The following is a 72,089-nucleotide window of genomic DNA, read 5'->3' as shown; positions in this document are numbered from 1 at the left end:
CCTCAATTTCATCGACTGTAGTATGCCTCCAATAACACTCCTTCACCTTTAAAATATTGTGCATACAGATCTGTAGGGCAAGTGAAACAATATCCTTATTATGACAGCCATTGTTCTGAAGTGTAAACCTGATATCCTCCTCTTCCATGTGATCAAATATCATCTGTGGACATCTGTGTTCTATTTAACCTGTGTCCTGAAGCGACCCTGTCATTTTAAGATATTTATCTAAAAGAAGCTTTTTTTTTAATTATTTTAAATTTATAGGTTTGTGAACATTGATAGCTTACTAGTGCTTGATTTCTGTTCTCAACTCACACACCACAAAATAATTTTTTTATTAGTAAATATGTCATTGTAAATAAAAGTAGCATATGCTGTCTTGAAGTATTGAAAAAAGACATTACAGAGAAATGATGTACAAACTGTAAAAGTAATCAGAGCTACATTTGATGATGGAGAAATGCAAAGGAATAAATTGTCAGACTTTCAAGTTCTTTGCATTCTCTTGATAGAAAAATGAACACTGAGAATGCCCTGCATCATTAGGTAAATCTGAGCAGATTTAGCACTTAGAAGCCGAGCTTTTAGATATGAGTTCAGAGATAGACTATTAGGCTTTGTTCAGAGGTAGATTGGATGCTGAATTTAGGGACAAGATTACAAATTTCCCAAATATCTCAAAAAATATTAATTGAAAATAATTATTGAAATAAAAGCAAAAAATCAGAATCTTATAAAAATATCATTAATATAGTAGAACTGAATTGTAGCAACCTTGTCTTTCACATATCCATTAAGAGATTCATATACAGCTGTGGCAATACTAGGTGGAAGGACTTTCATACACTTCTGAAGAGGTCATTCCTTTGACCCTTAATCAAGTAGGTATTTTTCTTCAGTTATTATGTGATAAGCAGCACCTAACAGAGTCAAATAATTACAATCAGATAAAGCACATATGGATTCCAAGTTATGATTAAATATATATAAAATAGATAGATATATAGATGTATAAGTATATACGTATATAAATGCAAGCTATATCTTATGAAAATATTTTGCCGTTGTTTTAGTGAAGTAATTGGTAAATCTGTAAGTATCATTAGTGCTTTAGTATTCACGTGAACAAAATTAAGTGATGGCAGTTGCTGGTCAACTTAGTAGTTTTGAAATGCAATATGTTTCTCTTCTGCTTTCAGAGCTATTACTGAATTATTTGGCTTAGATATGCAGATATGCAAGAAGCCTAAAATCCAGGGCAACCATTTGGCACAATATTTAACCAGAAGCTTAAATCCATTCTGAACTCACTGCTACAAACACATTTCTTATGGTTAGAATATTATAATGTACACTAGAATGTAAACACATGCGTCATTTGGTCAGTTTTCTGAAATCTTCTGAACTTTTACCATTGTACTGCTTCATTCCTGCACCAAAATAAACAGAAAACCACCAGAAGACAACAGCAGAGAATTCACAGTCAGTTTTCATCATAGTAAAAGTTAACAGATGGATTTCTAAAGGTTCTGTACAAGGATTTTCTCACACATTTTCAGCTATCTAGGAAAAACAAAGCAAGCAGTGAAATAAAATATGTGCAAATAACCCAATCAATGTATTGGATTTGATCTGGAGGAGTTAAGCAGAACTTCAGTATAACTGAAACAAATTGCATAATTAATCAGTACAATAATAACTGCCCCTGTTGAGAACTGGAGAGCCAGGTGAAGAAAAATATGGCTATGCAAATAATGTTACATGTCTTTAACAGTGGGGTAATCAATATTCTATGCCAGTGATATTTAACACAAAACACTACTCAGATTTCTCTTGGAAAAGGTGTGTAGAGAAACATTACAGACAGTTCACCATGAACTTCTCTCCATAGACAGATGAATTTAAAGGAAGCAAATAAATTCTTGAAATGCATAAATGATGCGACACTAAGAAATATAGAAAATGTTTTTTATATAGACACTGATGCCCCTAATATGTCTTACTTCTGACTGGTTTCTTATCAGAGAAAACATTCTGCAAAAATAGACAGACTGAGTGAAGATAGATAGGAACAATTTATGTGTATGAAAATAACCAACAATCTCTCCTTGAAAGAAAGACTAAAAGATTATTACTTTTGATGTTTAAAAGGGGACATGATAAAAGAGCATGAAATAATACGAATGAAATGAGAAAGTAGTTTTTATAGAAAATGGCCCTTCAACACACTAAAAGTAAATGTTTCAAAAGCAATAAACATAACTTTCACCCAGTTTGTGATTACCTTGTGGAAGTTATTAACACAATATGTCTTTGACACTTGAAACTCAGAAAACTTAGATATGTTTGGATGAACAGATAAAGAATTGCATGATAATAGTGCTGGTAACAAATCACATTTTAGGTTTCCTTTTTTTTCTGTGATACTTGGATTTTGATTCAGTGACCCAGAACTCAGCATGTATAGATCATTTGAAATATTTATATACTATGTCATTGGTCTTAAGAGGATGTTTTGGTTACAGTGTCTCCAATGACACTAGATATCTATGTACCTTCCTTTCAAAAAACAAAGAAAAAGTGTGTCATTGCCAAGAAAAGTACTGATTTACAGCAGCCACAGTAGTCTAATCTACTATGGACAATTCTGTGCTACTACTGAGCATTGTCAATGGACAAAACCCGGTAAAGAAAAAAATGTTCATAAGGAAAACAGAAGAAAAGGACAGAAAATCAAAATAAAGTCAAAGCAGTATTTTCAACAACATATCTGCACACAAAAATACTCTGGTTTTGTAAAACAAAATCCAAATGAAGAAATGAGAAGATAAAAATTGTTCAGTCCTCTCCCTAGTCACCTCTAGCTTTCTTGCACTAGGTCATCCAGCTATGACAGTTAATGATAAACCTACTGACTGCCAGATTCCAGGTCTACAAGATAGTATCAGGTGCATAACAATTATTTTCTGAGTATAATTCTTCAAGGAAAAACAATTATGTTCAAGCCTATAGAAACAAATTCCCTTCACTTCAAGTCAGTCACTTCCAGGATAAATTTCTATCTTTAAGTTATGCTTAACTATAAATCTGTAAGGATAATAGTTTATTTTTCCAAATAAATTGATGCTGAGAAAGGAGAGAATGGAAAATTTTATTTTATCTCATTAGTATGAAAACCTGATTTCTGCTACATAAATGAAGAAGATATTAAAATTATTTAGAAAGCAAACATCAGGAGCATAAACACGTTATTTAAGAAAGTTTTCATTCATTTGCACAAAAAAGGAGACTGCTTTTATTTAAGAAACTATAATTGTAAATAGTTATTTTTTTAAAAAAGCAAAGTGTTCTTATGTTCTAACTAGAACAAGCAATGACATGTCATCATAAATACTGCAGATATTTTAAGGTTACAATGGCATTAATTGATTTGCTTTAAACTTAGAATTCTTTTGTTCAGTCTCCTGTCACATATTGAAGAACATTTAATGACCATGTTACCTGAAAATGCACATCTATAATGGGAAAACAGACAAATGTGTAGTGTCTGTTCTGAGGTAATTTTCTATCCCATTGTCATTAAGTAGAAGATGAATCCTTTAATTATACTTTAAAATTCAGTCATGCTGTTATCCCACTAGTTAATTCAATTAAAATGAATCCTTGTTAATTCAATCAAACTAACTCTTGAACTCTTCTTCTTCCTTGTATTTTCCTTTTGGAGGAAGATGGAGGAAACAAAAGGAATAAGCATAAACTAACACTGCTGTGCTGGTCACTGGACCCTGTCAAAGTAAATCTCACTTCCTTTCTTTTTGCACACACAACAGCTCCCTATAAGAAATGGCTCCCCACTAATTTAGTTGTTTTCCACGCACTCAAAATTGTGTCTGTCACCCCCTTGCCAAACTGTAAGCAATGGAGTTATCAGCAAAATTTTAGATACAGGATTAAAAATGGTGATGGTGCTGGGGGGTGATTTATTATATATGACATGCATTTCTGTTTATGCATTCATGAAGGCCATGTTTGCGAGATCTGTAATGCCAGCTTGCACACACTGCACAAATATGAATAAATGAATAATTGTTTTGATAATATTAAACAGCATGTGTGATGTCGCAGAGCAACATCTGCTATTAACAGTATAAACAAAAGGAGTTTTTACGGATTGCATGTCATTTTGCATAGGGGAACAATGTAATACGTCCAGTTTGGTAACTCTTTGCAGACAGCAGGAGGGACTGAATAGGCTTGCTGTGAAAAATAGGAACAAGATTATTAGAGCAACAGCTCTTTTTCAAATGTGGAGACTAAAAAAATCTCTATACATATGTTAAATGAGGAAAGTATAAACATTATACAAAATTGTTCAACTTTATAGAAACTATTTCTGCTTCTGAACATTCCTTTTCTTAATGTCTTGCAGTGAGCTGAATACTCTGTGACTTGGTTTTCAAAGTATTCTGAGATGATAATGAAAAATGCTATAACCATCTCAGAATACAATCATGTAGCCAAAATATCTCTTATCACATCAGAAAGTAAGGAAATTTTTTAAAAAGTATTTCCAGTTCTAAAGCAATTAATAGATATTAAATTGATGTATGATACCATGTACTGGAGATTACACAAAAATACAAGAAACTAGGGAGTAGCTTTGTATGTTTCTAATATGACTCACCACCTCCATAAGCAACTAGAAGCAGAATCTTTAACTCTCCTTCATGCAATTAAAGGCACTTTTATGATCCCTCTATTTCAAGACACTTAACGAAGAAAAAAAGTCTTTATTATGTATCACTTCTCTGCTGTTTAAGATATCTGGACCACTTTTCTATAGGGATGAGTAAATTTGAGGGGAAGATGAAGGAGACTGGCCATATACCAGAGATATTTTTTAGAGTAAACAGAGACAATCATGCTGCCTGCAACAAAAATTATCTGTAACAATCAAACTGATGAAGTTATCCTGAGGGCTGTACATACAGGAAGGATAACCTTGGTAGAGAGGCTATTTAGCTACCACAGATACTAGATCTCTAAGTTTATCATATGTTATATCATGCACAGAATTAAGTTTCCTTCCTATAGAGAAAATATCAAGTCCCCACATCTCACTTTCATTCTGAAACATTACAATAGAGCATCAAAATACAAACAGTAAAATACTTGGAGAAGGATAAATACAGCTCCATTAAAGCAGGGGACTTCAGCTTCTCTGCTATGTCCAGCACTGACTGACTTTATTTCTTGTATTTCTTGCTTAATGTCTCAAGAGCTCTGCTCATTTCATCTCACCGTGTGATGATAAGGACTTGAAAATCTCATTCTTGAGGCTGATTTCTTTACAATAGACATGAAATGGGCTTTCAGTTGGACAGTGTATCTAAGACTACAAGCAAATGCCCATCTTCTCTTGACTTGTATATGTCTTAATTTTCATTAAATTATCCTTCCTTCCTCCTTCCCTCCCTCCCTTCCTTCCTTCCTTCCTTCCTTCCTTCCTTCCTTCCTTCCTTCCTTCCTTCCTTCCTTCCTTCCTTCCTTCCTTCCTTCCTTCCTTCCTTCCTTCCCTCCTTCCCTCCTTCCTTCCCTTCTTCCCTGCTTCTTTCCCCTCTCTCTCTTTCTCTCTTTCTCTCTTTCTCTCTTTCTCTCGTCTTTCTATTTCAAACATTAACAGAAATGTTTATCTTCTTTTCAATTGTTCCACATATAATAGAAACTTGCCAAGTTTTTACTTCCGAACAGAGCAAAAATGTATTCTAAGCCCGTATTCTGTCTTTTCATTTAACTTGTTAATCATTCTCACACAAAGCTGAGAGTATCACACTGAGCTCACTAAATAACTATAAAGATATGTGTGTATTTTTTAGTGAGAAAACTGAGAGTCACCATGGATTGACAAATATGAATGTGTGAGGATATCTGAATGAGAAGGCCTCTTATTATTTCCTCTTGATGAGCTACAGTTATTTATAGGGAAAGACACTTTTATGGATATTTCAATGTAAATTATAAACATAGCCATTTTAAGATTTAATACTCCCAGAGATAGATGATATAAATAGCCATCAAAGTAGTATTTAACCTGAATAATCAATACATTTCCAAAAACTTTCTGAGGCAGATGTCAGTAAACATTTTGATAATCCAGTGTTCAGTGCAGAAACTAGAGGCCAAACTACTTTCAGAAAGCAAATACCCAGAGGGAGTGGGCTTGAAATTTCATTTTTGAAACAATACAAAAAATATTTTAAAGAAGGGTGGGCATCAAAAAAGGTTGTCTGTTGTTTTGAAAGAAATTAAAACCTTCTCCTGCCTAGTGCCAAGAGGACAGAGTAGTAAAATTTTACTGTCAATCAGAATTAAGTTAACAGGTACTTTAGAATGATTTTGAAATGATCACAGCAGGCTTTCATTCTTATCTTGTCTACTGATTGCTAACACACCTTCTCTTTCAAAATTTCAGTAATGTAAACAGTGCCCTGCTCTTCAGGGACAATACATATATTTTAAAAGGTAAAAGTAAATATTTCAGATAAAAGGAAAAAAAACAAAACAAAACAGAACAAGCTAACTATATGATATATTATATCTTGTACTGGAAGTAATTCTTAAAAAAATCAATGGTTAAAGAAACAGCCTAATTCAGCCATTTCACATTAAATAAAACCACAACATCATACGAATAACCTAAAATATCCTGAAATATCTTGGTGAGAACTCTTGTGAAATAATAACAGACACTGAAAATTCTATAGCTAGAATTTCATTGACACCCTCCAATGGAGAGATTTGATACAATTCTTACAGAGGTCAGAGAAAACAGATCAACACTGTGTAAGAACGCAAAGATTTTACGAGGGTGGGAAAAAGACACTTTTAAACACTTCTGTTGAGATGATACCCAAAATACACAGGCTTTTCAAAGGGCCTTAGGCTTTTTTAGATATAGAAAAGACAAGAAAGAAAAAGTGATTAATTTTGCTTTGCCTTCAGAACAGGGGAAACCGCTGTAAAAGACTGCATGATAATGGAGCAAATCCAAAGACTTGTGTTCTTTAGTTGATACTGGAAAGTTTTCACTTGGCAGGAAAGACTTCCTTAAAAAAACAAGTTGTGTATCAGTAGCTCCCACATGACTCAGATCACAGTCCTGTAACTCCTTTGGTAAATTGAACCAATGGCAAAATGTAATGACAGGGAGGTTATGGTCCATTTAGTTCATAAGCAATTTTTTGCACCTTTATCTCATAAAAGCAATCATCCCCGAGGCAGAAAAGGTCACTAGAAAGTTCAAAGTGGTTATTCTTCAAGTGTCACATTGTTCTATCTTAGTGGCCTGCACTCCTAGTTTCAATTGCAGAGAGTTCTGTCGATTTGTATCTGAGGTGGTCAATGTCATTTAAGTTACTGTCAACATTTCTGAACAATTCAGTAGTTTGCTGAACATGACAGACAAGATTCCTGCTTGTTAAGCACCAGCAAACTAAAAGTTCCTTTTATCCAGAAAGATAATGCCATCAAGGAGTTATAATCAAGCATAATAGGACTGTTTTAATATAGAAATTCACCTACCTGCAGCTATAGGTAGTGTTGAGGTGAGTACTGGACAGGAGTATTTTTGGTCAAAATGTCGGTGATAAAATATTACTCTCTGTTCTGAACCTGATTTCAGTCCTTGTCATTCTCAGAGCAGAGGAGCTATTAAGGGAAGGAGTGCTTGGATGCATCTAGAAAGAATAATCCATGCATCAGCCTGAAGACTTCAACAAACATTTCATTTACATCTCTGCATGAGAAAGCTGAGTAGCAGTGGATCACGTGAGAAATAGTCACACCAACAATTCAGTATAACAAAACAAGGGAAAGCTTTTTGAAAAATATATCCTTAATGTATTTAGTAGAAAAATATCATATTTCTTCTCAGTAAGGCATCTTGAAACTTACAGCATTATAGATAAATGATCTGAAAGGACAAGTATAATAATATTATACAAAAGTAATAGCAGCCTGAAGGTCACACTCAACAGTGCTTTGCTCCCTAACAGTCTATTGCAATCCTCAGTGCTCTGCTGAACTGCCTCATGTGATCTAGCTTGCCTTCTTGTCCTTCTGCAGTGATTTTGAACTTTTTGCATACATTGTAATCCTTCTTTGTCTATACCTGATTGTGAACTAACTACTATCCACAAATTCCGTTCACCTTTCTTTTACTGCCTCTAAGATTCCTTGTAGAAAAACACGGGAAGGTAACGCTGCCCTTGAGAATAATGAATGAAAGTTCTACTTCTGTCACTATTTTCAGATAAAAGAAGGATTATGACAAGACTAGTGGAAAACAATAATTTGATGGTCAGAGCCATCTTCTTGAGACATTCTCCTTGAAAGCCAATGGATATCAAGGATATTCAGTTACAGAAAGAGCCTAAATAAATTGTTCAGCATCTTGGACTCACAAAGGGTATATTAGGACTCCAAATAAGCTTTGTTACTAGAAATGTGCTTTTTGGCCTTACTAGAAAGAAGAACTTTCCTTGGAGAATGAGAATATGATTCCACTGAGCATTCCCCTGTGATGAAGTCATGAAGAACAACAGTTCTCCTCTGTTGCTCTCATTTTTGTGTCACTATATCTCTGTGCAAGATACATATTTATAGAGTGATCTGCTGTGGATTACAGTGAAAAAGAAATTTGACATTGGAGATGAGTCATAGAAAAAAAAAAAGATATTTTTCTCTAGCTTCTCATCACCAAAGAGTCACTTCAGTACTGAGGCAATACTCATATTTTTAATGTTAATGAACTAACTTGATGCTTTTGATGTTTAAAGATTATTTTTTGTATCATTTTTGGACAAGGTTAAGCAAATCCGTGGTCACACACTAGAAACAAAGTAGATGTACCTTAAGAAAAGAATCACATTCCACAATTGATGGCAGGAATAATACTTAAAATAGAGGAATTAAAAAAAAAAAAAGATTACATGTGAAATCAAACAAGCACAGACTCATTCAGAAAGTACTCTCAGTATACAATGTCTGAAGAACCTTGTAAATTTTCAGATAAATCATCAAATGCAGAAATAAAGCACATTTTTTCCATACAGATTATGAGAATTATATTTGGTCCACTACTACATAAAAAAGTTTTAAATAATTTTCAATTGTATAAATGTCTGTGAACTAATTTGCATAAAAGAGAAAGAAACCAAGAGTTGTTATGGCAGCAAAGAGCAGAAACACGGTTGCAAATCTTTCCTCGATCGTATGTTAATTAAATGTACCACAGTGCGTGAAGTAGCTCTCAGCAAACTCATATTTTAAAATTCTTGAGTGTAATTGAAAAACTCACCGCAAAGAATGCAAACGGCTGCTGGACAGATCAAAGAGCATATGAAGAGTTATTTAACGGGTTTGCTAATGGAAAGATAATGGCTTTTATGGGGATGATGGAACAAAAATAAAGCAGCAGACCTGAGGATAAATTAAAAGACGAAAAGAGGCCTTGTAAAATGAAGCAGTAACACAAATCCATTAGCTGTAAACACTGGATAATATTAATCCAGTAAATGGTACTCCACTTCCATTTTGAGCATCATCTTGGGTGAAAGGTGGTAGCAGAAAATAGGTGCTCTTTTGCTTTAATGGTCTTGAATAAGGCTGTTGGCCATATTGACAGCTGTGCTGAGTAGCAGCTGGTAGCTAGGCAAAGTTGTTTAATGTTTACAACAATGAAGAATAGATTTGTATAGTTTATAACTAAAAGCTTTTTGGAAAGTATTTAGGATAAATATTCTAAAATCTTTGAAAAAATGTTAGGTAAATTAAATTACTTATTATGTGAAGCTGGTAATCTGCTATTTCTGAGATGACTTTCAATTTATTACAGGAGTAGAAAGCCAAAAATACATTAAAAAATAATAATTTATCAGCAGTAAACTGAATATTCCTATCAAGGAGATCAGAGTTAATGACACTGATCAGCCTGGCTTTTTCAACAGAAATTCCCTATTGCTGCTGCTTCAAAGGAGAACATTAAAGTTTTAATGCAACATTTCACCTGTGTCCAGTTTTGTACATAGTGCATAAGCAGTTTTAAGAACCCAATGTCTTTTTTCAGTTTTTGAAACTCCTACAATATTTCATACACTTGGGGTTTATTTTTGTAGCCATTTACTACAATCAGTGCTTTATGGAATCACAGAATTGTAGACGCTGGACGGGACCTCTAGAGATCACTGAGTTCAACCATCTGCTAAAGCAAGTTCACTACAGTAGGTTGCACAGGCAGATGTCCAGATGGGTCTTGTGTATCTCCAAAGAAGGAGACCCCACAACCTCTCTGGGCAGCCTGTTGCAGTGCTCAATACCTTGTTGAAAACTTATCCTGTGAAGTAAGTAAAAGATGATCTATTTTGAGTATTACCCTCTGTAATACCATCAAGAAGCAAACTTAAATTCAGCAAAACCCAAGCAAAGCTTTCTGTTATTTCCCCTATGGAGGAGTGTCACGTTGACCCAGCTCATACAATTTCCTGAGGCAAAAGGGGCTGGGCACTGAGACGTCCTGCTGGCTATGATGTTCAGTAAGATATCAAACATATCTCTGGAGCTGATGGACATGCCAACCACCCAATGCATTAACAATTCCTTTCTTTTTCAAAGACCTTTTTAAACAGTCAAGTTCCCACACACAGACTGGCTTTCTTAATGCCAAATCTCATTTTCATTCAAGCCAAGAAGAGCAGTGTCTGGAAGTAATGGTCACTGTGTTCCTTCCACACATCAAAATGTTTTACCCTATTATGAGCTTGTTTTAGAAGAATTCGGATAAGATGCATCTTAATTATTGCTTTACATTGCAGTTGAATGATCCTTCTAATCTGTCTAATTTGAGAAGACAAACTGTCAAGAATACTGGTGGATTCTGTGTAAAAAGATGAGTGAACACTGCCAGGAACACAAGTCTATTCACTGTCCTTATATCCCAAACAATAACTTAGAGAAGCACATCTTCAGCATTTTTTTTGCTAGTGTTAGTTTACAGCAATTCCTATTGTAAGCCAGAAAGTCTGCTTTACCATTTAAAAATAGGCATGCTTTTTAATAGTGCATTAAAAAACTATTTATGTTGGAAAATTGAGGCAATAGAAATAGGTGTGTGACTTTCATTACTTTATAACTTGTATACAGTTTTACAGCATGTCATTGCATGAAGGCAGTGATATGATACATCTTGGCTATACCTTATCCAATCTTCAAAGGAAGTTTGATTAAAAAAAAAAGCTTTTCTTGAGATTGGAGCTAGAACAAGAGCTGGAAATAGAATGCTTATTTTTTACATAAACTCTTTATTATGGTGAGGAAAGGAAATCTCTTCAAAAACAAGATTTCTAGTTTTAAAGTTTATCATTATGGAATTAATTTCAAGAAAGCAGTATTATTCTGGCAAAAATTTTAAATTGTTTGGAATTAAATGAAATATCAGCAGAGAGTGTTCCGTGTTTCACAAAGATACTTTTATATTGTTTCATAATTCTTTTCATGCTCAGACACCTGATGTGTAAAGCTGCCGACAGTCCTGAAGTTCTTCTCTAAAACATCACCTGCGTTTTCTATTTTCTTGAATTTTCACATGCAAAAGCATAGTAAGTGCTGGGATAAGGAACAAAGACTTTTTAACAAAGTCTTTGGAAAGGCCATCACTTTAATGCACAGTGGCAAGGTGCAAATGGCAGAGATGCTTTTCCTTTATGAAGAAAGGTGGAATTGGAAAATAAAGAATTTAAAAGAAAAGGAAAAATTAATGCACTACTTTTCTAGAAATCATTTCTACTGCTATAAGATCATGGGAATATATGTTAGAATGATTATTACAGTCTTAACAAAAAGAAATCATCTACCATGTACTTATATGGATAGTTATGATATTCCAGTGTAGATCAGCGATGAAACAAACTCTCATAATGTTTATGGGCATCAACAAATACTTTATACAGCATTCTCAGGTATCCCAGAGACACTAATTAATAATCCAGAAAGAAAGAAGGAATAAAATTCTAGAATCACTAAGGTTGGAAAAGATCTCTAAGATCATCCATCACTGCCATGCCAACTAAACCATATCACTCAGTGCCACATCTCCACGGTTACTGAACACCTCAAGAGATGATGACTCCACTCACTCCTCACCACTCTTTCTGAGAATTAATTTTTCCTAATATCCTGCCTGAACCCCTCCTGGCACGACTTAGGGACATTCCCTCTTGTCCTACTGCTAGTTACACGGGAGAAGAGGTTGACCTCCACCTCTCCACAACCTCCTTTCAGGTAGTTGTAGAGAGTGATAAGATCTCCCCTGAGAGTCCTCTTCTCCAGACAGAACACTAAAGCTGAGTACAGCGGAACAATCTTGCTCCTGCTGGCACACTATTCTGATACAGGCCAGGATGCTGTTGGCCTTTTTGACCATCTGGGCATACTACTGGCTCATGTTCAGCCAGCATGTATGTTCATTTCCATCAGTACTGAGTGAAAGTTTTGATATGAAAGTTTGCTAGAGAAGACAAATTATTAGAGAGAACACTCCTTGCAGATTTACAGATAGCATTAATGTGCCACATTAGGGGTAGATTTTGTTAGTCAGAGAGCAGATCTACTGAAATTTCTGCTATCCATTTCATTTTCTCAGGTTCGAGGACACTTACAGTTCCACTGTCCTGAGCAATTTATAAGAAATACAGAATACTTTTCTAACAGTATAGTGTTTCAAAGATTTTCTCTCCTTGTTTTCTATTGAATATTTTTCATTTCCTAGCACTGACATCACATCATACTTATGATGATAGTTTATTCATACAATAGTTTAATCTGAAGGCAGTCAAGAAGACCACCATGAAGACTGAATCATCTGTTTGTGTCTGATGCCGAGTAACAGCTCTTCTCAAGCAGCCTTGGAAAAGACACTGACATCTGAAAGGTAATTCAACTCCTAGTCACCCAGATGGTCATCTATGAACAGGAGAAAGGAACTGCCACTTTTCCAAGTGTGGGGAAAGAAAAATTTCAGGCCTAAAGTTCCAGATGGTTTTCTCTAAATTGTTAGTAATAGTAATAATCTCATTTTAATTTTTCTCCCTACAATTAGATGCCTAGGCTAAGCCACTTGTCCATGTCACACCTCTGCAGTCACTGGGTAAACAATCACTGCAGAAAGGGGTTTAATCCATTTATCTTTCTCCATGGCTTAGAGAAGAGGTCTAAATGAGCAGCGTAGACATGATGGATGGTAGATGAGCTAATCCTCTCCCTGTGGGACTAATAACAATGTGCTCTAGCAGTGTTGAGAAAAGTGTCCCCAGGTGAAAATCTGGCGTCATGTTTTTTTCCCTAGGGAGTCTCCTGTCTACTTTTAATGCCAGAGAACATTTTGATTGTTGCCTATCAGTATGTCTTTCTCCTGAATATGCAAAAAAAGGTTGCGTGCATAATATAAAGCTCCAGAAAGGCTCACATCCTCTGAGACATGACAGCTTTCATGAGATTGTGTTGGTGTTATTTCACTTCTTCAGGTACACTGTTCATTTTAGATCATGTAACATTTTGCCCCTGCTCTTTTAAATTTTCTGACCTCACTTGTAGGAAAATACAGAAGAAATCATGAAGAAATATTTTTAAATAATTACCATTTTGGAAGACAGTATGAATGCAATATCAAAGCTAGTAATACAATTCTACTTAGCTGTTACAGGGCTTGTTCTCTTTACATCCAGATCAGCTTCTAAAAGACAGACAGAGAAAAACCTGCACTTCTTCCATTCATGGAGGAAATTTCATATGTTGAGCAGTCTTGATTAGTGGTTAAGAAAGGCAGATGCCACATATCTCAGACAGATTAAGACATCAGAAACTCAAAGACAAGAGAAAATCTCTTGAGAAAAAAACTAGATCTGTTCAGTGGTAAACCAATCGCTAAATCTGGTAATCCATGTCAATCAGATAGACACATTTCATTGGGTGACATGCATATCCTTATGAAACCAATTATTATAATTCTATAATATGTTGTAAATATTATGCTTCTATAAAATAATACCAATGAAATTAAAGTAGAATAGGAGTTATATACTGTCTTTAAACTTACAGTGGATAGTCCACAAGAAATAAATTATATTTGGAGTTAAAGGCTGCAGTTTGTTTTAGATGTGGCTGCTAGTATTACCTACTACTTGGATTCAATCACACCTATAAAAAACTTTTTAAAATTACCATTTAGTTTAGTTGGACTTTTTTTTGTTGCTCCTTGTAAGTGACTTTTAAAAATTATTCATAAGTTTATAAAACTTTATCCATTTAAACTGCGTTTTCCAACCTGAATACTTAGAATCAGAGAATCATTGAATTTCCCAATGGCTGCTGCATTTCAGTTTGTTGTTTTTGTTTCCATTTCCATCTGACTTTTTATAAAGCTTTGCGAGGCAAATTAGGTTATCTGAAAGAATAGAAGACTGAGATCAACAAAAACACTTCTTAGTAAAATTAGATAATTCTGAAGATTTGCTAAGTGAACATCATCCATTTTGTGCATTTGAGTGAAAAAGGGTTCCCATCCAAAAATAGTGTGTGCAAATAATGATCATCTTGTAGCACATGCACACAAAGGATTAGAAAAAAGCTGCCAAAACTCTGAGTGCTTTTGATCCAAACTTCGGATTGCTTGAATTTGAAACTTAGTCATGTTCTTGTAACATAGCTTTCTGTTGTTGCTATTATTTGTAAGTCTAATTGTGTTTCTCATTCAGAGTTTTTGGAAAATGATTCTTGTAATTCTTTTCAGTGTTCAGTGCTAGTGAGCTTGATGTATAGTTCACAGTTATGTCATCTCTTCTTCATAAATGAAACAATGCATTACTATAACTCCAAATTCCAATTTCTGGTAATATAGTATCTCCAGCTTTGGCTGAGATCAGTTTTTCATACTGCTGTCCTGCTGCTGGCATATGATTCTGTCGGGTTGTCTGGCTCTTGCTTTCTCCTCCTGTTGCAGCTGGGTTGGCTTCAGGCTATGACAATTTTGCCTGCAGTCCTTACCTCCTGCTGTTCTATCAAGGACAAGAATGCTTGAGGCTGAACCTTAACTTTTAAATCCTTTATTCTGCAGAGCCTTAAGGCACACTGTACTACTTCAAGAACTGAATCATCATGTAATATTTTGTTTAGGTTTGTATATGTTTCTAAATCTTTGGACATTATCTTATTTGTGGCAAGCACTGAGTAGAGTTGCTGCAAGGACTGCACGGCCCAAAGCAAAGTTGATTTCTTTTCTAACACAAATTTATGAACATCCATCACATCTTTCACAGACACTACTCTAATTTTGTAATAATTCTCATAAATTAATGTATAAGGATACAGATAAGAAGAAATCATTATCTACTGTGCAAGTAGAACAATGAGAATGTATATAAACATTACTGCTTAGTAATAAAATGAGATTATAACACACAAACAAAAAAAGTCAGGCTTAGGACTAACAGCAATCCAAAAGGCAAATTAAATGTTATGAATGCGTAGTTGACCATTTAACAAAAACAAAAATATAATTATGCCAATATACATACCTACAGCATAGCTTTATTGGTAGTGCTATATGCAATACTGGTTCCCCCATCTCAAAAAGAATACCATAAAACTTGAAAAGACTGTAAGTAGAGTGCCTTGGTTGATCAGAGATCTGGGGAAACTTTCAAGAAAGGAAAAATATGAAGTCTCATCACCTTGGAAAGAAAGATAATTAAATGAAGATAAAACAGAGATTTTAAAAGCTGAGTCTGGAAGTGTGAATAGAGGTCTGTAATCTACTTTCTTTTCCAACTCAAAAACTAGGCTGCATCAAAATACAATTGTAAAAGACAGGTTCAGATCAAACAAAAAGTATGTTCTTCATTCATGTACATAACTCAGTGTAAAATGATGTAGAAAGTATAAATTTACCCCAGTTCACGGAGAGGCTCAGCACACTCATGAAAGAGAAAATCTGTCAATGCTATTCAAAAATCCAAAGTACACAACTTACAAATTTGTTGGATGACGATATCACTACACGGTTCCTGTGTTCCTACCCTCTTCTAAGGGCATGTACTTTGGACCACTGCTAGAGAGAGGATATTAGACATTCTAATGCTCTTTCTTTTAGTATAACTGCAAGTTTAGTTTTTAGTTCACTTCACCTGGGAGGATTTATTTTATACTACATTAAAACTTCTAAAATCCCAGTACGTACTTTACCTGATTCTCTTACAGCACTTCTCTCCGCAAACCCATTACTGGCCAACATATAATATAAAAGCACTGTGCTTTCTCTTGCAAGTGTAGGAGGGAAATCTATAGGAGCCGATATGCCATTTAAAATTTCATAACTTTGTAGGTAAATTTTCTCAGGGGAGTTTTTAAAAAATATTCTCACCAGATTGGCAGCTGAATAATTAAGTGTTGGAGGACTGTGAGCTACTTTAACACTTCATGTTTTGAATAATATCATCTTAGCTATTCTAGTAACCTGTGTTGTATAAGACTAACATCAAGAGAGACAGAATCTATCTTCCCCTTTGTATCATATTTGCTGCACTGAATTAAAAATGCTTAGCAAACTTCAAGTGAAGTATATGCTGATATTTGTAAGTGTGATAGCTTTCTGAAATGGCGTCCTTATCCATTGTCCTTTTGTCTGACTTTCTCTTCTATTCCTATGCCAGGCAGAAATCTTTATAGTTCTATATGATCCTGCAAAGCAAAACACTGTCATTAGCAAAGTACTTCAGATTTAGAATAGTTCAATAGAAATCAGTCAAAACACTCATATGACTAATGTTGAAAGTGCTTAAGTACATTGATGGATGGCACCGAAAAGAATTCTAACTCTTTACTGCTTTATTTATCTGCAGATTGAACATAAAGCATTTTTAATTAGCACTGAGCTAACTTATGTTGTATTGACTTTCACGGCATTACCTCCTATTTTAGTGTTAGCAATACATTCACAGATATTTTAACAATACTGGAATACTATGCAGCATAAAATCCTTTTAAATTTCTTTTCAAAGTTGCCTTTGGGGCTTCAAAAGCTCATTTGATCCCAAACAGGAGCAAAAGCAATACTTTTTATAGAGGAAATATGTTCAGAACAAAAAGAATGCAGTATGGTACTTTCATTTAGACTTAGAAGTGAATCGAAATACATGCATTACCTACACATGCTGAGTCTTTTCAGTATAACATTTTCAATATTGTAGAATGAAGCTGCATGAAGAAAAAACAGTTTCATCACCAGTTCCATCACCTGGATACAAGGACAAGTGTTTGTATATATTTATACAACAAAATAGATGCAATAGGTACGGTAAATAAGTTGCATAGTGTACATAAATGTAGTTATATCAACTTACTTTACAATGTGGCATATGCAAACTTGTTAATTCTTCTACTTCTGTTTTCTTTTTCTCAGAGACACAAAAATTGCTAGATTAAAGCTTCATTCTTCATTCAGTTGTAATTAATAGAGAACCATATGTTGACATCAGCAGAGAAATAATGTCAGTCTCTGACTTTTCAAAGTCACAAAGGACATTTGTGAATGAAAAAAAAAAAAAAAGGAACTGAATCCTGTATTATGTCTCTGCTCTCCCTAGAATTTTCATACACAATTGCAACACACTCTCTACAACTACTAACTGCTTTCCCTATTATTAATCAATAAACATTGATCAAAATTCCCATCCATAATGTGTCCCAACTGGTCTTTGTGCTGAGTGATAAAAGCAAGTTTCATATTTCTATTTGATTTATAGCAAGTACTAAAAATCGAAGAAAACACCTGATGTTTTAACTTGAGAAAAATGGGCTCCCTCTGCTATAAATTCAGAGTTCCAAAGCCCTTTGGATGCTCCAAAGTTTCACAGTTAAGGTACTACAGAAGCCAATCTTTATTTGAGAGATAAAAACATATGTTTATCTCACCTTCTAATCTTGTTCTTCTGGCTCCAGAAATACACCCTCTGCTGCCAAGCAATCTGAACGTACATCTGTCTCCAAGGTATATCTGTCTTCAAAACTATAAGGAAAGTGGCCAGCTGTGATGACATATAAAGATTGAACCAAAAATACTTGGAGAAAGTGAGGAAGATGCAATATCTCAATGATGCTTTTGCAACACATCATCTGTGAGGGGCCAACACAGAAAGTCTGGCTGCTAATCACAGCTGGATATAAGCCATGAAGTTCAGCTATGAATGCAAACTTTCCTTCAGCCTGAGGTCATTTGGCTTCATGCATTTGGTAGATAGAAAGGGGCTAGTATGAAGTGCAAACTGTGTTCTGGTTTGTATAAATTATTAAGGTGATCTGGTATGAATGTTTTCTACAGATTCCTGTCCACTATTCTTGTAGATCTAAGGCTATTAAGGTTGTTTTACACATATCTGCTATGCCTGTTCTACCAGTTTGTGCTCAGGGATATATTTTGTTGGGTTAAGAAGAGAGTGAGTGGTCCATGTGGAAAAGGGGAGATGCCCCTTCCCTGTGGAGTTACTGAACTCAGCAGAATGCTTCTGACTTCCTATTCTGACAAGCAATAAAATGATAGCAAGCAGCTAGGAGCTTGCAGCCAAGACAGAGAAAGTCATTGAGAAAAGAAGAGTACAAGATCTACGCCTGGAACAAATGAGAGCTTTCTAAAGAGCAGGAGGGAGGTACTGAGGTGTATTTAATCATCTCTGCAGACAGACTGAGCATTGGAAGATTGAAGAATCTCTCTTTGGAGAGATTCTGTGATTCTTTGAATTAAAAGCCTTCTTTTCCCACTGAATCTTGCCTACTCATTTTGAGTTCCCTTTACTTTTTAAGATAATTATGCTTATTAATGTTTTAGAGAAAATTGTATTCTTTCAGTGTAATATGTATTACATAGACTATCTCAAAATGGGACAACACACATAAGATGAGATTTTTGTTTTCATCATAGGACAAAGAGAAAGACAATGTTTCTTTGCTGATAGAGCTCTACACTTTGTTCTGGAGGAATATTCCTTTGACTGTGTGGCATTCATGTATATTTCAATATTTGGCATTCATTCCAGATTCTCACCCTCATTTAGCTGGCATGTATCTGATAAGAAAGAAACTTTTATTTCATCTTTTGCTCTCATTGACATTCTTTAACTGTGGATTGTTTTTGTTTTTCCCAAATTGCATACAGACTACCTGCATGAAGTTAGGTTTTAGGACAACTTTGGGAACTGTTCTAACTCTTCCTAGTCTCCAGTGACAAAATAATCTTTCATTAAAAGTACCACCTGGGGCCAACAAATTTTTTTCTTGCTTTTTTCTTCTCCTCTGTCTAATTTTCAATCCAAAGCGAGAAGACTACACATGCAGCAGATGTGTTTGCCTGCACTATATAAATCTATACTCCCAAACCTAGGCTGAAAACGTGTCACCTTTATGTCTGGAAAATGCCAGGACCCATAGGGAAACTTGTTTCCAATCCTTTGCATTGTCACTGTCAGGCATCAGATCCCTGGTGCTCAAACATGTCATTGCACCTTCTGTCTCTCAGCTCTCTTCTCCTTATCATTTGGTTTGGTCTAAGGCATGGCACACTTCAGATATATAGCCTAATGACTTGATTGCAAAACTTGGGATTGTTTCTCCCAAAGGTACATGCGCTAAGATTATAAATATTATGCGCTCAGTAAAGTTGAATGGGAGGGAATATTTGTGGCGGTCTCAGAAGCGAACTAACCTGCATCTAGAAAGCCTGAGTGGTGAAATACTTTCTTTTTTCAGAGCAGTTTAAAATGCTTTCTTGAGCTTTATGACCTTGAGAAAGGCAGATAGTGTATCGTTAGGCAGATGGATAGCGGGAATCATCACGTTGACTCCATAAAAGGATAGTTGACTGATATTGAATAGTTTCATCCAGTCTTCATTATCCACAGGAGAGCTCTAGAATTGTCTGATTTAGCTAGAGGAAAGACAAGAATTGCACACCAGTCAGACTCATGGTTACAACATGCTGGTGGATGAGCAAACCTCTGCACAAGTACCTGAATTACTTTGGTCTTTCAAGTTGGCCAGGTCTAGCAAGCACAGCTGCGATTTCATGACAAAACATGTTCAGCAGCAGCACTGGATGAGGATATTCTAATCCTCATATATGGGAATATATACCTAATCTTTATTCGAGTTTCCTACTGCTCACATGTATTGCTTCACTAGCACTATTCCCCTCAGGTCACACATACACAATTGTGTGAGACCTCACACAGAATTTTTAACTGACGAGAGTTAAAAAAAAAACAAAAAACAACCCTCCCCACAATCAACCAAACCAATCAACCAAACAAACAAACTACAAAAAACAAACAGACCTTCTTTTCTTAGTAGCACTTCAGGTACATTTTATGGATTCACTAGTATTTATAAAATGCTGAAGTCCTACATGATAAATACAGAATGGAAGAATAAGTTATTTCAGTGTCTACTTCAAACTATTTTTTTTTTCCATAGAGGTTTTTTTCTTTTTTCTTTCTTTTTTTTTGATAGAAAAGTTTCTGAGACCTGCTTTGAATTCAAATTTTCACTTGTCTTTGAAAAATCTTCTAAATGAACTTTGACTGTATCGGTTCACTAGATTTCTAGATTTTATATTTTCCCTGGAACATTTCTCAGCATTTCTAGTTTCCAGAGATATTCTTACTCTGCTAAAGGAGTACTTCTGTTTGACTTCTGTCTCCATTAATAGCAACTCAACTCCAGATTCATTCCTGCCATATGAGTACATGAACAATATAATTCACTGTAATAAACAAAAGGAGCATCAATTTTTTAAAAAATTTTATTTTTACTGTATTCGTGTTACCCTACCGATTTTCTCCCTGTTTTTGTTTGGTTTTCTGAGCAAAAATGTTAGTTGTGCCAGGAAACTCGGCTTTTCTGTTCTTTTTCAGATCCAGGCCACTGTGTTCAGGAGAATGGAAGGGGGCTCAGCAGTCCTTCCAGCTGTCCTGTAAAGAAACTGTTCTATTACTTAGAGGAGAAAGGCATCAGTATGGAGTAGTCCTCATATGTATATGTTATTCATTGCCAGGTGAAGCTGTTACACCATCTGTTCTTCTTCCTTATGGCTGCAAATCTTTTTAAGACCCTTCCTCAAGATGACAGAGGCAATGAAAACACTTATAAATGCACAAATTATTGTGTAGCCTACTGAGTATGGATATGATAGATCAAACTCAAATCCAGTAAATGGTTTACATTATGCTTTCTGAGAATGATTTTTCTGGCCTATTTTAAATGCCTACTTTAGAATTAGATCAACTGCACCCCAAGGTACTCTCTGTGATTCATAAAGAGAGACTAGGCTGAGAACTTGTAGACATCTATGCTGTCAGTTGCGAAGCTAGGCAAGACTAATACCATCCATAAGTTCTAAGAGTGGTAGGATTGCCTGCAAGGAGAAAAAGCAAGTTTACCCATGGCTCATCCATTGTTCAACATCTCACTGAAGCATTCTACTGTTGTGTCAGAGCTGGCACAAACCTGGTTTTGATCTGCTGCTGCTCCACAGAGAATGAGCTTTTTCCTCACAGCCCTGCCTAAGAGCTATGGCATTTCAGACTTGTTCCACACCAAGTTTTTCTCTAACTCCTACAAATGTAGGAAAGTTGCAGCCACAACAGAGCACAGATGGATATATGCACTACTCCCAACCCACTGTCCTTGCAGGTCCATATAGATGTTCTGTCAATTTGACCTAACACAAGGCAAAATATCAAAAAAGAAGACAGAGCTTATCTTCTCCCTTACACTGGAAAATTTATTATTCAGCAATCAGTGAGGCACAGAAAGAAATCACACTCATCATCATGCAAAAGCATACACATATAGTTAATTTCATGTACTTAACAGACTTTTGTTAATAGAACAATATGGAATGCTGTACAGAGAAACAAGTCAAGGGACAAGTATTTGTGGGAAGAGAATGTAAGTCAAACAGAGTCTATAGAAAAGGAAAAATGTCCAGAGTTCAAGCCTTCTGTTTTGAAAGCATGATATTTCCTCCTATTTTCATCTTCATACAAAGTTCTGAGCATATTAGATCACATATCGTAATTATTTCAATACTCCGGAGTCTTTCTGGTATATAACAAATTGCAAGTGAATAACAGCTTCATCAGTGCTGCACATGGCAGACGGCATTTGTACTGAAACCATACCCTGGGATCCTTAATTCCTCATGGGCATGGGAACTGTAACTATTCATGCTAAAAGAACATACTATTTCACCTCTCCTTATGGCTTCCATTTCTATACTCTCAAGCTTTCCTCCCTCTGTTGGCATTACACTCTTCTTGGTCTGTGAAAGCTGATTTTGTTCATATTATGTACTGGCTTTTCTTTGGAAGTCCTAGGCCCTAGAATACTCCAGAGTCCTTCCTAGTTAGGTCTTAGATAAGCTTGGAAGCTTAAATAAAAGAATAATATGAAGATGCAATGTTACACTTGATGGTGGTAATAAATTTAATTTAAATTGATTTCATAACAATTTCATTGCAATTTTTAAAAGAATTCCTAACTGATTACAAATATCTTCTTGTTTTACCAGTATTACTCTATGTCCCACAATTTTAGACATATAAGTAATTCTTTTCAACTAGCTTGATCCTGGATTCACATAGCAATTAATCAGTTTAATATGCTTCATGTTGCTAATTTGAAAAGCACATAAGGAAGAAGTCTGTTCAGTACAGATATGACAATTAGTAAAACAATCCTTTTTTAAAATTTGCTTGAGTAGTACAAATCTTACCAATAACTATGTCTCCTTGCACTAAAGAAGAGTAAATGAGGCAGTTGTTCTTATGCCAACTCCTTTTGGTGCCAGAGGTAGTGATAGAAATATGTTGCCTCTGGAGGTTCAAGTGTGTTTAATAATCCTCCGCCTCCCATCGTTCTTTTCCATTATTGGTCCCTCTTCTCTATTCCCTGTTATCGTCTAGTAAACAGGCAAGTGTGTAGACAATATATAAGACTTAAAAAAGTTTACCCACAAAAAATGGTTGTCTGCCTGAGAAAAAAAAAGAAAGAAAATGAAAGAGACAACAGAACTCCAAGACAGAACAACAACTTGGACTCATATTTTGTCATGCTGAGGTGTGGTGTAAGATTCTACACTGTATATCACAAGATGTTCTAACTTCAGTTAAAATTTTAATGTATTTTCACATATTTGTGCTTGATTTCTCTCATTGCATGTATTTAGAAGTGGCAGAATAAAAGAAAGATCAGAAATGTCTAAAAGGGGATGAAAAAAGCTTCCCAGTAGAGAAATTTTATTTCTTAAAGAAATGAAATGAACAAGCAAACAAACTCCCCTCCCTCCCCCCTTTGCCCCCTTTACTATGACAGACATTAGGCAAGCTCAGGGTCTGGAGCCATAGTGACTAAATTTGAATATGCTCATTGTAAGTTCAAGGTAGTCAACTTTGGGCTTAAAGACATATAATCATACATACTAAAAGATTATAGAGCATAAATAGTGTTTAAAAAGTGCACCCAACCAAAATAATGAACGCCATGGAAAGAGTGAGACAAAAAAAATAATATCTTTAATGGATGTTAGCCCTGCCAGATAATAAAGTAATAGTACGTATACAACAGACTTTTAGATCTCGACTTGTGCCTGTCAAAGCCACTTAACATATTTTAATGAGACAAAGGAGTTTTAAATATAATTGTGCTCATGGATGTAATTGTGTGCTGTCATACAAGACTCCTAAGGCCCTGGTGAGTTTACAACTAATTCCAAAGTAAAGGCCTAAGGCCTTAGAAGATCTAGATCATTACTGTGGCTTAACAAGACACCATATATCAGCTAATCTGTGATAATTGCCTGCGGGAGTACTACTTACCTAAGTAAATGCTAGATAATTTGATTCAGGTTGAGTCATCCTGAAGATTTCTGAGATGCTTTTCTCACTGATAGAAAACTGCTGTAATATTGTTCAATTTCCTTAGGACCTGTATTAGAACCAGTAAAGAGGTTTGCTGATAACAGTTTGCAGGATAACAGTTAAAAATTTATCTGATCTAACTTCAGTATTGTATACTGCAAACTTCTACCCTCATCTTAGTCTTCCAGATTCCTTTTACAGCCAGCAGACAGACCATCCAATGTATAAACACACTAGACTGATATATTCAGAAGCATAGTACTCATTTGCTTATTGAATGTCAGTGGATTCAAACAAGATCTGTAATTTCCATGCTCCATATACAGTCTAGGAATTGCGTTTGAATTTAAAAGTAAATAGCCTGGTATTTTTTATATCATGCTATCAGCTTGGTAGGTCATCATATCAGGGATAAATGCTGGAGTGAAATACATCATGTATATTTTTTGTGCAGATTGTTCTTCCCTGAAGTTATAAGTCAATGCAATGCATTACTGTAATGTACCAATCCTTGCCTTACTTTCCAGGAAAGAACCTCAAAGTCAGTACAATGCATTAATGTAATATATCACTTCTCGCCATGTTTTTCAGGAAAGAACCCTGGTCTGGGTATGTGATGTAACTACACTAATTATCAATATTTTCTTTACTACCAAGACTATTTGACGATTTAAATGAGATAGTGATTTTTTCAAATAAACATATACTGTCTTAGTGTTAGCAAAAAACATTTTATTAGAAAAAAAATGCTGTTTCTCATTAAATCCCATGAAGTCAAGTAATCTAATCCCTTGGCCAAAGACAGAAAAAATGGATATTAATGATATTTGATAGGTCCTTAGATAGGAGAATCTTATGGCCGTTATAAAGAAAGATTGCACAGTTTTCCTGAAGAAACATCCACTGTTCAATCATCTATACTATATATATGTATATGTACATATATATATATATATATATATTTTTAGTGGATAACTTTAAATTCCATTGCTGAAATTTAAGCCCATTACTTTCTGTTCTATCCTTGGTAGCCATAAGAAGAATATATACCTTCCCATTTGACAGTATAAAAGTGACACATCATGTTTAACAAAAACATTCCCCTTACAACTGTTTTCTGTCTAACGTAGTCTGAAAATAACATGAGAGTTGTATGTATCTATTTGTGTTGCAATAGCATCAACGAAATTCTGTCTTATTAGGTATCGGTAGGTACACATAGTCATACTGACTAGTAGCTTCTTAAATGCTATTCCCATTAAGATATCTTTCAACATGTAATCCATCGGGATTTGTTTGGAGTGGGCTTTAAAGAGATATTTAGAATCATAGAATCATAGAATCACAAAGTTGGAAATGACCTACAAGATCATCTAGTCCAACCGTCTACTCATTACCACTGCTACCACAAGTACTAAACCATATCTCGCAGCTCCTCATCCAGACGCCTCTTGAACACTTCCAGAGATGGCAACTCCACCAGCTCCCTGGGCAGCCATTCCAGTGTCTGACCTCTCTCTGAGAGAACTAGTTCTTCCTTATGCCTAACATAAACCTCCTTTGATACAACTTGCAGCCATTTCCTCGGGTCCTGTTTGCTGCCTGGGAAAAGGGGCCAAACCCCTCCTCACCACAACCTCCCTTCAGGAAGTTGTAGAGTGCAATGAGGTCTCCCCTGAGCCTCCTCTTCTCCAGACTAAACAATCCCAGCTCCCTCAGCCGCTCTTCATAAGACTTGTGCTCCAGACCCCTCACCAGTTTCGTTGCCCTTCTCTCGACACGCTCCAGGACCTCAACATTTTCCTGTAGTGAGGGGCCGGCCCAAAACTGAACACAATACTCGAGGTGTGGCTTCACCATTGCTGAGTACAGGGGGATGATCACCTCCCTGCTCCTGCTGGCCACACTATTTCTAATGCAGGCCAGGATGCCTTTGGCCCTCTTGGCCACGCAGGCACACTTTGGCTCATGTTCGGCCGAGCATCAACCAACACCCCCAGGTCTCTTTCTTCTTCACAATCATCTAGCCACTCATCCCCAGGCCTATAACGCTGAATGGGGTTGTTGCGGCCAAAGTGCAGGACCTGACACTTGGCCTTGTTGAACCTCATCCCATTCATCTCAGCCCAGCGATCCAGCTTATCTAGATCCCTCTGTAGGGCCTCCTAGGGCCTCCCTACCCTCAGGCAGATCCACACCACCTCCCAATTTGGTGTCATCTGCAAACTTACTGAGGGTGCACTCAATCCCCTCATCTAGGTCATCAATAAATATACTAAATAAGATGGGCTCCAGCACCGATCCCTGGGGGAACACCACTTGTAACGGGTCACCAGCTGGACTTAACTCCATTAACCATTACCCGTTGGGCACGGCCCTCTAGCCAGTTCCTTTTCTAAAGGAGTGTATACCTGCCCAGACCACAAGCTGCCAGTTTCCCCAGCAGAAGCCTGTGAGAGACTGTGTCAAAGGCTTTGCTGAAGTCTAGGTAGACTACATCAACAGTCCTTCCCTCATCCACCAGACTTGTCACCCAGTCATAGAAGGAGATGAGGTTGGCCAAGCACAACCTGCCCTTCATGAACCCGTGCTGGCTGGGCCTGATCCCCTGGACACCACGCATGTACCTTGTGATCTCACCCAAGATGATTTGCTCCATTACTTTCCCCGTTATCGAGGTCAGACTAACAGGCCTATAGTTCCCTGGATCCTCCTTAAGGCCCTTCTTGAAGATGCGAGTCACATCAGCAAGCCTCCAATCCTCCAGGATCTCTCCAGTTAACCAGGAGCACTGATAGGTGGCTGAGAGGGGCTTGGCAATCACCCCTACCAGCTCCCTCAGCACCCCAGAGTGTAGCCCATCCAGTCCTGTGGACTTGTGACAGTCCAGATGGAGGAGAAGCTCTCTGATTGTCTCCACCTGGATCGCCAGGGATATATTCTGAGTAGGGTCCCAGACTACCAGATCAGGGCATAAAATGCCCAGCAGATAACTGGTCTGGCTATTAAAGGCAGTTGTAAAGAAGGCATTGAGGACCTCAGCCTTCTCCTTGTCCTCAGTGGCCACATTCCCTGTTGCATCAATTACAGGATGAGAAATATCCTTGGTTCTTCTCTTGCCATTGATAAAAGGATTTTTTATTGTCTTTTACTGAAGTGGCCAATCTGAGTTCAAGTTGGGCTTTTGCCTTCCTAACTTCCTCCCTGCATAACTTGGCTACTCCCTTGTAATCCCCCCAAGTAGCCTGCCCCTTCTTCCAGAGGACATAGACTCTCTTTTTCTCCCTGAGTCTCAACAGTAGTTCCTGGCTCATCCACACTGGTCGTCTTCCCGTACGGCTTGCTTTATGGTACTCAGGGACAGCCTGCTCTTGCGCCTTTAAGACTTCTGTCTTGAGGAGCGTCCAGGCTTCCTAGACCTCTTTACCCTTGAGAAGCGACTCCCAAGGGACCCATGCTACAAGCACCCTGAACAGATCAAAGTCCGCCCTCTGGAAGTTCAAGAAAGTAGTTTAATTTAAATTGTTATTCAATTTTTTGACATGCTTTAGTCTTACATAATGAAAAGGTGCAAGCCCTGGATAAAACTGCCCTGATATGTTGAAACTAAGACTCATTTTAGCTATACCATTATAAGAATGTTAGCACTAATGGGGTTCTACAAGCTAGAAGAATTATGCTCAGGTAGTGATTTTCCTATGACTTGTAGTTTGTGGAGCAGGTCAAGCTATCAGGGAAAACTTTATCATCTGGGTACACTTTAATGCTTTACAAAGTCATAGCCTTAAATGACCTGTATTCATAAAGAATGGTCACCTGTTGTGAATTATGATTTCTTCTTCCTTCTTTGACTTAAACATGTCATTCTAAAGAAGCAACTGTATCTTGCGTGTTATGGATAATTTGTTTAAATGTTAACATCTGTAAAGATGAATAAACGGAATATAACACCACTTTTTATCCCATATATAAAATCTCAAAACCTGTACACTAAATGTGAGACCAACATTTTATTCCCTGGATAGTTTACAGTTCATTAGCAACAGCATTTACAGCCATCTGACAGTTGTCCAGAACACAGCTAAACTAGAAGGTAATGAAGTTAGAAAATATCTTAGAGGAGGGTAAAAGCTCTAGACACCATCATCAGATTGTACAAAGAAAAAGTTGCAAAAGGTAAGTAAATCTTTTCATTTTAGAAAGACTTTGCAACTCCCCTGTGGCATAACAGAATGACTAATGCTCTAAAATGTTCAGTAATAAAAAGTTGTGAGCAAGCAACTTTTGTGAAAAAAGAATCGGACTTCTTATGGGTGTGGTGTGAGGTACTCATGTGAAATCAGGTCAGATAATAAGAATCTTTTGGCCAGCAGTGTCCAAGGGGCCATGTTCAGTGCTTCCTTGCTATATGCTATATAAGAGAGAGGAACATTGATTATCTCCCAGGCTTCCTGCTTCAGAATCCTATTGGATGTGGAATTCAAACTATGTGGGGACAGGGGACATAAACACTTTTCCAAGCAATGAATGCAGCTAAGGTAAATGGTGTCACTGAACAGGTATTCATGTATGTTTCCTGGGAAATTTTATACACCAATTGCAGTATAGTGTAGCTTAAAAAAATAATCGCATAGATTTGGTCAGAAACAATGTGGTTATCAGTCATGAACATGGATCCACACAGGCAACTTGTTCCAGAGAGCCTTGGTATTGCAAGCAAGCAAGTCATCACTCACTTTGCTCAGCCAGTGTTCATCAGTGTGCAAGCACTGTTCTGGAAAATTCATTGAAATTTACCACATTAATTGATGTGAGAGTTCCCACTTCCAAGTGACCTAAAAAATAGTATAAATTTAGGCAAAAATCTTGAGCTATAGCAACTGAATATGAATGAGTATCTGTCTCACCTCACTATCTCACCTCTGCTGCCTTTCTTATTAGATCAGAAATAAATCCAATTTTGATGGTGAAAAATTATGTAAGGTTAGCAGGGAGAGAGGGAGAGGAAAGAAGCAGGATGGGCAAAATATCAATGAGAACACCATTAAAAGCCTACATATGGAAAAAGCTTCTGAACATAAGATACAACCATAGCTGTGAGTTTAATAGGGACATTAGCAAAATGTTTTTCACTTAAATGAAACCATCAGTCTCTTCACTTTCTTTTCCAAATGCTCTTGATCCTTAGAGAAAACATCTCGTCTCCAAAGCCTTTTCTTCCTTCAGGAAGTCATTCAGAAAATAACCCACTTACCTGCAGTAATGGTGAAACACAGTGCATCCTTTTCTTCAGATTGTGCAAATAGCGCTCTATAGATACTTAATGATGAATAGGTACACTCTTCTTTAAATGTCATGGTTGTATCTTGGGGTGCCCTAATTAGTAAACATTTCTTGAATAAGGGCTGGCAGCTGCTCTGAGTTTAGTGGAGGCTTTTACCTGACAGTATAATATGGAATTGGTGATGATGAGGAGACTGCTTCAACAACTGTTTTATCTTGCTAGAAAGGAGCCTTCTTGCCCACTCTATTAATCTAAGAATACCTAAATTGTCATAAAGTAGATAAACAACCTAAAGGGGAAGGGTTTTAGAGCTCTGAAAATACAGAGCAGAGGCACAGTCATTATGCTTGAGAGATCAATAAGCAACTCATAGCTTTTACTACGCTTTTCATTTATAGATAAGAGTACTTGGATTTCTGTGTTTTCGTGTACAAATTATCTTAGTTTCATCTCATTGATTGTGTCATCTCATTTAAATTGGGAAACAAGTTTCCTCTGACTGCCTAGAACCACATGGCATCTAGAAAAAAAACTGCAGCCAAGGTCTTTTACAGCTCCTGAAGAGATGGCCAGATTTTATGATCCTTTTACTCTGTTGGGGAAGAAGTTTGAAGAGACGGACAAGAATTTGCTTCCCAAAACATAAGTTTCTGCCTCTTATGTGCAAAACAGAAATCAGGTAACTGTATTCAAAACTGACATTACGATGAGCATCTTTGGTTCCTCACCATCAGGAATTCACCAGTGAGGAGTCATTAGCTTTATCCTGAATGGCGGAAGGCTCTATCACACCTACTGCACTTCTGGTACAAAGAAACACAGGGACAGGTGATTATGCACTGAGGTGATTATACCCCAAGCTAATTCAAGCACAACCTAAAGCAAATGTATTTGATTTTGTAGATCTCAACTAAAACTCATAAATCTCCATTCAAGCCTGGTATTTAGCTGATGTTGTCATTTTTTTTAATATAATACAGGAAACTGAACAGATAGATCATACATATTTATATAGGGACACATATATTATATATTAACCATTTAAAAAATTATTTGTCCTCTTCTGTTTGTTTGTTTTGTTCTATTTCAAGGCATAGAGAAAGCTTTTCACAGATATGCTGAGAATAACCAGGTAATGTCTTGGAAGCCTTACAAATCATCTCTATTCTCTTGTGTGCCTTAAAACATGATCTCCTCTGAATACTAGTCACAAATACAGGCCATACTAATGTGTTTTCCTTTTGCAACAATAATTACTTGGCTGGTAAATCCATCAGTTCAGAGACAGTCATTAGATAGGGTGACTTCAGTTCATAAAATTTGATTTCCAGCTCAAAGATGACAGGTAACATTGAAAACACAGGATCTGATCTCTATTATGAAAAAAAATGCGACAATTCCAATTAGAGCTCACATTATTTTAAAATCAATCCTTTAAAGAACTTCTCTAAAAAGAATATATTTTCAAGGACTTTTTTTGCTTCATCAGAATGATTTAATATGAGAATAAGACTTTTTCTTCATAAGACAATTTTTTGTTCTTTTATCTGGAACTTGAGTAATTGGAATGTGAGATATTTGGTTATGTTGCTCTATTTAAATACTTATACCTGTCTAATTAGCTTTGCTTGCTACTTGTCTTCAAGAGCAGAATATGATTATCTTCTTACAGGGCATCTTTTCAAATCAGTAAAATGTAGTATAATTAGTATCAATTTTGAGTGATTGTATTTAAGCTTGACCTCTCCACAGTCTGCCACAGTGTTTAAGGAAACATCTTCTTTTTTACCTGCAGTTTCTGCATAATGTTTACCGCAGTAAAATCTTGTTATGAAATGTGTTACGTTAATGAGAAGATACACAACTACTTGATTAAAGTAACTGATAAAAACTATTTTAATTGTGTTTTGTTCTTCTTCGCACGAGTTAAAAGAGGCCTTAGAGAAATTTTTATTTATTTATTTATTTATTTTGTGAGCTCCTGCACCCTACCCAAAAGGACAGGAATGCCACATCTTTAGTAGAGACACTTTTCATCCCAAATATTATGTTTTACACATTCATATATAGGTCTTAAATATTTCCTGGGAAACCTAAACCTTATAAAGTCCTACTGAGGTCATTGGGATTTTCCTCTAGTGAAATAGTCAATTCAGGGCCCTTGGGCAGTAAAGAGTCCCATCTTTAAAATACTCTGCAGATAAAATCTATAGAAATCTTACAGTTTGAAATGAAAAAAAAAAATTCTGATCCTTTACATATTATTCAACTTTGCTACCCACAGCAAGTTCAAATGGTACACAGATGGAGTTGTACTGAGGAGATTTTAGAAATGGGAAAATGAAGGGTAAAGTCATGATCACACTAACACTGCTTTCCCATTCTTTTAGTTCTCCATAGTCACTGAATGTACTGCTCTTTTGCAAATTTTCTTCGGATTGCTAGAATAACACTCAGCAGCTTTCCTTGCTGGCTGAACCAATCTGTTTTACATCACTTTGAGATGGTGCTATTCCACTAGTGCATTAGACAAAAGAATTGCCACAGAACTGGGGGTCATGACAAATGGCTTTTGAAACATGTCCAGATAAATATAAAAAGAAAAATATATTTAAAACTGCATTACATAAAATGGAAACACTTAAAAATAATCCCCCCAAAACTAATTGCAACCATTTGTTTCATGGGACTTAATCCTTGCAGAATATTTTATCTAACTATTTGGACTAGGACATGAACTTTACAAATTACTACTTTTTTGTTTTATTTGGCACCAGCTGTGTGCATGCTTCTGAAACATCACCAGTCATGCTGAGCATTTAGTAGGAATGTTGCAATGGTAATTTAGATGTTAAAGGGCATTGTGATTTTTAAGGGCTTGTTATCATGGCCAGCTGTAGCTAACAGCTTGTAAGAGATCAGGAAGAGGTATGTGATTTTCCAAGTAACAAGAGCAGTCTGCGTTTACCACAATTTCTCTTCTGCCACAGTATGCGAGATGTTGGGTATGGCAATACACATTTTCCCAAGAACATTATTAATAAATATTGTTATAACTATGTTAACTGTATTTTAATCTCAAAGAGTTTCATAATATCTAAAGAGCATCAAATAAAAAGTTAATGCGCTTTTCAACATGCAATTTAGTATTGATGAAAGTTATTATATTGAAAATTCCTCAAAAAGGTTTTTTGTGTTTATTCTTGTTCTAGAGAATATTTGAGAAAGTACTCTTTCATTGTTTCCCTATTTAATTATCACTATTCAGAGGTTCATCATGGTTCATGGTATAAGATCACCATCAGTGAGAGGAGGAGACATTGCATGGATGATGGTAGTATCACAAGCCCTTGTTGCAGGATATTCTTCTGAAGCTGGTTATGGTTGGAAAACAGAGACCTGCCTACTGAATCATGAAATTATTTGGGATAAATGACTACTGTCTGAAGGCACCTTTCAAACTGTCTTTCAGTACATTTTCAAACTATTAACTGCACACCATAATTTTCCTGATTCTTTGGAAGCTTTTAAATTATATATGCATATTTTTCTCTTAAAAATTAAATTAAGATATAGTCTTCATTCTCAAACTCATCTTTGGCTTGGTCTCTAGGAAGAGATCCATACAGTACTCCTTAACCAACTATATTGGTTTTATTTTCTAAAACTTGACATTTGCTTTTCAAAGACCGGTGAGATGGTCTGTGATATAAACGTAACACTGCACATGGCCAGTCTGCAGCTTCCATGGGCTCGCTGTGTGGGACCCATTCAGTGGTCCAAGTCCCACCTGGGCCTCAGCTTGGTTCTCTCCCCAGGAGGGTGCCTGATACTGAAGGCTGGGACTGCCGTGGTGGCACTGGGTGCTCCTGGCTGAGGTGATGGGAAGGGTCCTGGCTGCCAAGCCCTGTCCAGATGCCACCACTGCACAGGGAGCTTCAGCCTGCACAGTGCTGATGGGGCTATAGGATCATTTACGTCCCTGAATGCTGATACAAAGGACTTCAGACTTTCAGTTACAGACATGTCTCTTTCCTCTTTTACCAAAGCAAATATGTCGATGGATTAGCTAAATCATTCTCTTGTGTCTTTCCCAAGACTGTTTCATTGTGTTTAAAGTAAATGGAATGCCAACATATTGCCTTTGCTCTGTGAACATTATTTCTTTTCCTGCCTGCTTCACACTCATTGAAAAAACACCTAGAGGAAATGCTGCTGTGCTGACAGAGGAGTCCACAGCATCTTCTCTGTGGCACTTCTCTAGTGCTCCCAGGTCTCCTCGAGCAATATCCTTTAGGGATTTTCACAGGCTTCAGAAATCTGAGACTCAGCCCTGGTTTTTCTGTGTGATTTGTCAGCTACAGATTTGCTCTGGGATTCATCCTGGGATTAGCATGAATGTCTTTATGTGAGTGTCTGCAGATGTGCTAGGAATCTGAGCTCCCCAAATTATCAGAGGGGATGATGGAGCAATTCAGCCAACCAGCCATGCGATTCCAGTGGCTAAGCAAAAGTGTCTGCCATGATTTTGCAGCCTGTCAAGTATTTTGCCTCTCCTCTGGACCAAGTTATTCTCCCATCTATATTGCCTATATTGCTTAGTTTGCCCTTGATTGAAATGGCTGCTGAGATTCCTGGCACACATCTCTAAGAACCTACTTTTAGATGCTTACTTTCATCCTTCTTTCTGATTCTCTCAGGTATAACTGAGGTAAATCCTATGGATGATCTCTCTGTTTTCAATCTTCTTCTAGTTTGCAGGTACACTGCTGCTCTCTAGGTGGTGTGTCTCTATTTCTTGTAGGATACAAGTCCAGGCAGCATTTCAGTTGGTCTGTTGGACATATGAGGTAAAAATTCAATCTTAGCATCACTGCAAATGAGATTGCTATCTGAGACTGAAGCTTTCTGTCTCCACACTCAGCAGTTTGATGAATCTACTTAATGTAGACTGTAAGACCTGCAAAGATTCCTTTTCTGTACAATTATAGGCACTTTAGTTTGTAGCTGCCATAAAGGAAAACAGGAAGTGCAGAGTCTAGCAAGTTTCATCATCTGAAATTATCACTTAGATTATAAATAACTTGTGACACTACACCTTAAATTTGGATGCTGCAGATGCCTTAATGTCTGAACTGTACTTTTATGTCAAACTGTTGATTGTGAAAGTAAGTAATAAGAGTCTTGATTAAATATACATAATCACTTCTCTAATGGTAAATAATAAAAGGCAGACTACTTGCTCTGAACCAAAGAAAATAAATTACCCACTTTTCATCAGGGAATTAAAAAAATATATGGCTTTCACTTCAGACTTTTTGAAAGCTTTATTCTGCCTAGTGAGGGAGGATAACAGGATTAAAACCAGTTACATAGTGTACATAAGTTACATAGATGTCTGCAAATATGCTAGTCATTCTGCATATGAATTAGCTTAAAAAAGCTTCTGTGGACTTTTACGAACTCTGTTCCATTTCAATTCTAGAAATCCTGGATGCCAGCTCCAAGCAATTCTGGATGCTATCTCCAAGCAATTGGAGGAGAAGAAGGTTATCAGGAGTAGTCAATATGTATTCACCAAGGGGAAATCATGCTTGACCGACCCAATAGCCTTCTATGATGTCATCACTGCCTGGGTAAACAAGGAGAGAACAATGGATGTGGCGTATCTTGACTTCTGCAAGGCACCTGACACCATCTCCTACGACATCCTTGTTATGAAACTCAGAAAGTGTGGGATAGATGAGTGGACAATGTAGTGGTTTGAGAACTGACTGACTGGAGAGCTCAGAGGGTTTTCATCTCTGGTGCAGTCTGGTTGGAGGCCTGTAACTAACTGTGTTCCCCTGGGGTTGGTCCTGGGTCCAGTCTTACTCAACATCTTCATTGAGAATTGTGGGTGAAGGAGTAGAGCCCACCCTCAACAAATTTGCCAGTGATAAAAAGCTGAGGAGATTGGTTAATACACCAGAAAGCTTTGCTACCATTCAGCAAGACCTGGGCAGACTGGACAGTTGGACAGGGAGGAACCTGACGAGGTTTAACAAGAGCAAGTGTAGATTCTTGAATGTGAGGGGGAATAACCACATGCATCAGTACAGGTTAGTGGATGATCTACTGGAGAGGAGCTCTGCGGAGAAGGACCTGGAGGTCCTTGTGGCCAACAGGTTGGTCATGAGCCAGCAGTGTGCCCTTGTGGCCAAGAAAGCACCATCCTGGGGTGCATAAAAAAGAGTGGGGCCAGCAGGTTGAGGGAGGTGATCTTCCCCCTCTACTCTGCCCTGGTGAGGTCATATTTAGAATACTTTGCTTAGTTCTGGGCTCCCCTGTTCAAAAATGACAGGGGCCTCCTAGAAGGAGCCCAGTGGAGGGCCACAAAGATGATAAAGGGTGTGGAGCATTTCCTGTATGAAGAAAGATTTAGTAACTTGGGTATGTTCATTCTGGGGAGGAGAAGACTGAGAGGGGATCTGATAAATATGTATAAATATCTGAATGGAAGTGGTACGCAAATGAATGAGACCAGGGTCTTTTCAGTGGTGTGTAGTAATAGGACAAGGAACAATGGCCTAATATTTGAAAATAGGAAGTTTTGCACTAATATGCGGGAGAACTTCTTTATGATTAGGGTGATGGAGCACTGAAACAGATTGCCCAGAGAGGTTTCGGAGTCCCCTTCTATGAACATATTCAAGATCCATCTGGACATCTACTTGTGTGACCTATAGTAGAGCACCTGCTTTAGCAGAGGGGTTGAACTCTGTGATTCTGTGAATCAGTTATCCTAGTATATAATAATATGACTGTCATCCTCTCAGTCCTTTTTCAGATAAATGTGGTTTAACCATCCTGCTAGTGGAACACTTTTCTATTGGGATTGTTTTCCAAAGATATGCTTTTTCCTGAGATCCAAAACTCTCCAGCTCTTTGGCTGCACTACGTGAAAAAAACAAAAGATTCTGGATGCTCAGTAGGGGTTCATTTTTTGAGGACTTCAGATTTAAGCCTTAATTCTCTGCATCTTCTGACTTACTCCACCAAAGTTAGAAAGATTTTCTTCCTTGCCTTCAGGAAAGTTAGCTTCAGTCTCATATTTCTGGAAAGTATTTTGAAAGTACCTCCTCAGATACTGGCAGAATATATCTGCTTTCTTGTGACCAGAAATCATAAAGTTTCCTTTCTGCTGGGATTTCAGTGCTCTACACAAGGAATTTTGCTTTCACTTATGAAACTCATTGCCAACTGACTGATATTAATACCAATGCTTTTTTATTTTCTCTTTCTTCCTCTTTTTTTTTAACCTCAGAAAATTCTCAAGCCTGACAAATGTTAATGCAAAACCTATGGCATCAGCATGACCTGGCACCTACCCAACCTCTGCACCTGCACAATTACAGCCAAGCTTTCCTGAACACTTCTTCCCTAACAGCTTGTTTTGTTTAGGGTTTGCTGTTGTTTTGTGCTGTTTTCCCCACATCTTTCTCTTTTTAAACAGCAAATGCTTATGGCAGGCATAATTTTTCAGATGTTGTTTTGGAGAGTTTCTCAGAGCTAATCACATATGCCCCACAAGGAGGTTTCCAAGACTGGCCCACACCTGAAGCCAGAGTCGGTGAGTTTCAGCAAAGATACCAACAAAGACCCACAGCCACCTGGCTCGCCTGAAGGGCAGCAAGGGAGGCTGCTCAAGTAGTGCAGAGCCAGCAGCTGCTTACTGCTCAGGCCACTCTGACAGTTCCCACTGTATCTATAAAAGCAGAGTTATCAATCACTAAACAAGATCAGCTAGCATTTTAGTATTTACCTCCCCTTCTCTCTCTCTTTTTTCTTTTTTCCCTGCTGCAAATGGCCTTGAGTGTTTTCTGCATGGATACACAGTCAGGTGTGTTTACACACAAGTTGTTTGTATGAGTGCTCACGACCTGTCAAGACAGGGAAAATGAACGTCAGCTCATTATCAGGAAGGGGGAAAAAAAACTCCTAAGGTGGAGACTGGGAACCAGATGCTTAGTTATGTTAATTGCCCAAGCTCCTCTGACTTCAATTGAGTTATGTCAATCTATATCAGCCAAGAACCTGCTATCTGATACAAAAAAATAAAGGATGTTCACTTTTTTTTTTTTTTTTTCCTCCAAGAGAAGTAGATGTAGATCTGTTACATCAAAGGTATGGTATTTGGATACGTAAAATAATACAGGAATCAATAGGCAGAAAATTCTTGCTATTTATGTTGATAGATATCTGAAATAAACCTCTACAAATTTGTTGAAATGTTTACAAATGTCCTTTTGCCCAGAACCTGCAGACTTAAATATGTCTGATCATGACCTAAGGACCCATTCTCTTTTAAGAGGAATCTTCCCCACGAAGGCAGGAGAAGAGCTCTTCCCAGAACTGGATGGCATGTAATGGGCCATGATTTGACCTTTCATCCACAGGCTGAGAAGTGTGTAGTGGGGCTGCATTACTGACCAGTAATTGCTAAATCCAGGAGTCCATATTTTTGGATCAAAAGAAAATCTGCAACTCTTTATTTAAATACTAAATCATGAAATTTGCACTTAATTTCACTGAGTTTGCTGTATTCTGAGAAATGAAGGAAAAAATTGTCTGGTTTGGGGTTTTCATTATGATGATTATTGGATCTAGACTGCTGCTTCAGGACTTCCTGCAGAAGAGTGTCCGTATCTTGATTGCTGATCTGCCTATTAAAAAAGAAAAGATGAAACTCCAAACCTGTGCTTGCCTTTGTTGGCCCACTTTCATCAAAATGTCAGCCTAAAAAGATGAACTAATTTATCAATCTGAAAAAACATATATTACTTGTGGTATCACATTTTAAAAAATTAACGTAACTTACAAATTTGAAATGGGAGATACTGTTTAAACAATGAGAATTAGCAGTCATAGAAAAAATAATACATGCACAATACTATTACAATTCTGAACTCATGTAGATTAGTGGAGATCCAGCAATTTATTGAGACCCCCATATATTTAACTGATTTGTTTCTGAAAACTGCAATTAAAACTTTTGTAGTAAGTAGTACAGGCCTGCAAATTCATGTTCAGGTAAAGGAGATTACATGGAAGCATGAGAGTATGCTACCAGTTTGGAAAAAGGACTTTGTTTTTTTCCCCTTGATTTTGAAATTCTTAATTGTTTTTATTGTGTGATACTCTTTAAGTCAACTTAAGGAAAGACTTCTCTGTTACAAAACATGCGGAGATTACCTGCAGAGGAAGCAAACTGATGGAAATTGAACACCCTAGCCATTTTTGTGCTGATTCCAGTTGTACATAGCTGAACATGAAGTCCTAAGTAGCTAGTATGCTTCTCTGCACTAATCAGTTTTTCCTGTGTAAATGACAGAATTTAAGGATTTTAGTGACTGAGTGTGTATCAAGAAACTCTAATTCCTCCTATTCATATCAGCCACGGATTTAGACAGAAAACACTCATTTTTTAAAACATTTGAAATTATAAATCCTTTTGACCTGACTTCATATTTTGATTTATGCCTCTCCACAGTCTTGCTCATTCACACTCAAGTACTTTGCAAAAAATTATCAAATTTTGGCTTGATGATTTGTAGCTAATTCAGTTGGGGTTTTATTTGCTTTTTAGTTTTTGTTGGTGGTTTTATTTATTTATTTATTTATCTGTTTGTTTTTAGCTACTTAATGACTATTTCTGCTTGTTCCAGCAAAGCTGGACATTCATCTCCATGTAACTGACTTTAGCTGGTCTGCTTTCATTGGGTAAAACTTGGTAAAACTTTACTTACCATTAGTATCATTTAGACCTTCTTATTCACCCAACATGATCAGCAGAGATTGCTATGGCAGCATAAAACATTTAATGTCTTCAGAAAAGGCAACAAACAAACTGACCTGCTTTACATCAGCACGAGATCTAAATCATATTGTGCTTGTGCAAGTGCTATTTAAATGCATCAGCAGATACAAAAGGGCAAATACGCCAAGAGGAGGTCCTGAATTAGCTAAGTGTTTAAGTCTAAATTCAAGTAAGAAAGCAAAGGCATAAGGGCTTAAGGACTTTACTGCGTCAAAGTTTGCGTGACTAAATTGCAACCCACTAGACCTGCATGTTTGAACATAACAGACACCAACAGTGTGTAATGGTAGTTACACCAGTGAAATTGTACATCTGCATATGGAGTCATATAGAGAAATCTGAAGGAGAAAAAATACTAGACTGAACAAGTCAAGTTATATTTTATTAGTTCAGACTGATACTTTTGATACTTTGATATGCAAAACATTTTTCTTTCCTTTTTTTTCTTCAATAGGATACGATGCAATTTCCATTAGTTTCAGTGGAATTTTGGATCGTATCCCTGGAAAAGGAAAGCACTTGTCTTGTATATAAAACTTCTGAAGCAGAAAGTGGATTCCCCTATACTTTCACAGATCCATGCTAAATAATGCTTTATGCCAGATCCCTTTTGTTCCCTTAGCAAATTAAAGGAATGTGTTTCTCCACAGTTTACCTCAAGCAATGCTAGCTTTTTTGAGTTAGGACTCTGAATTAATTCCAGGTTTATCTGAGCACACCTGTGAGCCTTAGGAATAAATGGTCTTAATTTTGGATTTGAAACAAAACTCAGGCACTTACATTTTCAAATAGATTTGGAACAGAGATCTTTCAGTGAATCTTTTCAATTTAAACATTATTTTTATTTCTTCGGGCTGAATAAATACACTGGCTACTAACAGATTCAAAACTGCAAGAAATAGCTTCACTTTGTCTTTTCAGAAAAGCTACATAAGCACTAGCTGTCATTTATTCTATTTCTATTCTCTAATGCAGCTAGAAGATCTCCAAGCAGTATCCTGGCCTGACAGTTTCACTGCTGAAAAAAAAAATAGGCCTGTAAGTTTTGCATCATAGGCTGCATGTACAAGAGCAATTACTGACATGGCACTCTGAACACAAATTAAATTGGCATAAAAAGCTTTGAATATTAGTATAAAAGTTGGTAAAAGGTTTGCCAGACTAAGCTGCAAAAGCCAACTGGAGGGTTTTCTGAACACAGAAAGCATGAAAATTCCTGGGTTTTGACCCTGGTATGATGCACAGAGAAAAATAATTGCACATCAGTTGTGCAAAGATGTGCAAAGCATTTTCTATCTCCTCTTGCCCGATTTCAAAGAGGTGGCACAAGGTAAGTAAAGGGTCACTCCATTCAAGATATGAAAAATCCATGTCAACCTCAAGCAGTAGTAGCAAAGCTGGGAAGAGGAACAGTCCTGAAGAAATAATGGGGACCACTGACAAACTGTCATGTCATCTGTGACTAGCATTAGACATAGATGCACATCAACCATCTTATAACAACATGGATAGACTCCCGCGATTCCTAAAGTCAAAAAATCCAGTGGGCAGATATAGCTATCATCAATTACGTGGGCATAAGTTTATAGTAACCCAGTGCATCTCACGGAACTCCTTTTGGCTGCCACTGGGTAAGCAAGGAGAGAAACTAAATAGACACCATTTTGAAATGGATTATTTCCTTTTTTCTCAGTCTCAGGTTTTCATGTTTTTCCAGTATAAGCCAAAACGTCATGACCATTTCATCATGCACTTATGAACTGAGCTCTTTTCTCAGGTCACCTCTTCCTCCCTAAGTCAGAGCAGGAGACATACAGAATAATAGAATTTGGAGGGAAAATAATAATAATAAAATTAGTACTGCTATGCATATTTCTATTCAAATATCATCTCAGATATTTTCATGATTGGGTATAATAAAGAGCATTTTTGAACTGTACATATTCACTATCTGTTAAATGATCAAAATTCATTTTGCATTTCTATTTACAGTAATGTAATGATGGATGCATTAAAAGCACACTCAGTAAACCACGCACATATTGTAACTGTTGATTCTCTGAAAATGGTTTCAGTTTTTATGGGGAGACACATAGCATAACCCACAAGTACATATGCACATACACATATCCAAACACACATGTATGTTTGATGGAATTAAAAGGTAACTTACAAAGAATACAAATACAAGGTTGATCAGATGTAAGTGCTAGTTTGACTTATGGCTGTTTGAAAGAAATAATTTCATGCCACACTTACCCCTGTGGTTAACCTGTCTCATGAAACAATACTTATGTAAACTGAGATTAAACAGTTACATGGCCTTACAGTGCAGTACGTAGTGGATTTGAGGGAATTATAGATAAACAATCTAATGAGTGTTTTACCTGGGCTCAAGGGAAGATGGGACAGACTCTTAAAACAAAAGATAAAAGAATCCATGGACAGTTCTGAAAACTATAGGAAACACACTTACTCGGTTCAGGAAATTCCCTGAGTTGAAAATAGATGGAATCCAGAAAAATATCTGGATGAAGGATTGTACCGTCTTGCTCCATTTCTGTGATTTGTGATGCATCCCTCCTCCAGAGCTTGCAGCCAGGTGGGCTCTTGCTCTCACCTCCTGAAAACATTCCTATCTCTGTGATCTTATCTTAGGACATCAAGAGATAAAACTTCAATAAACTGGGATTATAAAGTTTCACAATCACTTAGGAAACAGGAGGTGAGAACTGAGAATCTAATGAACAAAATGATGTGAAATGTCTCTCCTTCGATTTTTAGGCACTGTAAAAAGCACCGTAGGGCAGTGATTTCACCTGCAATTTTCTCTATGCCATTAGGTAGATCTGTTTTTATACCAAATTCTCTCTTACTGAATATTTCTAACTGTGACATTATACAAGAATACTACATCATGTAAAGTCACAGACCTATGAATACAGTCTATGTCTAATCCAGTGTTTATTCCCTAGGAGTGATAGGACATTTACAAGTGCTTTTTAAGAGGAGGACATAGTTTGCAATACGTCGCCATGAGTTGGTCATAACTAAATACATAAAGCTCACTCTTATGCTGTTATTTTAATGGGCACCATCTATGTTTGGGAAAAAGAAAACACTACTTCCTGTGGGTGATCTCAGCAAAAACGTTTCTTCTGATTTATAGCGTGACCTTTTTTTGTTTGTTTGTTGCTTTGTTTTCTGAGGATAGTAACTAACAGTTTATGACAAATAATATTTGGGATGCATTCCTTTGTATTAAGCGATGATTTACAAATGTATTTGTATTAGCAGGAGAGGTACTGCAATAATTACCTTTAACGTTTAAATGACTTTAGAGACCTTACTCTTACAAAAAACAACTATTCCTCCTCTTAGTGCCAACCACATTCCTCCTCTGTACAGCACTGTGAAAACCATTATTTACCTCTGGAGAGGTAAACAGTAAGGTCATTTTATTGTTCGCCCTTTCAGAGACAAATGTCACCTTGAAGGAAATCTTGCTCAGGAACAGGCCAGTAATGTTAGGAAGCCAATTTGCTTCTTCTATGTCATCAGTCAAATAATACCAAATAAATTCTACATATGCTGATATATTGGTGTCATTCTGTCAGAGGATCTTGACTTGGCAAGGCATTGTCCCCCTAAAGTCTTTGACCTCTGTAAAAGTGAATACTTTGAGTCTGGAAATACGAACATCTTTACATTTATCTTTTAGGCTCTCCAGAGAGGCCTAATCCATGTCTGCATATGTATTTTTAAAGAAAACCAAGACAATTTTAGACCCTATACTTAATTTTTCCTAAACTACCCAGTTTACTGATCATCAGGTGTACAGAAAACCAAAGACTTCATCAGAAAAAAAAGAGGCCATAAGAGATATGTTTCTTTCTAAAAGCTATAACTAGCCTTTAACTGATCAAAAACACTTACGACACTATAAAGTGACCTTTTCTCTTTCTGTATCTGAAAATAAGACAATATTTATTTGAAAATAGAGTGCTCTACAATATAAATATATCATGCTGTAGGGCGTCTGAAAAGAGTACATCATACTTATCTAGCAGGGAGGACTTTACGATAAGGCTGTAAGTCTTGTTATTTTTTTTCAAATTATTCAGAGGGTATAGTTAGAAAGACCATTCAGTCTCAGAATATTCATTAAGAGCAAAACTATTCCACAATCTCTGTTTCTAAAAGGGTGTTACAGTGTTAGAAAGAAAAATACTTACTATGCCAACTATTTATGCCACCAGTACAGAATGGTGATTTGTTTCCCTCTAATGGTGATTGGGTTGTGTATGATTTGGTGACTAGATTACAAACTTTCACCATAGACTGAACTTACTGCTCTTTGGCTTTACGCTTCAGTGAGATCATTTTCATTTTTATCTTATCTTGGATAACTAAAATTAGACCCGTTCATTTTTTGCTTATAAACTGTTTCACTTGCAAATTCTCTGTGCTGTAAGATTTGCATTATTCACACTATATAAAAGCTTTAGCTGCATTAAAGCTATAAATAAAATGTGCTGGAATTGTCCAGAGCAACATATTGGAATCTGTTTTAGGTCAGATGTATCATTGTTCAAACAAACTCAGCCAAGTGATCTCTATATAAGTTAAGCAAAGCTGTGGCACACTCACTTTTCTTCCCTCTGGTTTTACCACTCTTAGCACAGTAAAGCTACAGGTTGAAACACTGGCATTATTGCTAAATCCTATAGCAGGATGAGAAGCATTCCAGAAAGACATGAGACATGACGTCCATAATTTTTTTATGAAAATAAAATAAAATAAAATAAAATAAAATTTAATTTAATTTAAAAATCCCAATTTCATTGTGCTTTTTCTAGAATGTCAGAAACATTGTCAAATATTTAATAATTCCAGCCTTTTCCAAGATCATTTGCTGTTGGTTTCCTGCTGCAGTTATCATGTGATGGACACAGGATGAATCACTCTGTGAAGTCCTGAAGAGCGTTTTGGTGAAGTCGCAGACCAGCTCGGCAAGGCTCTATGCAGGTTTTCACCAGTATTAGTGCCCCCTCTATTGTGCAGCAGCTGCTGCTTAAAGTAGTTTCTGAACTACTACTGAAAAAAGCACAACGCCGTATCCAACAATTTCTATTTTTGTATTACTTTTATTAGTGCTACAGAATGTTTGGAAACAAATGCAATGTAGTAGCAGAATGTTCCTCTATTGAAGGCTAAAAGAGACTGTCAGAGAAATGGCAGAATGAGAACGGTTGAAGAAATGAGAATGCCTTTGTCAGTAAATTTGTCATGTACTACCTGGAACATGGGAGGCTGATGTTCAAATTCCTGCTTTGCCCCATTTGAGCAATTAGAAATGGGAAACTCAGCTCTGAATCAGGCAAAACAAAGACTTGGTTTTGATTCAAAGATTAAGTATTATGCATTGGATGTGAGTGTGAAAGCAATGTAAATGCTTGTGTGTCTTCAGGAAGAGTTTGCATTGCTTTGATTTGAATGAAGCAGAACTAGAATATTGCAGAAATACACTCTGGCCAGTTCTACAACTATGTCCCTAATGCTTGGTAATGACAGTGAGATCTTTTTAAATCAGGTTACAAAACTTTAATTGAGCTAATGAGTAGGAAACAGCCAAAGACAGTCTCCAAATCACTTTAAGTCCAGTGATGTTTGCTCCAGAATTCTGATAGCTTCAAAATATTTGAAAACTTTAATTTCAATTTAAAAGCTTTGCTTTTCTTTCTCTCTTTTTTTTTTTTTTTCAACTTTGAAAAGAAAAGAACTCACATATTTGCAACACAGTCTGAGCCTCTGCATTTCTAGTTATTCTACGTACATTAATTGCCATTGCCGTGTAGAGAGAGAACGTGTCAGGCCAGTTTAATAGTACGAAACTGCTTGTGTACTGCTGTTATAATCTTATGTGCTGTTCCTGATCTTTTGCAAATAGTGGCTACACTTGAGCAGTCTTTATCCTTCTTAACATCTGTGTCTTAACAGAAACTGGGCAAGGTAATAAATTATTTTAGTAGAGTAAGATTAAAATAAGAGAAAGGACATTTCTGTAAAAGCAATGGATTATAGCAAAAATAAAAAATAAAAGGAAAGCTATGAAGAGTAAAACTTTACAGCAGATGAGTACAAGACAGAGCTGCTGTTTCTCTGTGCCTTTGAAGTCTATTTTTCCTCTGAGGAGTCATAAATTAGGCACTTCAGTTGTCATGTTCTTTCCTTTTCCCTTTTACTCAGGTAAGAATGCATTTAAAGATCCAAGTATTTTTTCAGGTGAATTTCAGTTACTTTTTTTTTTTTTTTTCCTCAGAAAACTCTTTGGTATGTCCATATTGCAGATGTTATCTGTCCATTAATCCCAAGATGCTAAGGAATATTTTTCTTTCGTGTTGAACAGGAAATGTAGAACAGGGCTGTTCACTAAAATAATCGATAACAAAAGGCAAGATTTGGTTGCTTCACACAAGAATAGTTTTAAAGAACTGAGAACATCCAAATTGGCTACATGGAGCTGGCAGGCACAGTGTAGAACTTGGACATTTGATCCCTTCTGATGGAGGCTGAGCAGATACAGTGTGGTGCTCTCAGTATCTGAGCACAGGCAAGTTAACCTTTCCCTAAAGGAAGGGTTTGCATTTGTGTTGGAAAAGGTGACTATGCTACTTTGACTGCTGCATCTCCTCTGTGGTTTACACAGCTACTGCAGAATACAGATGAAGAATTTATACAACATCAGACTGTGGAGTCACCTCAACTTAGCTCTCACTTGAGCTGCTCCCACACATGCTTCCAGGGCCAAGACACTGAGACACCTAGGCCATCCCACCTGCTATCTCTCACCCTGTGGCAGTCGTGTGCCAGACAACTTGGATACACACCATGGAGCATCTCAAGCATACGTAGACATCTAGCTTTGGGTAAATGAATGAAATCCTATATATCCCTTATGTGGATGTTTATATCCAAGCTAAATTTCTTAGGCTTTCTTCATAATCAGTGGAAAGAAACCAATGATTTTCAACTAAGATGGGATAGATCATCCTCCAAGATATCTCAAGTGTCTAGGTCAGATCCAGACACTGATAAATTTTCTATCAGATTTTTCTGATTCAAAAAAGCAGTTACATTACATGTAGCATATTTTCAGCAGAACTGAATATGTACTGAAGAGGAGCTACATTCATACACAATGTCCCCATTTCCTGTCCTGTAACAGTCCTAATATGGGATGTAGATCCTTGTTTGACCCCTCCATCTTCTAAGTGAAATCACTCCTAAATACTGCAGATTTTCTTATGCCCTTTTTGAGTGGGAAGGTGGAGAACAGGATCCAGTCTTCCATGGACTTACAATTCAGCTCTGAGGGAAGGAAAAGACATTTGTTTTTTTATGTTATTCTGCATCTTTTGCAGTGGTTTTCATGGGTGCAAAGTCTCACATGTTACCCTTTAATGTAGGATCATTTCCACTTTGTTTTGCATTATGACATCTCAATAACTAACACAGAAGAGAATCAGATTAAGAAATATGTTTGTTACACTGCAACTCTCACCCCTACAAAAATCAGCTGCACACCTACCAATATCCTATTTAAACATTTGCACAGTGCATCAATATTTCCTTATTTTGAGGGGATTTCTTTTCTGTGTTGTAGGTCTCCAGAAAATATTAACTACTGGTTTAAATTTACAAGAGGTGAAAACAGTTCAGTAGAAATTTTTTGCCAAAGTAGCAAAAACTAAAGTCTATCAAAAAGTCTTCACTAATAGACTTTTGTAAATGGTGTGATACAGGTATGAAAAAAAAAATAAATAAAACAAACACAGAAATAGAAAACTGCATGAACTAAATACAGGAGTATGGAATGAAATGTCAGCAATTTGATGTGCATAGGAGTTTCAAAGAAGACCAAAAATGTTTTGCTTCACGTAGTTTATACATTCTGAAAAAGAAGAACCTTTCTTCGTTTTTTGTTTGTAGAAGCCCTACGAGTCAATAAAGTAACCTCCAAACCAAAACATTTCTCCTTGAAGAGCAAGCTACTAGAAAAAAAGCAGAAGCCAGATTCTGCAGTCTGTATGGAGTCAGGTTTGGAAGCAGGAAAGATCACTCCTTATGTAAACTGTTCTTGCTGGTTCCTCTCTGTCTTTTTTCCCACCACAGTTTTCAGACACTGAAGAGCTCTCTAAGAAAGCCTAATGGAATGCTTCACAGCAGGTCTCTTCTTAAAAGCATCTTATCCATTCTCTTTTTTACCTCCACATCTATGAATAAAAGTCAACTCTTAAAAACACTTCTGACTGTCCAATCATTCCAGCTGGAGAGAAGGAACCAGTGTCACATTAATTCTTAGCTGTTGGGTGGGAGGTAACTTCAGCTCCAAATGGGCCAAGTAATGATTTAACCTAATTTTAATTTTACCAGCGTTTCTTAATCTCAGGAATCCCATTGTTTGTGTTTTCCCTATGGTTCATTTATATTCCCTTATTATTTTATGCTAAGTTACTAGACTGCAAAAATCTGGGGGTAAGAAGGAAAGTTAGTCTTTTATTTTATGTCAGTTTTTGTCCTTTATTCATTTCATGCTTATTTTATGCAATCAAAATCATCTCTCTTCCTTTGTTTTCCATTGCTATTTTCCCTTCTCCTTTTTATTCCATTTTAATGGTGGACATCAATTAAAATGTCATAGCTCATTCCAGACCATATCACCAGTGTTGAGTGAGACAGTAACTTTGCTAGCATTTTGCTCATAAGCTGACATAGAGGCAGTTAAAGATAGTAACATAATTCACAGCCTGTTGCCCATGTGATAGACAAAAAATTTTTTTTTTTTTTTTTTGGAAATTAGACCATGTGCATGTCGTGACAACATAATAGAAGCAGATATGATGAAAATAGATATTTGACTTATGCCAGTGATCATAAAGAAAATAACAAACATGATGTGAGTTCCTCTTAGAGGACAGCTTTAATTTGAACACTGATGATAGTTGTTGCATTTACTTAAAGAGATTTCTCGTAAACTTGAGAGCTGAAAAAGGCAAATTCTTCCCTCCCACTTCATTCATCTATCTATTTTCATCATCAGCCCAAGCAAAACAATTCCTTGCTCACCTGCTCTAATCAACTTTGAGAGCCTGTGAGCTCCTATTAACTTACTTACATACTTCATGGGGGGTACTGTAAGAATTAATTAAATAGTTCCTGTTTGGACACTTCTTTGAATACATATGATGCTACAGAAAATGCTAATCAGTAATAAATACTGTATAAATTATTCGTCAAGTTATGATGATCTCCAGCTTAGCTGCAGGCTAGCCCTTCCCAAGATTCAGGATTTGGTTACTGGTTATGGGGGTATGTGTTCATGCAGTCTGGAAAGAAATCTGTTCCATACACTGATTTGAAAATCATTTTCGAAAAGAATCTTATCTCAATCTCCATTCTTCCTCCTTTGGTATATGCTTGATTGGAAAATGAAGATATAAATGCAATTAAATTAAAGGCAAAAGACATGTTTCTTCAAAATCCTGACAAACATAATTGTGCATGGTTGAGAAAACTGTTCATACTAAACAAGGTATCCAGGGAATATTTTCCTTTTTATTCCTCCATGGGAACAATGCTGGAGCATTCATTCCTTAAAATCCAGAGGAAATGCTAGAGAAAAATCTTCAGTCTCCAGCTTGTTCACAGCTATTTACTTTCACTGCTTCTTTAGCTGCTTTCTCTAGAAGATTCAGCAATCACTGTTTAGAAATGAACCTACTGCCAGAGCAGAGATGAGAGTCCATCTTTTGCTTAACAGATCTATAGTTTGAATGCTGTGGCAGGCAAAGGGACGCTGCAGGTCGCACGCCCACCTTTTGATTCATGAAGCTACATATTTGCATGTGTGGGGCAAGTCTGAGGGATTATAATATGAAACAACTCTGTAGTTATTGAATAGGAGGCAGTGTAAGTGTATAAAATGAAGCAAATTGTCAAACACTCATGTGAGCATGCCTTACACTCCAGGAAGGCATCTGAGTACACAATTTGACTGAAAATCACATAGCAAAACAAGATTTTTTTAGCTTTAAAATAATTGTAGTTAATCTTCAGACTTTCTTTCTTAGTGCAGCAGAGTCTTTGAACATGTTGCATTTTCACTTTGACTAAGTACAACACAAATTTGGACATCTCCTGCCTTCACCTCTTCCACGCCTAATATGGATAACGAAAAAGAGCTTTACAAATTTCAACGATGAGAGCATTGAGTCCTGTCCCACTCCACTTGTGATTCCTCTCTGAGACAGTAAGCTCTGAGCTGGCTAAAGGCAATCAAGACACCAGTGTCTACCACGGTTTAAAGGACATTCTGGAAGTCTGTTGGAGTGAGCCTGGTTTTCCCTATTGACCACATAAAGAGACCAATTGACTAATCTTCAGCTCAGCATATGAAGTAGGCACTTAGAGGTGGGATGAGTACACAACTTTTTACCCTTCTATTCATAACTGTGCAAGAAAGTGTACTTCCAAACTTGTTTATACATATATGCATAATGAAAACCATGCTCAGTTTATATATGTGTACACATATACGAGTTTCCAGATGAACACATATTTTGCAAATCGCAAATAAAGATTACTACTGTATCCTTAATTTGAGCCCATTTGGTAGCTACTTCTTTTTAGCAGCTTTGTAGTTTCATAGTTGAATTTTAAATGTGCACTGCAGTAATCAAGTAGAATTACAGAGACTCTAAAATTAACGGACAAAATACCTATATACATTGTATAAATCTGGATAGCCAATTCATATCCTCTTAAAGGATAGATGTCTGCAGTCGCTAGAAGAACATATGTTTCCAGGTCAGTAAAATCACGTGTTTTACTGAACAGGGAGGGGAGCCCTCTGGGTATGCTGAGTAAGAACTCAATAGAATCTAGTTTTAAAACTTTGTGCTTTAATTAAAATGTATACTGATGTGTAGTCATTTCCCTGAGCATAGCAATATGGTAATAAGCCTTTAAAAAATTCAGATCTCTGCAGTTTCATAGAACATTTTTCAATCTGATCAAACATTTTTTTCTTTCTCTAATCAGTACTTTTTGTGGTTTATGCATACAGTATTATATTTGATTCCATTCCCCTGTGGGTTGTTACATATCTTAAATACATCGAGAAAAGTTCCCTTAGAAGCAGGGAAAAAAAAAAAAGAAAGAAAGAAAAAAGCCTAACCAAAAAATTGTGAAGTAACATTTTCCACACAAAGACTCATATACCTAAAAAGACATACTCGTCTTCCATGAGAACATTTTGTCACTTGTATTACTAGTAGGTATTTCAGGAGATTGAGATGTTTAATGTTATGTACATCTGTATTATCTTCTTGCTGTCTTGCTTGTTAGTTTGATGTACCCACAGCAAAATGCAAGCTGATGGTTTGATATTTCCCAATTCTGGGTGATGCTGTTTTGTTGCACTGGCAGCAATTCATCCCAAGATGGACCAAAAGCTGGACCAGATGGACCAGAGGTAACATGATGAAGCAGGGAGGCATGGGACAGCTGTCTATCTGTAAGGTACACACAAAGAGAAAGAACTTATCCACTTCTAATCCTGATTAAACTACATCTTTCCATTTCTCATAGCTTGTAGAAGAACTGGCCCAAATTAATTTCTCACTGTGCTGTTAAACTAAGTGATATTTAAAAAAAAAAAAAAAGTAAAAATTAGGCAATTCATGATGCTGAACAGGAGGTTTGTAACTGAAGACATTTCAGAAGCTAGTGCTTATAAATAAGACGTCCAAATTATGTTATGCAGGGAACTTCAATTTTGATATCTGTTATTTTGGAGAATCTGATTTAAAGCTTCTTATTTTCACATAGGATTTTCTCTTATGTATGTGTGTGCTGGTTGTGGAATAGCAGCATGAAAATCCTGTACATGTGTATTTATTCACCTTACTGTCCCTCTACCTGACCTACAAGAAAGAGAAGCAACTTACCTGCAGAAGTCTAAAACAAGAAAGATTTTAGTCCCTGAACTGCATAGTAATCATATTTATTGCTTTTACCACATGGAATCAATATAACAGAACAGTTTTACTCCATATTGAGGTGAAACTGTAAATATGCTGTGTATGATCTGCAATAAAATAACATCTGAACTTGTAACCTCTTGAAGTTCAATCTAGTTAATTGCAATTTAATTCCAAGTTCATTAATTGGAGCTGTGCTTTTCCTTTTTTTTTTTTTTTTGAGATGTTCAAGTCGCTCCATTGACTCTACAGAATAGCAGTTCTTAAGAGACTGCTTTTTGAAAGGCAGAGAAGTGTCTCCTAGGCCGTGAGGGCTCTGAGACACTGTTACTTGCTTGGAAGCTGAGAAACTGTGCATGTCTTTGGAATAAATCTTACTAGGTTTCCTTTCTCTTTTTCTTTTAGTAGTGAGACTTGATGATGCCCTGACATGCTCTTTGAAAGTAGTTGGCTAGGTGAACCAACATCAGGGCTGTAGAGAGAATTCAGAAAGAAAAAAAATCAGAAAGAAGAAAATGCCAGGCTATGGAAATGCAGAATAATTGCATGTGGAGATTTAGATTAAAAATATGCTGGGAGTTTGCAAAGAAGAAAAGATATCATGTCATTTTTCATTATATCAGATAGATGAAAATAAAATTTCCAGTGGAATAGAGATACTTGGATATAACACTGCAGTTTATCCCTTTCAACTTGCCTTCAGTACATAATGAAGGGTTTGAACCTTTTATCCCTCCATGCTCAAGGGAGCCAACCCCACTCTACTTTTGCTAGTGAATGTACCAGTATTTTAAACCAATCCAGCTCACAACTCTCACGTCTGATTTTCTGTGGCATTTATGTTTCGTGTCTCAGAGATGAGCTGTAGATCGTCTATCAGAAGCTGACGATTTAATTAAAGAGGGGTCAGTGGCTTTGTAGACCAGATGTAGAATGATAGCTGGTGTGTAGGGAGCGTTAAAAAGGAAATGCACTGATGGAGGCACAGTAGAAATAGCTGAAAGCTTCATCAGGGCAGGGCTTGGCAGTGCAAAAGAGCAGGAAAGGAGAGGAAAAGAAAGAAACGGCTATGTTGAACAAGCTCTTAGCTCCTTCAGGCAATTGCAGTGCCATAGAGACTGGATTCAGAATACATAATTGGAGAATAATTGTTCCGTGTGGCAGGCATTGTCTTTATTTATGTGTATTGTATGATGCCAAACACATGTTGAGCCCAAGAAACAATATGGATTATTATTTGTTTATTTATTTATTTATGGCACCCGTGGGAATAATAATCTGTTAGAAACTTGCGCTGTTGGAGAGAGTGGTTAACTTTTCTAGACATGCCCCTCGATTTTTCCAATTTAACCCATCATATTAATTAAAATACTGCAAATGTTTCTCCTCAAGTGGTCTCTAATTTGCACATGTATTGAATCCTAGAAGTTAGAAATGGAACAGGCATATATTCAGTTCTATTATCTGCCCACACCATATTTTCTTCAGAAAAAAATTACCATACTGAGTCTTAAATATGCTCATTTACAAGAGCAAATGTACAAAATAGTCAAGATAGACATCTATTTGCACAGAAGACCACATATATTAAACTGTGAGAAAAATTAACAAATTGAACTCAGGCAGGCTGAAACTTTATTTTACATTTGGGATAGGTGACTTGTAAACTGCTGCAAAAGGATTCAATATTGGGGTGAACCCAATTAATTGTTTAGTTTTGTCAGATAGGCCTATGCAGGCATGTTTCAAATTTCCATTAGAATATTTCTTACTTGGTTGTAGTTACCTTATACTGGACCTGATATACGAAATCTCTTTTTCACTCCAGCTTTGAACACATTCATGTTCTTTGTTGTCCAGAAAGAACTTGTGATGTTTGCTACAAATGAATTTTGAATTTCTTCCAAGAAAACTTAAATCATGAATGGTTTATAGTTCTTTAATAAAAAATAGAAAATGTTGTGAATTTTAAATTCAATTAAATGTTAAGAGTAAACATGTTCACTAGGTAACTGTGTGAGTAATAAAGTTTGAGAATTGAGACGTGATGTCCCAGGCATTTCCTCAGAGTGTTTCTTCCCTTTTATAGATATTTTCCCTTTTATAGATATTTTGAGATGAGATGATTCTTCTCCTGTTGATGTCTCTTTGGCTTTCAAATGTTTCTTCTGTCACAAAAAATTCTATCTTACTTTGAACTCCCATGCATACCTGCTGAAGGGCAGTCTTATTCTACCTGATGATTATTTTTACCTCAAGAGACTCACCTTCATAAACAGTGTTCCAAATGTCAGTCTACTATTTTCCAATGTCGAATTAATAAAACTGAAAGTTAAACTAGGTAATACATTCTGCTGAAATTTGCTACTTTTAATTGAAGAGAATGCTAGAAAATACTGAAATAGTTCCAGGTTTAGGAGAAAAAAGAAAAGGAAATGAGAAAAGGCAAGGCAAGGGAAAGGCAAGGGAAAGGCAAGGCAAGGCAAGGAAAGGGAAGGAAAGGGAAGGAAAGGGAAGGAAAAATAAGTCACTCAGAACTAATTATGACTGTAAAAACTTTAAGTCCTTTCTTCACGCATAACAGTGCCCATTCCTCTGATCTGAAAATTCAGTGAGAAGTCAGACTTTACTGACTGTAGAGCGACATCACAAAAGTGATCAGAATTATAGGACCACAGAAAATTCCTTAGCTTTATGAAGAGCACATGAAAGCAACCAAAATAATTGCTTTCCAAAAGCAATGTTGTTATTAGAAAATAAATGACTTTATTATTTTTTTTTTAATGTTCTGTGTAAGCTAGAATGAGGCCTGTAAGAAACTCCTAAACTTGCAGAGTCCTTTCTTTCAGGCTCTTACTCCAGTAGCTTGCTGTGTAACAGCAGTGTCTCAGTGGTCCATTTGCTTTTGCTGTGGTTCACCTGCCCACCTGCAGCCTTTTGAACCAAACTACCACAGGGAATCAATGCAGACATCGCCTTTGTTCCCCCTCCAAATCCCACCCCACCACGACTGCTTGTGTGTTGACTGCAGCTCACCACAAATCGTCATTTTCATAGAATAGGAGATTACAGTTCAGCTATTAGGATGTTGCTGGTGCTAATGAGAAGACAATTTGGGTAATCAAACTTAAATAATGTAAACCATTGACCCAGGTTATAACATCAATATTTGTTCTCCCTACTAATGCAAGCTACCTCCTTCCAATGTTCTCTCAGTTCAAATGAAGCAGCTTGTGCTATCTGAAATAAAGCATTTTGAATATATCAGAGAAACAAAAAGAAGTATATCTGTAAAGAACAGACACTGTTTTCTAACATTCCTTGTAAGCATATTTGAAAAATGACAGAGAGAGAAATCAGTCAATTGTTTTGAAAGGAATGGTACAGAAGTTCTAACCTTTTTGTTTGTTTGTTTGTTTTTCTTGTGAAACAATCTGACAAATTCAACACATTTACTGTTCTATACACCCACATATGGAATGTGGTGATGTCTTTATGTGACATTGTTGGTATATTTTTGTAATTAAAAAATTATCCTTTATGGTGGTGCTTGCAGCTTGGTAATGCTTATCTGTTGTCCTTTCACACAGTTTAAATCCAAATGTGTGCAGTGTCCCCCCTGCTGTTGCAAAGCTGGAAGAATACTGGACTCGATTTACTGGACCTTTACATCTATGGACCTGCATAGGTAATACATTTCATTACACAGTGAGCATAGAGATGAACTGAGAAAACACTGATAATGTACAACAGTTCAAATGAAATAAGCTTTTGGGAGGAATATTGAAATAATGACATAATGTCTCTGACATTTCTGAATTTATGCATTATACACAAATGTAGAATGCCAGAGGCCCCTATCCTGTTTCTCTTTCTAAGATTTCTCTTTTCACTGTTCTCCATTCTTTGAAAAGAATATTAACTATTTTTCTAAGTTTTAAGACGACCAATTACAATAGTCAGAAATCACCTAGAATAAAATGGTTAACTTTTTAAAATGTACTAATATACTCCACTAGACAAATATAAGATGTGTTGAAAAGCAATACAAATCTCTCTTCTGAGTTGAATAAGAGCAAGAAATCTCACTTCTAAGCCATGTTTCCTTCTCTGGTGCCAGTGTAGCAAAGAGGCTTTTAATTCCCTTACCAGAAAAAATGTTAAGCCTTTCTTCTTTTTAATAGTAATCAGACACATCAGTCCCCATCTCCTATTCTAGGATCACAAGGTATAAAGACTTTTTCTGTGGGTGATTGAAGTCAACCCTATCCTTTTGCAGACATCATTAGCCATATTTTTTTTGTTTTGTTTTCTGAACAGGACTGTGTATTCGTCAGTAGCCTATCTTCTCTCACAACTGCTTTCTCTGTATCCACATTATGTCTAGTTTTAAACTCTGCTCCAGAAATTTCCTTTCAGTCAATGTCCTGACTGGCTTGAACACATTTGTGTGAGAGTAAGAAACATGGACATTAAAATACTAGTGCTGTGCCAGGTACCCTGAGACCTGGCAGTGTGGCATTGGACCAATAACACAAAATTGTCCTCTAGCATGGCTGAAGGCCCTCTGGGACATCCTCCTCAGCCTCTCAGTTGGCACTTAATACCTATGTTTAGACAAGTGTATCCCATCCATTTCAGTAGGTTCTTATCTTTCTTTCTCATTACCCAAATTAAGGTGTCTACATATCATTATCTCCCAGTATTGCCTTATGTTCATCACAATCACATACTTGCTATGGACTCTTGTGACTTGTTAACCACCCATGAGCCACTAAACAACTCATTTGCAAATCTGCATCCCTCCTCTTTTCCTACTCTTCTCTATTCCCTCTATCTTCACATCTTCCTTGTTTGTACTTAGCCCTCTTTCCTCTGGACCAGATTCTCCACAAGCTGGTCATTCTCTTGTCCCGCTTGCTGATTCCCAAATATAATCAAAACCAATTTCTCATTTGTATCAGCATACACTTAAATATACACATTTATATCTGTTGTTTCTTATTTATTATAAATTCTTCCTGGAAGAGGCTCTGATACCTTCATACCTTACTCTTTGCTTTCCTCTAAAATATTAGATAATATATAATGATGAAATATTAGATGCTGTTAATGCTGCAGCAGAGCAGGAAATGAATTAGAACGGGTACCCTGAAGGTTTATTAGTTCTGTGGTCTGTATTTTTTAACACTATGCAAATGCTAAGTGTAATTACTTTTTACCATTGATTTGCTTGATTTACAAAGTTTAAGGCCTAAAGGTCGACACTGATCATCAAGTATGACCTTTTTCATTATACAAGCTACCAAATTTAATCCAGTAATTCTTTATGGAGAACAGTATGTTCTTAGTGAGGTAATTATTATTTAAAAAAAATAATAAAATCAGACGCAATTTGGTGACCACATCTAATTTCTCAAAGCCAGAAAAGCCTTTATAATTCTTTGTTTTCTTGAGGATACCCTTCAGCAAGAACTTACTTTTGTGCTTCAGCATTTTAATATCTAATTATAATTTTAATTAAACAATGAAAATACTGCAATAATAGCTTCCTCATTAAAATATGAATCAACAAGAAAATTAAGGTATTATGGCAACCTAAAGCAGGCTATTCTGAAACTGGGTCGTTTTCTAAGTCTTAATTATTTCTCTGTGTATAAAATGTATATAATAAAATACCAAAAGTAGACAAAAGACCATAGCATACGCCCTTTTACATGGTGTGAAAGCATCAGGCAAAATTCTGCTCCCAGCTACCTTTCAGTTTTTAGCTGTTTATAGTTGTATAGTTGTTTATATTGCCTAAATGTGAGACAAATATGGACTTTTAATTTCTGTGTTTGTTTGTTCGTTTTCCTTCCCTGTACTTTTGGGGTCCATTTGAGAAGAATCCATTGCTAAACGCTTTCTACCGTCACTACTGAATTTGTGGTAGATCCTTCTGAGCACATTTGAGCACCCAGAAGTGTTGGTGGTCTTTGAAGTGAATTAACTTTTCCAAAGGAATTCATGGTATTGATGTAAAAGCAGTGGAGAAAAATGGTGACAAGTAATTTCAGAAACACTATACATGGAATAATCCAGGAAGGTTGGACTTGGGGAAAAATTTATTCTGCAGAAGAGTTGTCAGGCACTAGAATAGGCTGCCCGGAGCGGTAGTAGAGTCATCATCCCTGGTGTTGTTCAAGAAACATTTAAATATTGTACTAAGGAATGTGGTTTATTAGTGAAATATTGGTTATAGGTAGATGATTGGACTGGATGATCTTGGAGGTCTTTTCCAACCTTGGTGATTCTATTATTTTAAGAAAACGATAGAGGAACCTGAGCATCAATAAAAGCAAGAGGTCACTGGCACTCTCCAGAAACTCAAGACTTAGGGTTGGTTGAGACAATTACTGTTTGAGAACATGCCCTATGTGGGGAAACTGCAGAGGTGCCACAGCTAAAACTCACCTATTTCACAGCAACATGAGGTCAAGCCACCTGAAATACCACTCTGCGTGTCTTGATTGCCCCACAGCCACCAGCAGTGTGCAGTTGAGCACCAGTTCAGTGCCACCTTCAAGTCACTGAATTGCTTCTGAGAGCTGTGGGACCTATTCATATTGAGAAGTCTAGGGCTTTGAACTAAGCTGCTCCCACATGTAGAAGGGAAAGGAGGCTCCACGACGGGCAGGGTGTTAGGCAGTGTTCATAGATGTTCTCTCAGTTTAGCTCTTGCACCACCAAAAAACACTGCTCAATTTCAAATGTTTGCCCCATGTATCACAAGGGAAAAAAAAAAAAAAAAAAAAAGGAAAAAAAAAAAAGAGAAGAGGAAAAGCCTTTATTTGTTGGAATCACTTCCAACTTTTCTGACAAAGTAGTCGTTGAGTGAACATGTGCTGCCACCCATAGGCAGCTCCAGAAATGTCTTTTTGCTCTTGCAATTTATAATAAAAGCCAATGCTTCTAAGGAGAAAGTTTAATTTCCTCTTTTTTTTGTTGTATCTGCCACTTATCTGCTAACTACCGAATTAACCAAACTGGGCATCAAATTAAGTATAAACAAGGTTACAGTGAGCTAATTTAATGATTTTAGTTAAAGATAGTTCACTGAAGATGCTTATGAGTATGGCATTATTATCACTACTTTCCTTGTTCTGTCTACAAAATGAAAAGAACACAGGACAATCTCTCTGTCCTTTGATGTGTTACTTGAAACTGCTTTCAGTTATATATCATTTTAATTATTACAGGAACAAGCTTAAAATCACATGCACATGAAATAAAGCTGAGTTAGCTGTTTTTGGCAGCTTAGAATTTGTGCACTTCATGAACTGTGCAGTAGGACTAATAATGCCCTGGTAATAGTGACGTTAACTATAGCAGAATACCAGCTGATGGGCTGGTCTAAGCAGAGAGAAAAACTGCATAGTGCTGAGCATTTTGACTTCCTGATTTACTGCAGCTTTACTGACTGCACACTGGAAGGAGTAAGAAGTAACAGGTTTTGATTTGGAGAAAAAAAAATCAAATTAAGATCAGCAAAATCATTTCCAAGTGAGACGTAAATTCAATAGCATAAATACTGAAAACTTTGCATGATTATCAAGGAAGAGAGACAGCTTTGTTAATATCATTGCTACTAGCACTGGTGCATTGCAACATTTCAACATATGGCTCATGCAAAACAGAAAAAACTATTGATAACTTGACAAAAGTGCTGTGTCTTGGCCTCTTCATAGCAGGGGAATGAAGAAAATCAAGGCTGTTGTAATTGGTATGAAATGTTCCCACTGTCATTTCCCTTTTGCCACATTTTTTAAAAAGGTGAAGAGGGAAATCACATTTAACATTTCCTATAATTCATACACCCAAATGGTGGCCAGTTTTCAGTTTTTAATCTTCACTTTAACAAAGAGCAGTTGGGCAGCTATTGACGGGGAAACGCAGCAGTCGACTACCTTGTAAATTAGAAGCTGCGGTAGTAAAAATGGATTTGTGTATCACCAGGAGTAGAGAGAGTGTCTGCCTTGTAAATTTAATTAAACAGCAGGTGCAAAATCAGGTCATATGGCTTTGATGTGCCCCATGTGAGGATGACAACTAGACAATGATTCTAATATGAAGAAATTTGCATACATTTGCATTGGATTGCATAGAACATTGTAGCTCACACCTACTTTCTGTGTTTCATTTTGGAGAAGTTGAAGATTTGAATGAACAGTTCCTATTTAGTTTCAGTGACTATACACAAGAAATACTTTTGTTCTGTCGTGGTAGGGAACATATGGGTTATGATGCAGTTATGTACCATTTTATAGTGTATGCTTACATGATAATCAAACATTTGAAAATGCAGCTGAGATACTTGTAATGACAGAAGAAGCAAAACAGGAAGCGGGAGTAGGGGGAGAGATACAGAGGGAGAGTGGAAACCACCTTTGTATTTTAATCATTCCTTGATGATCATTTGTTTACTGGAGCATTAATGCAAATCTCCATACTGATCTTTGTCCAGGGGGTGTCACAAGCAATTCTCCCTGCTTTAGCAGTTAATATTGTAAACAATGAAACCGTGTAGGTTGGAAGTGTTTTCAGGTCTGGCAATTAGCACCTCATAAAAATTACTAGTTACAAAAAATTTAATTTCTTACCTTAATGGCCAAAGTTAAGAGTACAAATGCTTAGGTGTAAGTTATCTTCTTTGAGTTTAATGGGAATTCTAACTGTATAGATCTCCAGATTATTTTTTTTTCTTTTGCTGTTTAAAATGTTAATGAACAATTGGCTACATTTTTGACTGTCTGCGAGATTCTGAATCCCAGCACTGACTGTTTTTGCTGACTGTGCTAGACATAGAAGTTTTAGAGGATATTAAAACACAAATGGGAGGGCAAAACAAATCACTGAGAGAGAAGATGCAGCTGAACCTTGCTCATTAAGTATTACTTAAACCTGGATCAGGAAAAGACCAGTATCTGCCAAGCAAAGGCTATTCAGGAAAGATATGAACATGAGCATGGCTGCAGTCCTACAGGGATGGTTTGGCTCACTTAGTGCATTTTGCTCCAGTGTTACTTAGATCATAGAATCATAGAATCATTAAGGTTGGAAAAGACCTCTAAGATCATCTAGCACAACCTTCCATATACCACTAATACTGCCCACTAACCACGTATCTAAGTACTACATCTACCCTTCTCTTGACTACCTCCGGAGATGGAGACTTCACACCTCCCTGGGCAACCTAAGCCAATGTCTCACCGTTCTTTCAGAGAATATTTTTTTCCTAATATCCAACCTGAAGCTCTCCTGGCACAGCTTAAGGCCATTCCCTTTCATCTCATCGCTGTTACTTGGGAGAAGAGGCTGACTCCCAACTTGCTACCACCTTCTTTTAGGGAGATGTAGAGTGATAAGGTCCCCCCTGAGACTCTTCTTCTCCAGACTAAACAGTCCCAGATGCTGGGTGAAGAACTAAAATTGCACAGTGTTTCTAGTCACAAGGCTACAAAGACATTTGCTTTCTTAATTCTTGTATTTTGTTTGCAGGAACCTTACACTGCAGAACTATTTCAGTTGGCCACGAGGTTGGTTTTCACTTTGTTTGATTTCATCTCTGCTGGAGTTCTTTGCTGCTTCTGTTGAAGCACAGAGTTCCATTTGATTTAGCACAGTTTGGGGGGCAGCTAGGAAGAGCTGGGAAAGGGAAGAGGGATGAGAACTCAGGAAAAGGATGGATAAAAAGTAAACAAGAACTTCTTAGGCAGATATTCCACTAGCACAAAAATTTTTATTACAATGACAGCTTATCTGCTTTGGGAGATTTCTTTCTCTGGTACCTGTAGCCTCTATGATAAGGTTTTCTGTTCCTTCAGGTGTAATGAATACTGAATCGGCTGTTTAGTTTTTCCTTATTTAGGGATAGAAACCTTCAAAGGCACTGACAAAGATGCTATAATTTTCTGATAATTCCTCCAAAATCATTTCTGCTTGACACTTGCTCTGTCTCTGAGATGCTGTATATCTTCACACCTGCTCTCTCTCACTCCCTTTCAAAGTATCCTGAATCACCTGAGCTCAGGGATTTGTGCTTTTAGGATTTCTAGCATGCATGTGAACTAATTACAATGAGTTTTTGAATTTGGCTCTAACCACCTTATTTTAAAAAGCTCATCCTTAGTTCTGGAGTTCTCAGACATTACTTGTAGAGGATAACAATATAATCTCTGGCTCTAAATAATCACCAAACTCCATTCTACAGTTCATCCTTTTGAAAGAGAAATTTTTAGTTACTTTTTCTAGTCAAGTTTTTTGTTTTGTTTTGTTTTTAAGTGAAGTGGAGGAAAAAAAATCTATGAGGAATAAAAACAATACAAAACAAGTGTGAAATAAATGAGTTTATTTATTTATTTAATAACATGAAATGATGTCTAGAAAAGCAAACATCAGAAGTAACACAATTAGTTGTGAGATCAATATACATTTCAGCAATTCTGAGAAAATATTTAAATGACCTTCATAAATAAAATGCCAGCAATGTATATTAAGTACCTGAAAGAACCTTTTTAAAATAGTTAATGTGCCAAATGCATTCAAGCAGATTGGGTACCCATGTTAATTGCAGAACAAGGTTATTCCCGTGGATCGCAGAGCAAAAGAATAAGCTCAGAGAATAAAAGCAGCACACCTAAGAGAAGCAGCCAAGCACAGTAAGGAAGACAGCAATGTATAATGAAAAGAAGGCTGAGGCATTTTACTGTCCTGTGACTTGAAACTGGTAGTTCAAGGAACCAACACATAGACAGGAAGGGGGCAAGGAATTCTGGTAAAATCTCAGTGCCCTGAAATGATGGGGATGGAGAGGGATAGGAGGTGAAGGTGCTGCTGCTTTGTCCTGTAGAATGGGTGCATTTAAGCAACCTGTGGATGGCTCCAGAAGACAGTTCATTTCAGTGCCTCTGGGTCAGTTTGATTTCACACCTCCTCTGTGCAGGCAACCTTGTGCCAAAAGGGTTTGAATTTCATGAAAGAATATTTATTGTCCCAAAGACTTTTCTCCCAAAAGGCCAGAAGTGGGTTCATGGACAAGGATGGGGCAATTCTGCTAGAAAAAAAATTGCACTGCTGGGGAGCAGAAACCCACTGCCTGATTTTGGTGGCCATTTCCCCCTTCACCTGAATGAAAGCAGCCAAATATATCAAATATCAGAGGTATTTCTATAAGATATGAAATAGGTACAGGTTTTCAGTTGAATTCTCCTAACATGGAGAATTCACCTTCGTATTTTCAAGAAAGATGTAAATGGATATTAAAAGCTCAAGAACTTGTCAGTTGTTTTAGATAACTAGGAACATAGTTCCCAATATTGGATATCAGGAAACACTTCTTTACAGAAAGGGTTGTTAAGCAGTGGAATAGGCTTCCCAGGGAGGTGGTTGGGTCACCATCCCTGAATGTGTTTATAAACCATTTGGATGTGGTGAGACATGATTTAGCAGAGAGTTGCCAGAGTTAGGGTAGTATGGTTAGGTTGTGGCTGGACTTGGTGATCTCTAAGATCTTTTCCAAACTGAGCAATACTATTCTATGATATATCTTCATTCTCATTACAGTCCTTATAATTGAATGTGTCAGCTCAGCAATAACTGATACCAGAAAGTATCATGATCATTGAAATAATTATCTTAGTGAATATAATCAATTTTGATAAAACTGCTAAACTTCTAAAAGACTCCACTTCAGGGCTTTTCTTCAGTATTTCACAGTTTGCTTTAGTTCTTCATAATTGATATGCTTTTCTTCCAAGGTTATTCAGACAGAAATATGTCCCTCTTCACTCCCATGTCAACCAGAGGAAACACCAGATGGGCGCAGCTTACTGTTATTAATTTGCTTCATTGTAAAAGCTTCATAACATACCAATCCAAACTATTTCCAGCACAGTTGGAGAAAATCAGCAAAGGTAGAATGAAGGAAATGATCTCTATTTTGCAGAAAGACAAATAGATTTTAACTTTTTTGGGGGAAACATCAGATTGGAAGTTAGAACTAAGTCTATTGATTCCACTGATTGCTGGATTAAAAAAAAAGTATCTTTCTATATCAAAACTGTTTTCAAAATTTGGAAAAATTTCCAATTCTATATTGGGATGAAATTAAGCTGTTTCAAAGTGAAAAGACATCCGTTCTCATCCTGGGGATATTTCAGAGTTCTAGCTGGCTTCTAGGAAGTAAGAAAATAGATTCATGTCCTTAAGTTGAATGAAAGGACCTTCTTCTTCACGATCCCAAGGTGAATATCCTAAACTTTAGGCTAAGTTGGGGTAGGAGGCTTTCTCATTTTAAACAGCTTAATTCTTGTCAAAACTAGCTTGAACATCCTTTGGAAAATTTGAACTTTATGAATCAGCATTTTCCAAATGAAAAAAAAAAAAATGGATTAAGAACTCAATGTTCTCAAAGATCATTTCAAAACCATTTCCTGGTCTTTTTTCTAGCTTTCCAATCAACAAAATGCAGTAGAGAAAGACAATCAATATATTATTACATTCCTACACACATCAGAAATTAGATGTGTTCTGTTACTGGGCTGAGCTGCTTTACTACCTTTGGGTTAGTTGCTCACATCTAGGACAGAAGTTAGTAGTAATTCATCATTCTACTGTCATCACCATATCTCTCCTTTTTAAATAAACACAAGTTGTACCTGTGAGGTGGGCTTCACTGCAGTGTTAAAATATGACAACCAAGCTTAGTGCATTTTCCACTTCATGTGGAGTAGACATGTGTAAATACTTTATTAAAATTAAATTTAAAAAAATGAAAGCTGTTCCCTACTGATTGATTTTTCAAAAGCTCCCTAGACTGATTCAGCTACAGATGTTTGCAAAATGATTGGATGTAAAGTGGGCTTAATTCATAAAAGCAATAAAATGTTTCTTATTGACTGAACAGATGAACTAGCTAAGGGGACATAATTTGGAGTGTTCTTATTGGAAATGCTTTGAAGAAATGGAATGATGGGTGGGGGGCGGAAGAGGGAGGGGAAGGGAGTTGGGGAAAACCTTATTATTAGATGTAGTAGAATACATTTTCTGCAAAGCATTCCAGTAGATTTGGAGCAGTGAGAAGATTAACAAGATAAACAAATTTTGGAATATATGATTATGCATCTGAATAAACTTGTAGATTCTTAGAGTAACCATGTCATTCACTATTAACAATAAGTTGACTTAAGCCTGCATTCAACACAATGTTAAGATGAACAAAAGGGAAGGAGTACTGGTAACTAAAACTCTTCTCTATCTTTCAAGGACTGATGCTTGCTACTTACTCTCTTTCAAGACTGTGAAATCTCAGGAATGTTAATATATATATTTGTATTTCCTACAGAGAGAGAGAAAAGAGTTAGGTTATAATTTCCAAGAGAGAAAGAAATGGAATTAGTCTGAGATCTCTACCTAATTTCCTTTTATGAGAATTCAGACACTAAGACCCCTAGCCTCATAACAATGTGCCAAGAGAGCTAAAATGACCTTGTTCCTGGACATCGATCCATTCTCCTGAGATGGTTTTCTTTTCTCCAAAGACATATCTACAGATATGTTAACTGCAATTAATAGGACTTTCTTCTGCTGGGCTCAAGTTTTCCCTTGGGCTGGATCATGAACGTTGTTCCTGATGACAGCAGGCTTCTATGGAGAGCACTCCTAGGCAGCATGGAAGTGAATTCCTTCTCAATGGACTGTGAGTATTGACATTTCTTTTCCATGACCTACAGCAAAAAGCATGGGGATGTGCAAAGAACATCCAGTCATGCTTCCAGCAGTTGCAGAATACTGGAGTGCCTATTTGGAAAGCTGAAGGCCAAATGACACAGCTTCCCTAATCATTGGGATGCTAATACTTCTCATGTCATGTTTGTGAATATGCTCTACACTACTGTGCATTATAAAGTATCACAAGGGCAGAAATTTCTACTGAGGCTAGAGTCCGAAATCTAGTGAACACACAAACAAAAAGGAGCTGCAAGCTCAGCACAGGTGAGGATTTATATTTTAATAACTACTTGTCAATGATAACATGTTTTGTCTAAAGATGTTTACTATAGAGTTCAGTATGGTTTGCTGTATTATTTGGTATATGTTCTGAATAAAATAGTATGATAATCACTATGGATTGTGATATTCCTGTTAAATGTTACTATTAATGTGGGTAAAGTGTTGATATTTCCAATAAATATTGGAAACCAAGAGGAATTTTATGGGGTATTAAAGAAGGAGTATGTACTTCTGTTCTGTAAACAAAATGGTGCTGCTCATTTTGATCTGTTGAAAGAGATCCTTGAGACTGTCCCAGAAAGGGTACTGCAGGAAAAGGTGAGAAATAGTAACAAAAAGTTATATTTTCTCTGCATGAGTTATCAAAAGGAAATGACCAGACAACATTTTTGTGAAATCCTGTATTGTCAGTGGTCAAGACATTAGATTTTATTCAGATAGACACTCTTATGCTTAATTTTCAACCCCATTTAAAGTCATTATCTTATCAAATTAAGTCCATGTTCAGGAGTTGCCAAGATCACAGTCTTTATCTGCAGTAGCTGACAACAGCAGAATGTCACATGTACTTGCCCACTGTTTCCTTCCTAAATAAGTATAATTGCCAAATTTCTGTTCAAAGTGTTTTTAAAGCACCAGTGAACAGTTAGGCAATCTGAGAGATGCATGCATAGCTGTGGAATTACCTATGAGGTTAAACTTTGTAACATCATCTTAAAGATGAGAGGAGTTTCAATGGGAAGGAAAATATTTTAGATATCCATAGGATAACCTCGAGGTTGTTGGTGACTCAGAAGTAAGATGACAGAGTGTTGCTTTCTAAAGCCTTTCTCTCTCCACTTATGTTTGCCTTCTTTCCTGGAAAAAGCCCTTACTTGTTATTGGAATTCCACACAGTCTGTGGACTAACAACCTGTGATAACTTCCTGTAAGTAAAAACAGTTCAGGAGATTTGAGAGCCTTTGTTGTTGAATTGTATTTTGCCTCATCTACATGTTAAAGCACTGACGGGGTTAAAAAAAAAAGTTGCCCCTCTTTCAAAATTGTGTTAATTAAAAATGCAAAACCCAAAGAAATCACAGCTGGATAAATAAAAACAGCCCAGATGGTATAGCAACAAAGTTCTGGCAGGTCTTGAAGCAGACAGTATTCCTGCATATTTTATTTTCTAGCATAGGCTATCACCAGACCACATCAGTGATGGATTGGGAGGCACAGAAGAGTGCAGGGCACTCAAACTGTCTTGGTGCTTTTGAACAGCACAGTTCTCAGAAATGCCTCACTGCATCACTGGTGTTTGTGCATCACACAGAGCAATATTCACATGTTCCAACCTGTGAATCAATTGGATAGCTATTCAATGAGAACAAACTCCTTTTGGTGATGTTCTTTCAACTGTGTACGTAGACAAAGTTCAGGATTTCAGTGTGTGCATGTGTTATCTACTCCAGTGATACCCTACTGTGTAATTGTCAGCTTGATCTGAAAGGCACTCAGCCAGGGGATTCAGACCTACTTCAACCATGTTCACATGTGCAGAACTCCAGTAAATTCCAAAATAGATAGCTCTAACTTTTGAAAATGATTTGGGTGAGACAGTGCTTCTCAGATGTGTTTGTGCTCATGCAAAATAGTAGCTCTGCCTCTGTAAAGGACATGAGCAGTGTAGATGTGTTGCTTGAGCTGTTGCTTCCCATGGGCTGCAAGTCTCATGAAACACTAAACATCCAAAATCTGTGAATATCTGCACAAGATTTTAGGAAAAAAAGAAGTCATGCTTAGGGAAACTTGATCGTAAGGTGACTAAGCCCAGGCTAAGGGTAGTAGAAATAAGATTTACAGCTAGTTTACACACTGTGTCTTGATGAGAGCCTTTCCCGTTCATTTTTTTAGCCCTAAGAAATCACTCAGCTTAACCCCAGCTGGATTTCCTACCCATTGGTAAAGCAGCACCTGAGAAAATGGAGTAGATGGTGGCTGGGTTAACATCTCATAATGAAACAAAAAAGTTGTGCTGAAGTACAAGGTACAGAGTTACTGACAATATTAAAATACCAGAAAATAGCAAGGGCATAAATGAAAAATAAGCATATCTGCAGAGTAGTCATCCTTTATCTTCCATGTGCTCTAATCCGAGGGCTTGCATTTCAGATGCAACCCACTCTCAGTATGTACGGTAAAACCAGCATCAGCACTACACCATGCCATCAAGATCTTGTTACACACCACAAAAACTACACAAAACCAGCATGGGAAATGGCATTAGGGTTGGCTTGTTGCTCTTTTTTTTAGAGCAGAGTTCTCTTTTGTCCTCTCAGACCAGCTTTATTTCAGTGGATGATTCTGGCTCATATTCCCCTGTGAGGGATCACCACAGCTGGCAGGGATCTCTGAGGGTCTGGAGTCTTACTCTCCTTTGAGAGAAGTCAGAGTGACCTGAACTTGAGGCTTTCTGTAGCTTTTGTGTAGACCTCCACTGCCTTCATTTACATTTAGCATTATGATGGAAATCAGAAGCTTTTATTGCTGTATAAATTCTAAACATATGTCTACATCTAACCAAGAAAAACTCTCATTAAGTTGTGTAAGAGGCAGAAAACAATATACAGCTTTTGGTCACTAGGCACAATGGTTATTTAGGCTTTGTAACTGCAGAAGGCATTGGTAAAGGAAAAAATTCCTGAAAGACAACATGGCTATTGCAGCCATAAGCCTTGTTATTGCTACGGCAGAAGCTAACAGCATCCATTTTTTCTAGTAGCTCTGAAATGGCCTTATTCCAAAGATGGTCTCTTGAGTGATTTGGATTAGACTTTGACTTCATGGCCAGATTTTCATGCAATGCAAGTTGTTATTTTTTCTTTTTTTCCTTTCTGTAATAATATATGTGCTGTTCTGGCAGATGTTTTATTTTCACAATTTTTTTTTTCTAAAATCAACACTACTGAGCAATACTGAGATGCTTTGATGGTGTAATCCTGACTGAAAAAGCCTTCTGGCATATTGGATAAAGACTCGTGATATGCATGCTGCTGTGTTACAATAGATATACCACTGCTCAACCTCCTGTTCAGGTTGTGCTCCCACATACTTTTCTCACGTCCTCTCCTGAGCCTCCCATATGGTTCTGGGAGCTGCTGAGCTTCGTGGGCTGACTCCCACCTTCTGTGGGGCAAACACAGCAGATTGAAGATCCTACGCACACCCATACCCACTCCCCCAAAGCCTGAACAGGAACAGAGACAAACCTGCATTTCAACTGAAAGAAAAGGCAGCTGGCAAGAACATGACAGACATTTCTTCGTTCAATAGATCTCCTCCCGCTTCCCTTCCGCCCACCCTTTTCTCTTTGGTTGCTTGTCCCTGGATCATTTCCTGCTCCAGGTGGTGTTTCCTTCTATGTGGAGAATTTAAAGACTGGAGTGCCAGCACCCTCGCTCCCTCAAGTAATAGCCTGCTCAATGTGCAAACATCTGTGTTACTGCCTGTGTAGTTAATAAGCTGGAGTGAAATTTCTATTCTCTGTCAGATAGCTTGGGTGGGAGTGAATGCTTGCCCTCTAAATGGAATATTTGCTCTGCCTTGACCCGTGGGGACAGTGACCTTGGTGCATGGCAGTTGACATACCCTCCATTATTTAACTAGAAATGTTGATATTCATGGCAGTTACGAAAATTATTCCTCTCTAGACTGGAAAACAATAGAGAAAACTTGAGTGGCAGGTGTAACTCTTTATTTTGGTCCACCGTAGAGATTGATGAATTATTACTTCCTTCAGGTTAAATGTGGATTGCTAATTAACTAGTTGTTCATGACTGAATTTGCATTTCTGTAAATATATTTTAATAATACATACATATATGAAAATAAGCATGAGCATAAGTTTGAGGTATTTGATTACAAATTTTTCTCTGTTTCCTGTTTTTACTCTTCCTTTTGGTCCCAAACCTGTTTACTGATATTTGATTTTTCCTACTGGAATTATATTGTATTTGCTTCTTGATTATGTCATTTAAACTGGCTGAATTCTAAGCTAACTACTTTTCCTACTGTAGCACTTGTGTATTACCAGCTTAGCTGTGGACCTATGGAAGTTTGAGATTTCCACTTCCAGAGTACAATGAGCCTCCTTCTAAGCTGATACATCTGATAAAGAGCCACAGTTCCTTGGTCACATCCACAAAGTTTGGCCACTCCTTGGAGAGTACTGTGGTCCTGATTGCTTGCATGATATTTTCCTACTGATAAAATTATTCTAGAGGGGGGGATTAAAAAAAAAAGAAAAAAACTTCTTTCTTTCATATGAAAAAATAAGAAAAGGGAAAGAATTTTTCTACTTCTTTAAATGAAAAGAGGGGGAAAAAGAGCTGTAGAACTTAAACATATGTGCATATGTATACTTTGTTCCACTCAGTAATAATTCTGAGTTTATAAAACACAGTTTTGAAGAAAACACAGGTGAAGCTCCGGAATACTTTACATTGTGTGTTGAATTGGGATTATATAGTCAGGAACATAGTCTTCTTATTGGATTCCACTCTTATGTACAACCCCCCCAAAATCATAGCGTATCTTAAATAATAGATATTTAGAAGTCTTCTCCATAAATCTTTCCTTGGCTAAGTACAGGAACAAATTTTTTAGTTCGTTTTGTTAACTACTTTTTGTTCTGCTGAGATGACATATTTCTGACATTCTTTTTCTGTAACCTTGAAGAAGCTCCACTTGAAATCAATGGATTGAAATATGCACCTGCACAGATAAGAGAAGGAATATGTATCACAGCACGGTGCAGAGACAGTTATCTCTATGAGACATAATTCATTATTACAGAAGCTACTGAGTCATTGTGATATAAGAGTTCTTGATGTGTTTTTCATGTGAAAATAACAATTTTATGAAGACTTTATTTACTGAACCTATGTTTCAATTCAAAATCAGAGTTTGAAGTTCATCAGAAAAGCAGATATTCTTTAACAATATCTGAAAATATGTTATCGTTATCATCAGCACTGAATGGAAGTTTTGCAAACAGTAAATGAATCCCATTTATACGGGAAAGTACTTTATGTGTCAGTACTTAAAACTGCTCTACAAAATGCAGAAGCAACATGAATATAGCACAGTAATGCATCTTCAGATGTTGGGCAAGCAGTTCATTTGTACAACTATCTCTTTAGCTCAAGAAATTAAGTGTAAAATTAAATTGTTTAAGTTCAGAAGCTTTGCTCATTGAATGCAGCATCAGCATTGCAGTGACAACAGTTAATTGTATGTTATATTTCACAATCATCAGACAATTCAGTATTGGGTTCTTTCTCACAATTATACACAATGTTTTCTACTTGAGCTTTCATAAGATAGTATGTTTTCCCACTCAAGAAATCCATAGTTTACAGTCAGTTGCAACATTATCACTGTTTCAGTAAACACGTGAATAATAGTTACTACAGCCTGTAGTTTCTACCTGGCAAATCTTAGCAGATCTCACTCAAGAGGGCACAGGTTGGTGCTGAACAGTCTCAGTCTCCTTTGAAACAAATAGAGCTGAAGAAAACAAAGGCTTTTCAGGAGGTTTTCAGCACTTTGTTACCAAGAGCCTCTTGTGAACATACAGCCAAAAGAGGCCCTTGTTAAAAAACAAACAAACAAACAAACAAACAAACAAAAAACAGCCAGGCATTGTGGCTTTAGTAAGTACAGTATAATAAAATCTTTAAGACAAATTAAATATATTTCATTGCTTATTGCATGTTTTCCATAAGAACACATAAACAATTGCACATTGACTAAAAATTGTTCTGCAAAATTCAAATGTATCCAAAGACATATTGCCCTACAAGAAAGCAGGAAAGGGACTTTTTTTTTAATCAGAGAATGTAGTGATAGGCTATAGCCTAAAGAGTGTAGATGGGCTACAATCTAAAAGACTGGACATTAGGGAGAAATTCTTCACAATAAGGCTGATGAGGCCCTGGCACAGGTTGCCGAGAGAAAGTGTGAATGCCTCATCCCTGGAGGTGTTCAAGACCAGGCTTGATGGGCCCTGCACAGCCTGATGTAATGGGAGGTGTCCCTGCTCTTGGTAGAGAGCTGGAACTAGGTGGTCCTTAAGGGCCCCTCCAATTTAAACCATTCTCAGTGCATCATTTGTAGGAATTCGGAATTGATTCTGGATGAAGATTCAGGTTGGATATTAGGAAAAAATTCTTTCTGAAAGAGCGGTCAGGTGCTGGAACAGACTTCTCAGGGATGTGGTTGAGTCACTCTCATTGGAAATGTTCAAGAAACGTGTAGATGTTGTACTAAGGGTCATGGTATAATGGGGAAATATTGGTGACAGCTGGACTGGATGGTCTTGGAGATCTTTTCCAACCTTGATGATTCTGAGATTCTATGATTGTGTTACTATCATTCATTTTCAGTTTATTCAGATGTGTTCCAGTGGTAAATCTCATTCATTATCAAAGATTTGTGAGTCTCTGGAAATCATAGCCTAATTTTTATTCTGACTTACACATCACACAGCTTCTATGATTTACTGAGGAGGGTAGCTTATGGATTCATTCCTTTTTTAAGTCCCCTGATACTTCAATTTCAGCCTTATAATAAATATGAAATACCTACCCGTCATGTTAAAGTGCCATCTCATAACAAAATTTAACCTGTGAACATCTGACTCTGCTACTTATTGTCTTTTTTTTCACCAGCATTTAGAAGTTCCCTATGTGAACAGGTTTTAATGCACTTTATGACTATTTACACTCAAACTAAAGAAAAGCTGGCTGTGTCTTCAAGTCTGCAGAACAATGCTAATACAACTCCCTCCA

Source organism: Meleagris gallopavo, chromosome 2 (genome assembly GCF_905368555.1).
Source record: "Meleagris gallopavo chromosome 2, MGAL_WU_HG_1.1, whole genome shotgun sequence".
NCBI lineage: Eukaryota > Metazoa > Chordata > Aves > Galliformes > Phasianidae > Meleagris > Meleagris gallopavo.
The sequence above is the reverse complement of the archived record's forward strand: the minus strand, read 5'-3'. Positions refer to the sequence as shown.